Below are 69,840 nucleotides of genomic sequence, written 5' to 3'. Positions count from 1 at the left end.
GCTCCAATAAACTACTCAGGAAAAGCTAGAAGTGGCATTGTGGCTCAAGTGGTAGAGCACTAACCTTGAGAACAAGAGGGTCAGGGACAGAGCCCAAGCCCTGAGTTCAAGCCCCAGGACTGGAAAAGAAAGAAAGAAAGAAATACATTTCAATTTTATTTGGAAACTCTACAAGGAATATGAAAGTGAAAGAACAAATGTAAGTCAGATTCATATGGAAACAAAAAGAAGGAGCAATATACCTTACTCCTTCTCCCTCAGAAAGTTGATTGGTTCAAGGACACACAAAAACTCCCTACTCTTCTGGTCACCCTGATGAGTTCTGATCCATACATTTCTCAGTTTATAAGCAAGTATTCCCTTTAGAAGAAGTCTGAAGTGCCATGTGTAGGTGGCTCATGCCTGTAGTCCTATCTTCTCAGGAGGTTGAGATCTCAGGATCACAGTTCAAAGCTAGTCCAGGAAGGAAAGTCTGTGAGATTCTTATCTCCAATAAACTACTAAAAAAAAACCCTGAAAGTGGTACTGTGGCTCAAGTGGTAGAGTGCCAGCTTTGAGCATAAAGAGCCTCAGGGACAGTGGCCAGGCCCTGAGTTCAAGTCCCAAGACTGAAAAAACAACAACAAAAGTCTGAAGTAAGGCTCTCTCAGTCTTATGGTTGGTGGTACAGGTCCTTTTTAAAGACCCTTTTGCTCTTGAGAAAAATGGTCATTTTTTTTTCTCAGAACAAAGCTTAATCATGAATTTGGTGCATTCCAAATATTATCAACAACAAATATTGATCAAAGGCAGATACTATGTCTTTGTTTCTGTGGGTTCCCAGAGCCTCGCACAGTGCCCTGTCTGTCTAGTTGAGATAAGGAGTCTACTGTCAAGTAACTAATAACCCAGGGATCTCATTTAAAACATGGGTATATTGTTTATACAAGTGAAAGTCTTAACGTGTATAGCTCAATGAAGTCTGGCAACTGAAAACATTCAGGGAGCCACCAGTAGGTCACCATAGACTGTATTTCTAGCTCCCTAGAAAGTTCTTGTATTTTTCCTTTCAGCCACAAGCCTGGTTTGACCATTATATAAATAAAATCATACATTATGAGGGTTTTTTGTGGTGGGGGGGGCATGGAGAGGGCACATCTTACTGCTTTGCTTTGGTTAATTTTTTTTTTTTTTTTTTTTTTACCAGTCTTGGGGCTTGAACTCAGGGCCTGGTCACTGTCCTTGAGCTTCTTTTGCTCAAGGCTACCACTCTACCACTTGAGCCACAGCGCCACTTGCAGCTTTTTCTGTTTATGTGTTACTGAGGAATTCAACCAGGGCTTCATGGGTGCTAGGTGAGCACTCTACCACTAAGCCACATTGCCAGCCTAGTTAATTTTTTAAGCTTTTACAACAACTTTATTCTCAGAGCCAACATGCATGAGTTAACAAACCTTCATTATTGCCAAGTATTGTAGGAATCATATTACTTCCAATATGTACCAAAAACCTCATATTCAACAATGAGTTCAAAGCTGCAAAAGAAGATTTACTGTTTGCACCTGTCTGTAAGGCTTTGCTACAAATTAAACAAACACACAGACACAAGTGCTTCTTAGTCTATATTTTTGTCTATGATATTCACTTATGTTCTAGCATATACCAGTAATCTTGGCATGTTCTCAGTATTGCATGTTCTGTTTTCCTTAGCAACGGATCTTTGAAAGGTTCCCAGTTTAGGCTGGCATAAATTAATATGCTCTGACCATTTTTTTTTTTTTTTTGCTCTGACCATTTTTTTGTTGTTATTGTTGGTTATGAGGCTTGCACTTTGGCCCTGAGCACTGACCCCTGAGCTCTTCAACTCAAAGCCAGCAATTGCTCTACTATTTGAGTCACGGCACCACTTCCGGTTTTTTGGTGGTTAATTGGAGATAAGAGTCTCACAGACTTTCCTGCCAGGGCTGGCTTTGAACTGCAATCCTCAGATCTCAGCTTCCTGAGTAGCTAGGATTACAGTGGTAAGCCACTAGTGCCTGGCTCTGAACTCAGGGGTTTGAACTCAGGGCCTCACCCTTGCTAAGTAGTTGGTTTGCCACTCAAGTAATATACCCAGTCCTGTTATGAGCATACTTATTCATATCTTTTTTTTTTTTCAATAATTTTTTTGGGGGGGGGCCAGTCCTGGGGCTTGAACTAAGGGCCTGAGCCTCTTTGTGTTCAAGGCTAGTACTCTACCACTTGAACCACAGGCCACTTCTGGCTTTTTCTGTTTATGTGATATTGAAGAATTGAACCCAGGACTTCATGCATGCTAGGTTTTTATCTGGCACCAAAAAAAAAAAAAAAGCTTAGGTATAGAACCTAGGTCCTGAGTTCAAGCCCCAGGTCCAGCACTAAGAAAAAAATAAATAAAAAATACATTTTATTTTGTTGACTTTTCTGTTGTAATGTCTATAAATCTAACACCTGTGTAGAGTTATGTAATCTGTACTACCATCAGATAATTCCATTATCCTTAAATCCCCTTTGGACTCTCTACAGTCACACCCTCCTTCAACCTCAAACTTTTAACAACTTACCTGTTTTCTATTATACAGATTTGTCACCATTGGGTACTGGCTTCTTTGTATCAGATGATTCTTTGTTATTTGCTATTCAGTTTCAGCAGTTTTTTTTTTTCTCCTACTGACATTATGTATCTTTTTTTCTTTTTTGGCTAGTCCTGGGGCTCTAACTCGGCCCCGGCATTGTCCTTGAGTCTCCTTATGCTCAAGGCTAGTGCTCTACCACTCAAGCCACAGTGCCAATTTGTTTTTTGGGTGATTAATTGGAGACAAGAGTCTCATAGGGATTTTTCTGCCTGGGCTGGTTTTAAACCACTATCCTCAGATCTAAACCTCCTGAGTAGCTACGATGACAGGCACGAACCACCAATGCGCACGGTGTTTTTTGTTTGTTTGTTTGTTTGTTTTTAAACATAGTCACTTTCTATATAACACAGGTTGGCTTAGAGTGTGCGATCTTTTTGCTTCTGCCTTCTAAGTCCTAGAACTATAGACATGCATTACCATGCCCAGGAATGTCTTACATGTCTATTGATAGTTGTAAGTATTCATTTTTATTCATTTTTATCAGGTATATTTTCAGGAGTGGAATTGTTTTATCACAGGGTCTTCATATGTTTAATTTAGCTAGTCGTCACAGCCAAATAGCTTGTCCTTTGAGTCAGCAATGGAAGAGAGTTCTAATCGCTCTGTTTTCAGCCACATTCTGGTCCAGAGGTACGTAACAGTTCAGCCTACCTTCTCATCAGTGTGTTTGTAAATTAGACTTTAAGTGTTGTAAATCAAAGAAAGCACCAGTCATCTCCTGAAGCAGATCCTTCCGGATCTCTTTTAGTTTCCCCAGCCGCTGCAGCTGCTGTTGCCCAGGAGTCACACGTGCAACTTTATTCTGCATTTGCCCTTGGGCAATGGGAGCTGCCAAGATTTTTTACCTCCCCCCTTCCTGACAAACCTGCATATACATATACATCTAGGGAGTCAAAGCCAAAGCTCGTGGTTGGTTGCAGGGTCTGATAGCTCAGTTCCCTTGATCCAGGCACACAGATTGTGGCCTTTTTCTTTCTTTTTTTCTTTTTTGTCAGTTGTGGGGCTTGAATTCAGGACCTGGGCACTGTCCTTGAACTTTTTTTGTAGTGCTCTACCACTTTGAGCCACAGTGTCACTTTCAGTTGTCTAGTAGTTAATTGGAGATGAGTCTCACAAATGTTCTTGCCTGGGCTGGCTGTAAACCCTGATCCTAAGATCTCAGCCACCTGAGTAGCTAGGATTACAAGCATGAGCCACCGGTGCCCAGCTTGCAATGTGACCAGTTTTACTTCACCACTGGCCATGGGATCAGGATGTGACTTCACCCAAAGTCACATCCATGGGCTGGGAAGGTGGCTCAGTGGTAGAGTGCTTGCCTTGCATGCATGAGGCCCTGGGTTCGATTCCTCAGCACCACATAATCAGAAAAAAAAGCCGGAAGTGGCGCTGTGGCTCAAGTGGTTGGTAGAGTGCTAGCCTTGAGCTCAAGAGCTGAGGGACAGTGCCCAGGCCCAGATTCAGGCCCCATGACTGGACACAAAAAACAAAACAAAACAAAACAAAGTCACATCCGTGTTTAGATTTACCTCCTGGCCCATCCTTCCCCACCTTTCTCATAAGACTTCCTGTGAGCATTCCCTCAGTGTAGCATTTGCTCATGACCCTATTTTCTACTTGGCTTCTAGGGAATCTGACCCAAGATGTGTTTGCAGCATCTATTTCATCATCCTTCTTCCCTGAAGACCCTGCTTTCTGTCATGTTAGAAGAAGACTGTCTTGGAAGGAGGAGGAGGAGGAGGAGGAGGAGGAGGAGGAGGAGGAGGAGGAGGAGGAGGAGGAAGAGGAGGAGGAGGAGGAGGAGGAGGAGGGGGGGGGCTGGGAAGGTGGCTCAGTGGTAGAGCGCTTGCCTTGCATGCATGAGGCCCTGGGGGGGGGGGAGAGGAGGAGGAGGAGGAGGAGGAGGAGGAGGAGGAGGAGGAGGAGGAGGAGGAGGAGGAAGACTGCAAGGAATAGAAAACCTATCTTCTGTGAAACAGTAACTGAAACTAACCAGCATTATTTTTTCCTAAAGCAGTTTGGGTCTCAACAGGACAAAGTGCCAATTCATGTGCAGGTTTCCACTCAGAAGCATGAGTTAAATGAAATCCCCCTCCCTCCACTAAGGACTCTGCACACTGTGTTGCTCCCTCCTAGGTCCCCCTGCACACCGTGTGTGTGTGTGTGTGTGTACTGGATATATATACTTATGTGTGTGTAAGTGCTGGTACTGGAGCTTTAATTCAGGGTCTTGAGCCCTCTCTTGGCTGTTTCACTAATGATTGGCACTCTACAACTTAAGCCAGACTCAACTTCTACTACATTTTTGCTAGTTAATTGGAGGTAAGAGTATTTATTGCAGGGCTGGGAATGTGGATTAGTGGTAGAGTGCTTGCCTAACATGCATGAAGCCCTGGGTGCCATTCCTCAGCACCACATAAACAGAAAAGCCCAGAAATGGCACCATGACTCAAGTGGTAGAGTGCTAGCCTTGAGCAAAAAAAGCTCAGGGACAGTGCCCAGGCCCTGAGTTAAAGCCCCAATACTGGCCAAAAAAAAAAAAAAAAAAAGAGTATTGCAGATTTTTCTGCTTGGGCTGGCTTCAAACTGTGATCCTCAGATCTCAACCTCCTGAGTAGCTAGGATGATAGGTGTGAATGCCTGATCATATATATATGCCTGATCATATATATAAATATATGCATATAAATATACATATATATGTATATATATTTATTTTTATGGGTCCTAGGGCTTGAAATCTGGGCCTGAGCACTGTCTCTGAGCTCCTTTTGCTCAAGGGTAGTACTTGAACTACAGTGCCACTTCCAGCTTTTTCTGTGATTAATTGGAGATAAGAGTCTCATGGGACTTTCTGTCTGGGCTGGCTTTGAAACATAATCCTCAGATGTCAGCCTCCTGAGTAGGTAGAATTACAGGTGTGAGCCACCAGCATCCAGCATATGTTATGTATGTGCTACACACACACACACACACACACACACACACACTTTTTTTTTCCAGTTGTGGGGCTTGAACTCTGGGCCTGGGCTCTGTTCCTGAGCTCTTGAGCTCAAGACAAGCACTCTATCACTTGATCCACAGCGCCACTCCTGGTTTTCTATGGTAAACTGGAGCTAAGAGTCTCACAAACGTTCCTGGCTGGTCTGGCTTACTGTGATCTTTAGATCTCAGCCTCCAGAGTAAGTAGGATTATAGGCATGAGCCACTGGTACTTGAATTATATATTATATTTTAATGCAAATCTTTAAAAAGCTGAAGTTGGGGAACGTAGAACTGGCCCCTCCAAGCTGGGCCATAAAACAAGGACTAGGGACTGGGAAAGTGGCTCAGTGGTAGAGCGCTTGCCTTGCATGCCTGAGGCCCTGGGTTCGATTCCTCAGCACCATATAAGCAAAAAGAAAAAAGCCGGAAGTGGCGCTGTGGCTTAAGTGTTAGAGCGCTAGCCTTAAGCTGAAGAGCTGAGGGACAGTGCCCAGGCCCAGAGTTCAGGCCCCACGACCGGACCCAAAAAAATAATGAATAAATAAATAAATAAAACAAGGACTACTATACTAACTTGGAGCTAGTTTCTAATCTGTAGCTATAACATGGGAGAACCAAGTCTTTTGGCTATAGCATGGGAAAACCAAGTCTTTGCTTAAGTCCTAGAAAATAAGGCCATTCTTTGAGCCTACTCAATTTACCACTCTAGTTTTGTTTGCTCTCCTCTTCCTGGATACTTGGCTGCCTAACCAAAGGCTCCCATTCCCAGACTCTGATACTGAGCCTATTGAAAGTAGGCAGAAGCCAACTATCAAAGCAACTTTCTAGGTGTCTCTAACTTGCAATGAGCTCTTGCTGTAGACTTTTGCTCTTACCCTTTCTTTGGTGTCTGAATGCAGGGATGGAAATGACCCACCTTTATTAATGCAGAAAAGAATAATGTCTGCTGGATGCCAGTGGCTCTTCACTATAATCCTAGCTACTCAGGAGATTGAGATCTGAGGATTGTGGTCCAAAACCAGCCAGAGAAAGTTGGTGAGATTCTTATCTTTCATTAACCACCAAAAAAGAGGAAGGAGAGGGGGGAGGAGGAGAAGAAGGAGGAGGAGGGGGAGGAAGAGGAGGAGGAGGAGGAATGTTTTAGGAATCGTGGAAGTACACAATATTGGGGGGGGGGGGGGAACAGACCTTTGTATGACCAAGGGACTCAAAATGTGGAGCATTGGATCTTTCTTTCTTTCTTTCTTTCTTTTGGTCAGGGGCTTGAACTCTGGGGTGGGTGCTGTCTCTCAGCTCTTCAATTCAAGGCGAGCACTCTACCACTTGAGCCACAGCGCCACTTCCAGTTTTCTAGTGGTTTATTGCAGATAAGAGTCTCACAGACTTTCCTGCCTGGGCTAGCTTTGAACTGTGATCCTCAGTTCTCAGCCTCCTGAGTAGTTAGGATTACAGGTGTGAGCCACCAGTGCCCGGCTAGGATCTTTCTTATATAAGCCATCGTACTTGAGGCTTTCTATTGCAAAAGCTAACCCTTACTCTTTCCCAGACATATTGTAATTCAGCTTCCATCAGACAGACGTCCTCAACTCACATGGACATGAAGCTGGTATTTGCATCTTGGAATTGCCTAGTAGGCCAAAGGCAGGCAGAATTATCGCTTAGTGTATGGTCTTAGCAGCCAGGACTGAAAAATTAGAGCATGGAAAAAAAATGGTCTTACCTTAATATTGATATCTTTTTGTTTGTTTGTTTTTTGTTTTTTGGTCCAGTTGTGGGGCCTGAACTCTGGGCCTGGCCATTGTCCCTCAGCTCTTTAGCTCAAGGCTAGTGCTCTACCACTTGAGCCACAGCACCACTTCTGGCTTTTTTCTTTTTGCTTATGTGGTGCTGAGGAATCGAACCCAGGGCCTCATGCATGCAAGGCAAGCGCTCTACCACTGAGCCACCTTCCCAGCCCCTTAATATTGATATCTTATCAGGCATGGCGAATGCATGTTATCCTAGCACTTGGAGGTTGAGGCTGTTCTGGAAAGATCAGCCTGGGTTATATAACAAGACCCCATATAAAAAAGAAAGAAAAAGAAAGACAGAATTAAATTCTACTATCACAAGTTTGGCACAATGTTTCTCAAAGTGTCTAACTTGGAACACCAGCAGAATTAAAGTTTGAGAACCATTAGCTTAAAGGAGTCAGTAAATGTTTTCTGTAAAGCACCATATAGCCATATTTTAGACTTTGTAGCCCATGCAGTCTCCATGACTTTAAAATAGTAGCACAAAGTAGCCAGAAACAAATGAATGAATTGGATCACATTTGACCTAACATGGACCTCAGAGAATCAGGTTACTGCTTAGAATGTAAGGTAGATGCTAGACAAAATAAATTCCTTATTTTTGAGACAGAAAATGTTGCTTGTGTTTCTTTTCCTATCAGCCTTGTTAAATAAAAATTCCAGCCGGATGCTGGTGGCTAATGCCTGTTATCCTAGCTACTGGCTAATGCCTGTTATCCTAGCTACTCAGGAGGCTGAGATCTGAGGATCATGGTTCAAAGCTAGCCCTGGCAGGAAAGTCCATGAGACTCTTTTTTTTTTTTTGGGTCCGGTCGTGGGGCCTGAACTCTGGGCCTGGGCACTGTCCCTCAGCTCTTCAGCTCAAGGCTAGCACTCTACCACTTGAGCCACAGCGCCACTTCCGGCTTTTTTTTCTTTTTGCTTATGTGGTGCTGAGGAATCGAACCTAGGGCCTCAGGCATGCAAGGCAAGCGCTCTACCTCTGAGCCACCTTCCCAGCCCCCTCCATGAGACTCTTATCTCCAATAAACCACCAGAAAACTGGAAGTGGCGCTATGGCTCAAGTGGTAGCGCACTGCCTTGAGCTAAAGAGCTGAGGGACAGCACCCAAGCCCAGAATTCAAGCCCCATGACCAATAAAATAAAATAAAATAAAATAAGTAAGAAATAAAAATTCCAGAGGGACATTGTTTTAAACAAACCTTTTATACTATGACCAAACATACCAAGCTTAAAAAAAAATCAAAGTGTAATGAGTCACTCACACTAAAAGTCAGCTTTACTAGTCTGAACTCAAATGGCTAACTTTCCCAGAAATCAGGATTAGAGAGATAACAGACAAGTTTCCCCAAGGTGCCAGCTTCTATTGTTATAACAATGAAGTTCCCTTTTCCTTAATCCATACACAAAAAGATAAACCTGAAGTAGTTAAAAGTTAACTAGCCAGATGTTTTCCTACTCTGGTGTCCATACCACTGCCTTACAAGGAAGGGAACTTTGAATTGACCAATCAGCTTTTTTTGTTTCATTTCTGCTTTCTTCAGCACTTTTCTGTCTATAAACTAACTTCCTCTGCCCAGTCCACTGGGAAATACATTCTATTTTATGGAATAAAGTGTCAATCCATTCTTGAAAATAAACCCAGTTAAGATATTTAAACTGGGCTGGGAAGGTGGCTCAGTGGTAGAGCGCTTGCCTTGCATGCATGAGGCCCTGGGTTCAATTCCTCAGCACATCAGCAGAAAAAAAAGCCGGAAGTGGCACTATGGCTCAAGTGGTAGAGCACTAGCCTTGAGCTAAAGAGCTGAGGGACAACGCCCAGGCCCAGAGTTCAGGCCCATGACCCGATCCAAAAAAAAAAAAGATATTTAAACTGAGCTGGGCGCCGGTGGCTCACTCCTGTAAATCCTAGCTACTCAGGAGGCTGAGATTTGAGGATCGAGGTTCAAAGCCAGCCTGGGGAAGGAAAGTCTGTGAGATTCTTATCTCCAATAAAACACTCAGAAAAGTGGAAGTGGTGCTGTGGCTCAAGAGGTAGAATGATCCTCTTGAGCTGAAGACCTGAGGTACAGCACCCAGGCCCAGAGTTCAAGCCCCACGACCGACAAAAAAAAAAGATATTTAAACTGGGTCTGGAAATGTAGCTTAGGGGTAGAGTGCTTGCCTCGCATGCATGAAGCCCTAGGATTCCTCAGTACCACATAAACAAAAAAAGCCAGAGGTGGCACTGTGGCTCAAGTGGCAAAGCTCTAGTCTTTTTTTTTTTTGGGGGGGGGGTCCGGTCATGGGGCCTGAACTCTGGGCCTGGGCACTGTCCCTCAGCTCTTCAGCTCGAGGCTAGCGCTCTACCACTTGAGCCATAGCGCCACTTCCGGCTTTTTTCTTTCTGCTTATGTGGTGCTGAGAAATCGAACCCAGGGCCTCAGGCATGCAAGGCAAGCGCTCTACCACTGAGCCACCTTCCCAGCCCCTATAATAATGTTTTAAAATGATTTCCAGTTTAAAGATTTTTTTTTTTCTGGGGCTGGGAAGGTGGCTCAGTGGTAGAGCCCTTGCCTTGCATGCCTGAGGCCCTGGGTTCGATTCCTCAGCACCACAAGCGAAAAAAAGAAAAAAGAAAAAAGCCAGAAGTGGTGCTGTGGCTCAAGTGGTAGAGTGCTAGCCTCGAGCTGAAGAGCTGAGGGACAGCGCCCAGGCCCAGAGTTCAGGCCCCACGACCGGACCCCCCCCCCCCAAAAAAAAATATTATAAAGGTGGTATACAGAGGGGTTACAGTTTTGTAAGTCAGGTAAAGAATGTCTTTCTTTTTTCTTTTTCTTTTTTGTAGGTCAGGGGGCTTGAATTTAGGACCTGGGCACTGACCCTGAGCTTTCTTGCTCAAGGCTAGCACTGAACCACTTGAGCCATAGCTACACTTCCAGCATTTTTGGGTAGTTAATTGGAGATAAGAGGCTGGAGGGGGGCTGGAAAGGTGACCCAGTGGTAGAGTGCTTGCCTTGCATACATGAGGCCCCAGGTTCAATTCCTTGGCACCGCATAAACAGAAAAAGCCAGAAGTGGTAGAATGCTAGCCTTGAGCTAAAGAGCTGAGGGATAGAGCCCAGGCCACAGTGTTCAAGCCCCATGACAAACAAAGTAAATAATTAAATAAGTGAATAAATAAATAAAGAGTCTGGAGGGTTTTCCTGCCTCTGCTGGCTTTGAACCATGATCCTCAGATCTCAGCCTTCTTAGTAGCTAGGATTATAGGCATGAGCCACCAGCACCTGGCAGAAGTGTATTTCTCTCTCTCTTTTTTGTCAGTCGTGGGGCCTGAACTCTGGGTCTGGGTGCTGTCCCTCAGCTCTTCAGCTCACAGTGCCCCACTTCCAGCTTTTTCTGATTATGTGGTACTGAGGAGTTGAACCCAGGGCCTCAAGCATATGAGGCAGGTACTCTACCACTAAGCCACCTTCTCAGCCCAGGAGTGTATTTCATTTTGGACAATGTCACTCCTTCCCTCACTTTCTCCCAGATTTTCCCTCCCATTCCCAAAGAACATATTTCTTTCTGGAACATGTCATATGTCACCTTTTCCTAGTTCTCTTCCACCTTTGGTAATCTTAAAGACTAGTAGAGGTACAAGGGGTATTCCAGCTCTACATCTTTAAGCAATGTGGATGAGTCCCTCCCTCCAGTCCTACTTTTCTTGCATATGCTATAACAAACCTCACTGGTTCAGATGTAACCAATCTGATATTAGCTAACAGAGATAACTCTAGCACAAAGTTTTGCATTTTAACTTAAGTGGGAAGAGTATTATGGACCAGTTTTGCATGGCCATTGGTGGGTATGAGTTTGTAGAGTGGGGTATTTCAGTTTCCCTGAAGCTACCTTCTAGGAGGCAGAATCTGCTTCATATAAATCCCAATTCATCATTAGGGCTCAGAATTTCCCAGAACAGAGATCTGTTTGTTTGTTTGTTTGTTTTTGTCCATCATGGGGCTTGAATTCTGGGCCTGGGCACTGTCCCTCAGCTCTTTAGCTCAAGGCTAGCACTATACCACTTGAGCCACAGCTCCACTTCCAGTTTTCTGAGTGGTTTATTGGAGATAAAAGTCTCATGGAACTAAAGCTAGCTAACATATGAAACCAACCCAGATGTCCCTCAGTAAATGAATGGATCAAGAAAATGTGATATATACATATATATATGTATATGTATATATAAAAAATATATATATATATATATATATATATATATATATATATACACACAATGGATTCTATGCCTCCATCAGAAAGAATGACATCACCCCATTTGTTAGGAAATGGAACAACTTGGAAAAAGTTATATTAAGTGAAGTAAGGCAGGGCCAAAGGAACATAGGTCCCATGGTTTCCCTTATTTTCAATAACTAGTATATGTCTGGGACAAGCAGAAATGGTCAAAAGCTATGTACATATGACCAGATAAGATGATGTTAAGTGAAATGAACCCCAAGATAGGGACACAAGTGGTTTTTTCTTTCTTGCTATTGTTTCTAATGTACTTATAATATACGATGTGATTTTTTTGTTGCTTTGTATGTTCCTCCCCCACACAGTATAACCCGTTTTCACTGTATTTGATGTCTGTCTAATTTAGAGAAGAGAAGGGAAAAAACAAAATATTTAAATAGGGATACAGGTTGACCCATTGTAACAATGAGATGTATAAGAGACAATATTGAAAAATGAACTTTACAATTTAGGCAGTGGGGGAGTTGGTGGAGGGGATCTGGGGGGATGTAGTTGTGGAGGCGGGAGGGAAGGAATGGTAGGGGAGGGAAGGGATGGTAGGGGAGGGAAGGGATGGTAGGGGAAAAACAAAGGATGAGGCAACAATAAATAATGCTTGATCGGAAATGTACACATTACCTTGCTCATGTGACTGTAACCCCTCTGTAGAGTATTTTTACAATAAAAAACTTATTTTTTAATTAATAAGCTTTTTTAATTGTGAAAATACCGTACAGAGGGTTACAATTACATGAGCAAAGTAATGAGTACATTTCTTATCAAGCATTGTTGCCTCCTCCTTTGTTTCCCCTTACCATCCCTGCCCTCCCATCTCTCCCCTGCAAAAAAAAACTTATGTTAAAAAAAAAAAGAGTCTCATGGACTTCCCTGCCTGGGCTGGCTTTGAACCATGATCCTCAGCCTCCTGAGTAGCTAGGATTACAGGCCTGAGCCACTGGCGCCCCGCAGTTTTTTTGTTTTTGTTTTTGCTTTTATTCTACCTGTGTTTGTACTGAAAAGTTTATATCAGGGATCTTTGGGAGTTTATTCTGTTCCAACAGGGTGGCACTGCTGAACATAGTGGCTCTCCTTTCTTCCCCAAGACCTCATCCTCTGAGCTCCTAGATCCTAGCTCCTTGGGCACAAGAGCAGAGCAGGTGGGTTTTCTTCCTATGTAAGCAGAGATCAATTGTCACCATGTGTCTGCATGTACCTGCTTTGGCCCAGAACTAAAGCAAGCAAACTTTTTCTTTCCCTCTGGGAAAGGGAGTCCCAGGCCACAGAGTGACACTTTCAGAACTGTCTGCTAACTTACTTGGAAACAATTTTACTCAAACCATGTGGAACAGGATTGGAATAACCTAGAATCACAGCTGTTATGGAAGCACAGTAGATGGAAGCTGCCATGCTTTGAAACCTCCGCAGACACTGGCTGCAGTAGCAACTCTTAACTTGTTGACAACACAAATATACATTGTACCAGTTTTGAAACATGAATATAACAATTGGTTGTTTTTGCTGTCTCTTCTTCTCTCCATTCTTAACTTCTTCTGTTGCCTTTGTTACTTTATGTATTTATTTGCCAGTCCTGGGGCTTGACCTCAGGGCCTCGGCACTGTCCTCCAGGGGAGCCTTCTTTTGCTTAAGGCTAGCACTCTACCACTTGAGTCACAGCGCCACTTCTGACCTTTTCTGTGTATGTGGTGCTGAGGAATCAAACCCAGGGCTTCATGCATGCTAGGCAAGCACTCTACCACTATGCCACATTGCCAGGCCATGTCTATGCTATTTATTTATTGTCAGTCATGGGGCTTGAACTCTGGGCCTGGGCGCTATCCCTGAGTTCTTCAGTTCAAAGTGAGCGCTCTACCACTTGAGCCATAGTGACACTTCTGGTTTTCGGATGGTTTTATTGGAGATAAGAGTCTCACGGACTTTCCTTCCCAGACTGGCTTTGAACCCTGATCATCAGATCTCAGCCTCCTAAGTAGCTAGCATTACAGGTGTGAGCCACTGGTACCCAGCCCTTTGTTACTTTAAATGGAAGATTTAAGGGGGTTACTGGGGTTTGAACTAAAGGTCTTTTCCTTTGAACTACACCTCTAGCCTTTTTGCTTTTAGTTTTGTTTATTTGTTTGTTTGTTTGGTCAGTTGAGGGGCTTGAACTCTGGGCCTGGGCGCTGTCCCTCAGCTCTTCAGCTCAAGGCTAGTGCTCTACCACTTGAGCCACAGTACCTCTTCCGGGTTTTCTAGTTATGTGGTACTGAGGAATCGAACCCATGGCCTCATGCATGCAAGGCAAGCATTCTACCAGTGAGTCACCTTCCCAGCCCCTGCTTTTAGTTTTTTATTTTTGCCAGTCTTGGGGCTTGAACTCAGGACCTGGGCATTGTCCCTGAGCTTCTTTTGCTCAAGGCTAGCACTCTACCACTTGAGCCACAGCACCACTTCTGGCGGTTTTTTGTTAATGTGGTGCTGAGGAATGGAACCGAGGGCTTCATGCATGCTAGGCAAGCATTCTACCACTAAGCCACATTCCCAGATTCTCTAAGTAGGTTCTTTTCTTTTTTTTTTTTTTTTGTTGGTAGTAGGGCTTGAACTCTGGGCCTGGGCACTGTCCCTCAGCTCTTCAGCTCAAGGTTAGTGCTCTACCACTTGAACCACAGCACCACTTTCGGTTTCCTGGTGGTTTATTGGAGATAAGAGTCTCATGGACTTTCCTGCCCTGGCTGGCTTTGAACCACAATCCTCAGATCTTAGCCTCCTGAGTAGTTTACAGGCATGAGCCATTGACACTGGGGGACTCTAAGTAGGTTTGTATCTTTTACCTGGCTGGCCTCAGAATGTCATCCTCCTACCTGTGCCTCTCTCCTTAGCTGGATTGTAGATATATACCACTATAACCAGCTTGTACTTATTTTTATTTTTTTCTTTGAAGGAGTTGGTTTGTTTTGGCTTGGTATTTGTTGGTATACAAGTCACTGTAGTAGAAAATATACAGCAACTGACCCATAATGTTTTTGGGTTTCTTCTGCAAAAAAGAGTTGATTCTTCACACATTTTTTTTTTCTTCTGATATTTAGGAAATCTTACATCTGCATTCTGATGAATGCATGTCACTTTATACAACATACTTTGGCTCAATTCTCTGTTCCTTTAGACAATAGGTTATATGGTAGATTCTTAACTATAGGCTGTGATAAAATTAGTGTGTTTGTCTTTCTTCCTTTCCTTTACCACCTTATGCTAGTCAATAAAATTATCTTTCCTGGGCTGGGAAGGTGGCTCAGTGGTAGAGCGTTTGCCTTGAATGCATGAGGCCCTGGGTTCGATTCCTTAGCATCATATAAGCAAAAAGAAAAAAGGCCGGAAGTGGCACTGTGGCTCAAGTGGTAGAGCTCTAGCCTTGAGCTGAAGAGCTGAGGGACAGCGCCCAGGCCCAGAGTTCAGGCCCCATGACCGGACACCCCCCCCCCCAAAAAAAAATTATCTTTCCTGCCAGGTACCCGTGGCTCATGCCTGTAATCTTAGCTACTCAGGAGGCTGAGATCTAAGGGTCATGGTTCAGAGCCAGCCTGGGCAGGAAAGTCTGTGAGACTCTTATCTCCAGTTAACCACCAGAAAACCAGAAGTGGTGCTGTGGCTCAAGTGGTAGAGCACTAGCCTTGAGCAGAAGAGCTGAGGGACAGCACTCAGGCCCAGAGTTCAAGCCCTGAGACTGACAAAAATAAATAAATAAATAAATAAATAAAATAAAATTCCTGGGTTACATTGTAAACTGTAAAACATGCTACATGCTATACGAGATTCAACTTATGTGCCTTCATGGGGCTGGGAAGGTGGCTCAGTGGTAGAGCGCTTGCCTTGCATGCATGAGGTCCTGGGTTCGATTCCTCAGCACCAGATAAGAAAAAAGAAAAAGGCCGGGCACTGGTGGCTCACGCCTGTAATCCTAGCTACTCAGGAGGCTGAGATCTGAGGATCGCGGTTCAAAGCCAGCCCGGGCAGGAGAGACCGTGAGACTCCTATCTCCAATAAAACCATCAGAAAACCGGAAGTGGCACTGTAGCTCAAGTGGTAGAGCACTCGCCTTGAGCTGAAGAGCTGAGGGACAGTGCCCAGGCCCAGAGTTCAAGTCCCACGACCGACAAAAAAAAAAAAAAAAAGAAAGAAAAAGCCGGAAGTGGCGCTGTAGCTCAAGTGGTAGAGCGCTAGCCTTGGGCTGAAGAGCTGAGGGACAGCACCCAGGCCCAGAGTTCAGGCCCCATGACTGGACCAAAAGAAACACAAAAAAACAATCAACTTATGTGCCTTCCTAAACTGGGTCAGCCATGCATTCTAGGACCTTTCTTAAAAGTCACTGCCAGTAATTTCAGAAAATTCTGGCTTTACTTGGGCTTCCCCAGTGTAGTGATCTGCTGGATCGCCAGGTGCACCCCCCCCCAAAAAAAAAAAAAAACCACAAAAGCTAGGTCAAAAGTAGCCACAGATTTCATCATAAGCTTCACTTCAAAAAATTATATATATATACATATATGTATATATACATATATATACACATATATATATATATGTGCAGTCCTGGGGCTTGAACTCAAGGTATGGGCACTGTCCCTGAGCTTCTTTTGCTCAAGGCTAGTGCTCTACCACTTGAGCCACAGCACCACTATTGGCTTTCTCTGTTTATGTGGTACTGAGGAATTGAACCCAGGGCTTCATGAATGCTAGGCAACACTCTACCATTAAGCCACATTCTCTGACCCTACATTATAAAATTCTCTCTTAAGTAGTTGTTCAAAGGGATTTTGATCTAATATATCAATTTCCAAGTACCATGCATCTTGATCAATGTCACCCCTTTGATTGTTCTCCCCATCTCTCCCAACCTCAATCTTCTTCAGCCTCATCTTTTTTTTCTTAGAAATGTATCCACATGTAATTATTTTATAACAAGTGTAAGTTATTTCACAGATCCTTTAGCAAACAGTATTTCATCCTTGAGAAAACAGTTCTTCCCACTAGCAAACATATTGCATTTAAAATACTTTTAGGCACTGAAATAAATGCATGCATACCTTATTATCAATACACTGAAATATCATGGAATATATAAGATTTTAAACTTCAGCAATGCATAGTAATTTAATCAGTAAACCTGCGTTTGCCAAATTAGGACTATATTTCTATACATTCAACTTAGTTATTTTCAAGAAACTGATGACAGTTTTGAACCAACTGCTTAGGTAAAATCATAGCCATATCTAAGGTGTTTGCCTTTTTCAAGTTTTCACTCCCTTTCAGACTCATCTTTTTCTTTTTTTTTTTTGTAGGCTGTGGGGGCTGAACTCTGGGCCTGGGCATTATCCCTTAACTCTTCAGCTCAAGGCTAGCACCCTACCACTTGAGCCACAGTGCCACTTCTGGCTTTTTTCTGCTTATGTGGTGCTGAGGAATCAAACCAAGGACCTCATGCATGCCAGGCAAGCACTCTACCAATAAGCCAACCGCCCAGCCCTCAGCCTCATCTTTTATCAGAGCTAAATAAGGCCCCACTACCCTGGCTTTTTCCTAAGCTCTGGGCTCTGCTAAGTTCACTCTTGCAACCTCTTGTACAATTAATTAATACTAATAAAAATGTTTGTATGTCTGGGTGCTGGTGGCTCACACCTGTAATCTTAGCTACTCAGGGCTGAGATCTGAGGATTGCAGTTTGAAGCCAGCTCAGGCAGGAAAGTTCCTGAGACTCTAATCTCCAAGTAACCACCAGAAAACTGGAAATGGTACTGTGGCTCAAGTAGTAGAGCACTAGCCTTGAGCAAAAAAGTTCAAGGACAGTGCCCAGGCACCCAAGCCCTGAGTTCAAGCTCTATGACCAACAAAACAAACAAACAAACAAATTTCCCAGGCCAAGCACGGAAGGTTCACACCTGTAATCTTAGCTACTCAGTTAGGATCTGAGGATCACGGTTTGAAGCCAGTCTGCACAGAAAAGTCATGAGACTCTTTTAATTAATCACAAAAGGTCAGAAGTGGCGCTGTGGCTCAAATGATAGAGTGCTAGGCTTAAGCAAAAGAAGCTTAGGGCCAGCACCCAGACCCAAAGTTCAAGACCCAGGACTAGCAAAAAACAAACAAACAGAAAGCCAACCAACCAAACAAACAAAACTCTCCCCACCTACTTTAAACTAAAAACTAGAAGAATAAAGTACCAGTCTTGAGCAAAAAAAAAAGCTCAGGAACAATGTGCAGGCTCTGAATTCAAGCCTCAGGACTGACACAAAATACAAAAACAAAAACAAAAAAACAACACAAGTTACATGGGTAAAGGGACTAGGGATTAAATCTATGACTTTATGAATGCTAAGTATATTTCCTATAACTTGAGTAAAACAATTTAATATGTTCACTAACAAATAGGAAAATATGGAGAAAATAAATGGTAGAGAATTACAACAAAGAAAATCTAATGCCTGTAATAATACCTTACTTAGGAGGCTGAGATCTGAGATTCGTGGTTTGAAGCCAGCCCAGGCAGAAAAGTCCCCATAAAATTCATATCTCCAATTAACCACTCAAAAACCAGAAGTGGTGCTGTGGCTCAAAGTGGTAGAGTGCTAGCCTTGAGCAAAAAGCTCGGAGACAGCTCCCAAACCCCAAATTCAAGCCCCACCACTGACAAAAAAAATGGGGGGGCACTCAATGCCATTTGCCATGAACATAGGAAAAACTGAAAATATATGCAGATCAATAAAATGAGGTTATCAAATTTTAGCCAGAATCCATTGCTTGCCTGCCAAAAGAACCAAAGTTTGATTATAAACAGGAATTGAGCTGGTATTAGAAATGTGTTAAAGATCACTAAGGGAAGGTTTTCACCTGAATCTAATCAGAAAGATCAAAGGAGAATAACTTTCTCACTTCATGCTTCTGTGTTAATATTTACTACAGTCCAGTAAAATATTCCTCAAACAGGCACAGATGACAAGCAATGATCATGAGTTACTTGGAGAAAATCTTAACAGTAAGAAAATTGAGACAGTAATTTGTGTGTTTTTTCTTTTAGGTTGTTCTTTTTCTTTTTTTGTCAGTTATGGGACTTGAACTCCTGGCCTGGGTGCTGTCCCTGAGCACTTCAGTTCAAGGCAAACGCTCTACCACTAGAGCCACACCTTTGGCAGTCCTCAGATCTCAGCCTACAGAGTAGCCAGGATTTCAGGTATGAGCCACTGGTGCCCAGTTTAATGTGTTTTCTTTTAGTAATAATTCTTTCGCTTTATGATAATTGGGTACCCCTTCTTGGTTTCTTGTCTTTTAAGAGGGCTTGATTGAGAGAGTAGACTCTTTGGAATATACCTCTGTTGCAGTCTTTAAAGAAAGCTAAAGCTGGGCACCAGTGGCTCATGCCTGTAATCCTAGCTACTCAGGAGGCTGAGATCTGGGGATCACGGTTCAAAGCCAGCCTGGGCAAGAAAGTCCATGAAACTATTATCTCCAGTTAACCACCAGAAAACTGGACATGGCGCTTTGGCTAAGTGGTAGAGCGCTAGCCTTGAGCTGAAGAGCTGAGGGAGAGTGCCCAAGCCCAGAGTTCAAGCCCCCACAACCAGAAAAAAAAAAATCAAAAGAGTAAACTAAAGACATTAGGCCTCAGCAGTCTTTGGAGAATTACCCTGTATTTTACAATCCTTTTCAAGTGTTACTGGAAGAACAGACAAGAGAGAAAGTGTGGATCATGAGTTCTTGTCCAACCTGGGCTATACAGTAGGATCTTGAGATTTTTTTTTTTTTTTTTGCTGGTCATGGGGCTTGAACTCAGGGCCTGGGTGCTGTCCCTTAGCTCTTCAGCTCAAGGCTAGCACTCTATCACTGAGCTACCTTCCCAACCCCTCTTGAGATCTTTTCTTACAGAAAGAAAGGATGGAGGGAGAGAATTTGTCTTATTACTTCCAAGGTAAAGGGGGAGATATTGCTTCATGCAGAGCTGGACCCAGTGCTATGTGGAGTATTCGGTCTTTCTGTATCTCTTGGTTTTGCTTTCCTTTGTTGGTATCTTTCTCAGGTGGCAGAGGTGACTGCCCATTCCCAGCCTTGATAACATTCTCTCCCTCCTCTCAGGAGAATGAGTTTCAATCCTTGCTAATCCACAGTGCTGGTTCTGTTTGAGTCTCAAGTCTACCCTGGAAGCAATCACTGTGGCCAGTTGACAGAGAAAGCTCTAATTAGAACCCCAGGAAGGGTGGAGTCAGCCTGTCTAGATCTGCACAGGCTGAAAGTGGGGGGGGGGGGCGGGCAGAAATTTCCTATGGAAATGAGACTGCAATTACTGGACCATGATGGAAGGGATCTAGAGAGCAGGTGAAAATACTAGATATCTTCCTCATGTAGACTCTAAGCAGGTACTCTTCCTTTCTTGTACTGCTCTAGAGGCAAATATGCCTGGATAGTGGGAAGGAAACAGGAGACCTTCTTTTCTAAGTTCTTTTTTTTGGGGGGGGGGGTCCAGTTGTGGGGCTTGAACTCTGGGCCTGGGTGCTGTCCCTCAGCTCTTCAGCTCAAGGATAGCTCTCTACCACTTGAGCCACAGCACCACTTCCGGCTTTTTGCTTATGTGGTGCAGAGGAATCGAACCCAGGGCCTCTGGCATGCAAGGCATGTGCTGTACCACTGAGCCACCTTCCCAGCCCTCTAAGTTCTTTTTATTCAATTCTTACAGACTGAGTAAATCTCAGGAGATGGTGTCCTCAACACAGGACATCCCACTAGTGGGACAAGGAGTTGCTGGCTCCTGCAGAACACAGAATGCATGTTCTTTGCATCCTAGAGTACACTTCACAAAGGGCTAAAGAACAATGATGCCACACTGTTTAATTTCCTTTGGTATCTGATCCACTGAGTCCACATGCTTTATCCTTATGGATTTTTTTTTTTTAAAAACTCTTATTTTTAGAACAAGTTTGTTACATCCCACAAAATCTGCAGATGAGGGCTGAGGTATAGGTCAGTGGTAGTAGTAGTGCATTTCCCTAGAATGCATGAAGCCTTGAGTTTGATCCTTAACATTGCTAAATGAATGAATGAGTGAGTGAATGAATGAATGAATAAATGAAATCTATAAGTAAAGTTGGGAATTTAAAATTTGTGATTCTGAATCCTCTAAGTCTGTCAATATGGTAAATCTTTCCATTGACTAGGATCTTCTTTAATGGTTTCCAATAAAAGTTGTCTGAGTTTATGTACTATAAGCTTGTGTGATATCTTAAAAAATTCATTTTATGCTTTTTTTTTTTTGCTATTGCTAGTCATTTTTCCTTTACAGTTGCTGACATTTAGAAATGCAATTGCATGGGATGCAATTAATTCTAGCACTCAGGAGGCTGAGATCTGAGGATCACATTTCTAAGCCAGCCCAAGCAGGACTGTAGGGAAGTGGTGCTGTGGCTTAAGTGGTAGAGCACTAGCCTTGAGCTGAAAAGCTGAGGGACAGCGCCCAGGCACAGAGTTCTAGCCCAGGACTGAAAAACAACAACAACAAAGATTTTATAAAGAAGCTTTATACTATTGTTTCTTCCTTTTTTCTCTTGATACTTGTAAGAAAGTTGATCTAATGTTTAGTGGAGTGGTTGGCTTGTTTTGTTCTTGGGTCTGCTTCCATAAATGGATCAACTTGTAAAAATATATATCAAGCTAGGTATGGTGGGCTAGATTATAATACAGCATTTGGGAGGCTGAAAAAGAAGGATCTCATGTTTTAGGTCAGTCTGGGCTGTACAAGGAGACCCCATTTCAACAAACAAACAAGTCAAGAACAAAAGAGCAAATTTTTTTTTTGGTAGTGGGGCCTGAACTCTGGGCCTGGGTGCTGTCCCTCAGCTCTTCAGCTCAAGGCTAGAGCTCTAACACTTGAGCCACAGCACCCCTTCCAGCTTTTTCTGTTTATGTGATGCTGAGGAATTGAACCCAGGGCTTCAGGCATGCAAGGCAAGCACTCTACCACTGAGCCACCTTCCCAGCCCCAAAAGAACAATTTTTTAAAAACTTACATGAATCATGCCACAGTACAGGTTTATACATGCCTTTTTTTTTTCTTATATTACAGGAGGAAATAAGTCAGTTTTGAAGCTGAGGCAGGACAGAATTTGGGATCAGCCTGGAAACCAAGGCCAAATGCTTAACAAACAGAATAAACAAAACTCCCACAGATGACTACTCCTGCTACAAACTTGAAAAACTCTCAGGGCAGACTTGAGGGTAGAGGGGCATGTCAGAGTCTTTGCTGCTCCTATGATAGAAGGAGAGACAATATGAAAGGACAAGGAAGAAGAGTTTGATAACGCAGAAAGAACATTATAGCATCAGTGTTCTCTGATGATAGCAAGATCACATGGGCAGCTCAATTGATTGCTATTTGAGATAATGAGCTTCCCAGCAATGGAAGTATTCAAACGATGTGTGGACACATTCTAAGGATGCCAAACTAGACCCTCATCCCCAATGTTAGCTCCTGTCTATTCCAACTTTAAGCAGAGGTTTTCCAAAGGATTGGCCTAATTTTATATCCTACTTTTGACATTATAACAAAGGCAAAAGCTGGCCTTTTGCATATGCTAACAATATTCATAAGCACTTATCAGGTCTGATTGAAAAAGAGAATGAAAAAGCATATTAGATGGGAAGGAAAAACTGGGAGTGAGGGAAGGGGTGACACTGACCCAAAAGAAATGTATTCATTACCTGACTTATGTAACTATAACCCCTCTGTACTTCATCTTTAGAATAACAATTTAAAAAGAAAATATAAAATGAAAAAAAACACATTACAATTCATTTCTTCCGAATAAACACCTAGCAAGTATAGATATGCATCTCACAACTATAAAATAAAATGTAATTCTCCATTCCCAGACCCCTAAAGTTTGCATTGATTTTTGAGATCTCTATGCATACATTCTACACTTTTCTAATATTTGCAAATATTTTTAAAAATAGACCAAGTGGTCCAGGCACTCATCGATTTGAAATCCAGTGTTTTAATTTTTTTTTTTAAAAACACTCTTTTAAAAATAGAATTAACTGCTTCTTGGATAAAGTAAGGAATTTTGAATGAAGTTTTGAAGACTCAAAGATGGGGGATAATTCTGTGATTTCATAATTTCACTTGTTTTATTTTTTTTACTCTTTCATTCAACCAAGCTCTTTCTGTCTTGCAAACCTCGTTTGTTGGCAGATAAAAATACATCTACAGAGTCTCCCTGAAGCTGCGCCACCAGCCTCGTGGCCAAGAGCTGCGCCTGGTTTCCTTGTGCCAGCAAGTCTTCCTCCACCAGTTAATCGGGATCAAAGTCTTTTTTCGTTCTTAGATGGTTTTTCCCTCCGAGAAAAGGGTGGAATTCAGAGCTGAATACAGACAGGGTGAATCCTTGAGGGCAAATCTGGAGCTACGATGAGTCGTGTCTATTTCACAGCCCCAACAGAGCTGTCTGCCCTCCTCCGTGCGCCTTGAGAATACTCTAGCCCAGCCAAGAAATCCGTTACCAGGCTGCGGAGTCCCCAAGGCGGAAGAAGACTGGGGTGGGGGGGAAAAAACCCGCTGTGTGGATTCCAGGGCCTCGTAGGCTAGGTGCGCCACCCCAGGTTACAGGCAAGCGAGGCAGCCGGTTTTGTGAGCGGCCGACTCTGGGACACCCCTGGCCAGGCGCGCCCCGGAGCGCCCCGCAGCTGGCACACTTCTGACCACCCCCTGGAGGGTCGCACGCTCTGGGCGGTGGGGCTGTGCGGATTGCTGGGGGCGCCCTGCAGCGGGGCAATGAGAGGGGCTGCGAGGCCCCCAACCCGAGTACAGGCCCCCTTGGAAATTTAGCTTTCTTTCTTTCTCTTTCTTTCTTTCCCTTTCTTCCTTCTTTTCTTCGTTTCTCTTTCCTTCTCTCTCTTTCTCTCTTTCCTTCCTTCTTTTTTTCGTTTTTTTTTTTTAAACCAACTTTCTCCCTCTTGGTCTCCCTCCTCCTTCCAGAATAAAGATAGAGGGAAAACAAACAAACAACAACAACAAAAAAATAAATAAAGGTTTCCATTCATCTCCCCGGTTGAGCTGATGAGAGCGCGTACCCACCTTCAATTATTGGCTTCCTGGAAAGAAAGGTATTTCCCAGCCCCCAAATTTGAGGCTGGGGTGAATAGAGACGGCGATAACGGGAAAGGGCGAGAAGCTGGGGGCTTGCTTTGAAGCTACGTTTGCATAACCTACACCTGGCTTTTGTTTCCATTGTGTGTTTATGGGGGGGGTGAAGGGGCTCTTGGAGTGTAAGGTCTTGGAGTGGAAGCTGCTTGGGAAGAGCAAACCTGTGTGGCACAAATCGGTGGCAAGGTGTTACGGAGACGCTGACTTCTAAAATGTATCAGTGTATTTATGCAGGGCTTTGTTGTAGACGGTGGTCAATTTAAAAACCGCATTTCCCCTTAACGGGTAAGCGTCTCCCTCCGCCTCCCACTTCCGACCACCGAGATTGCACGAAGCCCTGGAGACGATCCACAAAGTCCAGAAAGCGAGCCCCCCTTTTTTTGGGGTTTGCCTTATCAGAGACAAATCCACTGGTGTGCATTGGGTGGGCGGGGGGGGGGGTAGAGAGACACCTCGTGGGAGGCCCCAATTCATGGGAGGGGTCCTGGGAAAGCGGATCTGGATTTTTTTTTTTTTGAACTTTCAAAGAGTTCGTTTTGAGGTGCAGGTTTTGGGGAACGGAGGAGGCAGGGGTTTTGATTTTTTTTTTTTTTAAGTTCTCCCCCCCACTTTTTTTTTTTTTTTTTTTAAGAAGAGGAGTGGGGACGAATCAGACGTTAAATTCTTTTGCAAACATTCATGCCTAAGGAAGGGCTGGAACAAGCAGCCCCGGCCGCCGGAACCGGTCCGACAGGTAGCGAGCTTGTTGACACCGTTATGTTGCAGGGCGCATGCTCGCTCCCAAGTTTCCTGGTGCCTTTTCTATTTCACCTTATGAAACTTTTTCCCCGGCGTGGTATCACCCGCGACTTAAGGCATAGGTGTCGCCGAGCCTGGAGGCTGGGAGTCGCCGAGAGTGCGGGGGAGAGGCCCGGGCCACACACCGCGGCCAGCGCGGGGCGGGAGGGGGTGGTAGTGGTGGTGGAGGAAAAGGGCAAGGCGAGGCGGGAAGGTGGGCTCCGGACGCCGGGAGCCCGGGGACCCAGCCGCCACCGCCGCCCCTAGCGGAGAAGCAGCCTGAGCCGCGGGAGAGGGGAGGGCGGAGGGGACCCACCGTCCAGAGAGGGGGATCCTCATCATGCCCAAAGTCTTCTTGGTGAAGAGGAGGAGCCCCGGAGTCTCGGTCCGCAGTTGGGATGAGCTCCCGGATGAGGAAAGGGCAGACACCTACATCCCAGGTGAGAGCCGCGCGGGGGCCGGGCCTGGAAGCGGGGTGCTCTGGGTGGGGGAAGGGGTGGCCGGGTTCGCTCTGCCTTTGGGCCAGAGTTGGGCTCCTCTCCTTCTTTCTGTTGCGGACCTTGGGTGGAGGGGGGTGGTGGTGGTGGTGGGGAGGGGGGGGGTCTTCCTGACGGAGGAAAGATGATGCAAATGAGCCTGAGAAACCTGGGCAACGCCGAGATCCCTTTCCCCCTAGTAAGAGCCTCTAATTGCCCGGCGGCGGGACCGTTGGCTGCTGCGCGGGCCGGGGTGTCCCCAGGAAGGGGGTTGAAGGCCAGAAAGGGTTCACCCCAATCCCCCGTCTTCCAGGGAGTGCAGAACGGCTCCGCCATGCACCCACCCCCACTACCCCTCGCCCTGCGGGCTGTGGGGGTGGGCAGGTCAGATCCGCCACCTCTGCTCCAGGGGCGCAGAAGGAAACTTGGCACTCGGGGGAGCCTCCACCGCGCGTGGCCCTCGGGCTCGTGGGCACCGGTGTTGGGGAAGTAGGGGGGTGGTGACGATCGGCTCCCTAGCCCCCCAGCTAGTTCTCGGGACCGATCTGGAGATTGACTCGCCTGCTCCCCTTCTCCACCGCTCCCCCCTCCCGCGGCCCAAAGACGTTGCCCACTTGGCGAGGTGCCCAGGTCCGGGGCGGGGCGGCGGTGGCACCGCCCGCAGGTCAACGCTGCCTCGGGCTCCCGGACCTGACACCGCTGGTGTGGGTGTCAGGGGTGCGACCTCTTCCCTTCTCCCTCCCCCTCTCCCCACAGTGGGCTTGGGCTGCCTGCTCCAGGACCCCCCCGAGGACTGCCGCAGCGACGGCGGCAGCAGCAGCGGCGGCGGCAGCAGCAGCGGCAGCTCGGGGGAGCCGGGGAGCGCCGAGAGCAGCTCGTCGCCGCGCGCCCCGGAGTGTGAAACCCCCGAACCCCACCACGCCGAGAGCCCAGATGGACCTCTGGCGGCGAAGCAGCGCCCGGTGGCCAGGTCAAAAATCAAGGTAGGGTGTCGACTCTGCCCTCGCCGCCGCCGTCACCTGCGCCACGCCCTGGCGTCGGGCTCCCCGGGGCTGGCGCCCCTCCCTGCCGCGCCCGCCCGCCCGCCCGCCCGCCCGCGCACCCGGCCACCCGCGCCCCGAGCCGGCGGGTCGTGGCGCTCCGGCTCCTGCTCGTGTCCTTGCCCCTAGACCGCAGCCAGGGTTCTTGGGCGCGTCCTATCAACGGTGCCGCTGCTCCCCAAGGCGGACGCCTAGGTGTCCCCCGCTTGGCGCTGGGAACTGCCGAGGATCTAGCACAGTTACTTCCCTTGTGCGTAAAATCGGATTCGTGGCCAAAGCAGTCCAGGTCTAGGGAGAGAAAGGACACCCTCCGGAATGCAGCCCTCTAGCGCCATGGGGGTCTGCCAGTAGGCATCTTGGCACACAGTGGGCCTCATGCGACTGCAGCTATTTCCAGTGCCAACACGGAGCGCCCGTTAGACGCGAGGCGTGTGTGTGGGGGGGCACTGACAATTCTTTAGTGAATGAAATTGATGGGTTACAATGGTTGGTTCACCTGCACATTTAGCACTCCTGACCCTGCTAGTGTCCAGGGTCGCGCCTCAGCTCTCCATCAAGAGTACTAGAATTGTAGGTAACGCCTTATCTGGATGCCCATCTGTGCTTTCTTAGGTAGAACTTCCTGGATCACCTGCCCGGATTATCTGCTAACTCCCCCCCCCCATTAAGAAATCTCGTTCGGTTGACTCCGCCAGTTAGAAGTAGCGCTGGCGTTTTATTAGGCACATAATCTCGGTTCCTAGCCTCTTGACTGAGTTAGAGAGCCACCTCTTATCAAGTGCTCCAGGCTACTAGGGAGCTTCGGAACATCCTATCACCTCGGCTGAGAAGGTGCTAGGGTAGGAGAATGTAGGCCTTGGCTTAAAGTGGCGAAAGTCCCCGCCGTTACTTTCCGGAAGGGAGGCTATTCCTCCCTAAAGCACTTGGCTAGCAGGGGGGGAGAGGAAGACAGTGGGGTGGGAGGGAGGGAAGGGCTTGGCTCCTGGGGCGGGCTGGGTTGTATTTGGTTATGAATTGAGATTTAAGACTGGAGCTGGATTCCGCCGGGGAGACTTCTTTAAAGGCTTTGCTAAATAGTGCTAAATTCAAAGCCAGGTGGCGCCAGGCAATTCTGGGCTAGGTGGAGTTAAGTGGGAGGGTACAGTTTGCCCCAGGCTGGTAGATGGCCCTTGGGAAAATTCTGGGGTAGTGTCCCACTTGCATATTTATCACCAGATTAGAAAGACAATTGTGATGTTGTTTGGGGAGCTGCAGAAGCCCGTTACTCCGTCTGGCTCCTCTTCCTCCCCCCAACCTCTCCCCTAGTCCACAACCCTCCCCCCATCCCTCTAGAGAGAGATTGGAACAATCCCTTCACCAACATTTTGGGAGATCTCTTTCCTGTCCCAGGAAACAGCGAGCACCATTGGAACCTTGGATTAAAGGGAATAAATAAACCTGTGTGCTGGGGTGGGGGTGGGGAGGGGAGGGGATTTGGTACTGCTTGCTTTTGGACCGTTAGCAAGCAGCCTTCATTCCCTTCTTTCCCAGGAAGCTTTTATTTACTGACCCCATTCAGATTCCCATGTCCCCCAAATGGAGACATCTTAGTACCAATATACTCCAAACCTTAGCTGTGGTGTTGGCGGGTTTTCAAACGGCTATTTTCAAATAATTAATCTTAGCACATGACTTAACCCTGAACTTCTTTACAAGGTGTGTTGAACTCACAGAATTTCTCCAAGAAAAGTTAGTTGTTTTTGTTGGTTGGTTGGTTGGTTTTGATGCTAGTTCTTTTTTGGTAGTTAATTGAAGATAAGCATTTTCCTGATTTGTGTGTTCTAGATGGCTTTAAACCACTATCCTTGGATCTCAGACTCCTGAGTAGGCATGAGACATTGGTGCCCAGCAAGAATTAGTTTCTTAACATTATATTAGAAAAACCACCAACTCCGAGTTGTGAGCCTTCTAACTATCCTTCTAGCCTTATTCTTTGTTTTAATAACTCAAAGACTGGGCAGTGGGCTCTTAGGACCAGAGAGGAAAGACAGATTTGAGACGTGTGTGTCCTGCAGAGAGAGAAACCATCTATGTACGGGGTGCCTACGGTGTGCAAGGCAGCAGCGTGATTAAAAAAAAAAAGAGCCTCCTATTCTGGTGTTTCTTCCAGAGTCCTCTAACCAGTAGTAGTTAAGCATCTAAATCTGGGTTTCTCAGTTTGAGCTGTGACCTTGAGCAAATCATTCACCCTCTGGGCCTCTTATCTGTAAAATGGAGATAATAATGGTTTTACTCTGTAGATAAGTAGAGGATAAGTGAGTTGGGGGAAATTTTTTTTTTTTGGGTCCAGTTGTGGGGCCTGAACTCTGGGCCTGGGCGCTGTCCCTCAGCTTTTCAGCTCAACGCTAGTGCTCTACCACTTGAGCCACAGCGCCACTTCCGGCTTTTTTCTTATGTGGTGCTGAGGAATCAAACCCAGGGCCTCAGGCATGCAAGGTAAGCACTTTACCACTGAGTCACCTGCCCAGCCCTGGAAATTTTTAATTGAAAAAATGAGTTAATGGGGGGCTGGGAAGGTGGCTTAGTGGTAGAGCGCTTGCCTTGCATGCCTGAGGCCCTGGGTTTGATTCCTCAGCACCACATAAGAAAAAAGCCGGAAGTGGCGCTGTGGCTCAAGTGGTAGAGCGCTAGCCTTGAGCTGAAGAGCTGAGGGACAGCGCCCAGGCCCAGAGTTCAGGCCCCACAACCGGACCCCCCAAAAAAAAAAAAAGCACTCAAAGAAAAAATGAGTTAATGGTAGGACATGGTATGTGCCCCTTAACTAGATATTATTTATGTTAATGGGGAGATGCAAATAATGCTAATACTATTATAAGAGACAGAGTACCAAACCAGAAGATTTTTTTTTTTTTTGCCAGACCTGGGGCTTGAACTCAGGGTCTGGGCACTGTCCCTGAGCTTCTTTTGCTCAAGGCTAGCACTCTACAACTTAAGCCACAGCGTCACTTCTGGCTTTTTCTGTTTATGTGGTACTAGGAATCAAACTCAGGGCTTCATGCATGGTAGACAAGCACTTTACTTCTGAACCATACTCCCAGCATGCAGAAAATTTCTTGATATGAATTTGCAAGCTGTGGAAGTGGGGTGAGTATGCGCAAGCTTTCGAGTGGTATGAGCTGAGTCCTACAGTTAGAGGAAGGATTGGAGCCAGAGGCTTTTTAAAAAATTTTTGGTCAGTCATGGGGCTTGAACTCTGGGCCTGGGCACTGTCTCTCAGCTCTTCAGCTCAAAGCTAGCACTCTACCACTTGAGCCACAGCACCACTTCCAGTTTTCTGGAGGTTTCTTGGAGATAAGAGTTTCATGGCTAAGCCGGGCGCTGGTGGCTCATGCCTGTAATCCTAGCTACTCAGGCGGCTGAGATCTGAGGATCGCGGTTCAAAGCCAGCCCCGGCAGGAGAGATCGTGAGACTCCTATCTCCAATAAACCACCAGAAAACTGGAAGTGGCGCTGTAGCTCAAGTGGTAGAGCGCTCGCCTTGAGCTGAAGAGCTGAGGGACAGCGCCCAGGCCCAGAGTTCAAGCCCCACCACCGACAAAAAAAAAAAGAGTTTCATGGCTTTTCTTGTCTGGGCTGGCTTTGAACCTGGATCCTCAGATCTCAGCCTCCTGAGTAGTTAGGATTACAGGCGTGAGCCACTGGTGCTCGGCAGGGCCAGAGTTGGAGGACAAGGTGACGTGGTCAAGGGGCCAAGCCGAGAAATGCAAGTGCTCTTACATAGGCAGAAGAACAGCTCTGGAAGGTTTTTGAGATGAGGACCATCTTACCGGTTATGATCATAGATAAGTTATCTCCTCAAAGCCTCAGTTCACTGACTTATAAAATGGGGCCATAATAGAATCAGTCTCAGGGGAGTAGTGTAGCTTAAGCAAGATAATGGATGCAAAATGTGCCTTCAGAAGTTGTCAGGCAGGAAGTCAGCTGACAGTTAGCGTTTTTGTAATGTCCAACATTGTGCTGCCTACAGTAGGGACCTGGGATTGGCCCAGCTGATTGTGTTGATGTGGGGACTGGATCTGGAAAGAATCCCAGCCTAGCTGCCTTTTGATTGTGGGCCTGGGGGCAGGTTGTGAAATTCTCTTTACCTCATAGTTACCTATGAGATACCTACAAGGGTTCTATAATTTTCAAAACAGGTAGTGGTAGGGTGACAACCCCACACATACATCTCAGATACAGGTGGGTCCTGGAATATACCCATCACCTTTATCCTTCAAAGTCTTATCAAAACAAAGTTTGGCGTTAACCTGACTGATACCATTCATTCCTGAGTCAGTGTGGCTGGTAGGACCCTGGTACTAGTAGGGACTGCAAGTGAATATATCCTCTTTCCTCATCCTGTTCTGCCTTTCTTTGCTTCTCCCATGGTTTGTTCTCAGTGAAGACAGATGTGTGAACTTTTCTCACCCAACAGCCCCCTCCTTTTTTCTTTTTCCTGGTACTGGGGCTTAAATTCAGGGCTTTATGCTATTGCTTAGATTTTTTTTTTTTTTTTTGTCAGTCATGGGGCTTGGGTGCTATCCCTCAGCTCTTCAGCTCAAGGCTAGCACTCTACTACCTGAGCCACAGCACCACTTCTGGTTTTCTAGTGGTTTATTGGAGTTAAGAGTCTCACGGACTTTCCTGCCAGCGCTGGCTTTGAACCATGATCCTCAGATCTCAGCCTCCTGAGTAACTAGAATTACAAGTGTAAGTCTTTGGCACCCCTGGCTTCCCTATCACTTTTTTTTTTTTTTTTTGGGTCCGGTCGCGAGGCCTGAACTCTGGGCCTGGGCGCTGTCCCTCAGCTCTTCGGCTCAAGGCTAGCTCTCTACCACTTGAGCCACAGCGCCACTTCTGGCTTTTTTCTTTTTGCTTATGTGGTGCTGAGGAATCGAACCCAGGGCCTCAGGCATGCAAGGCAAGCGCTTTACCACTGAGCCAACTTCCCAGCCCTTCCCTATCACTTTAACTATGGAGAATTTCAAAGGCAAGAGTAATATGCTATATGTCTGTCACCCATAGCTAGGCCTGCCCACACCTTTTTCACCCTCTCCCCCATGTGACTTTGAGGCCCATCTTAGATAGACCTCATACTGCAGTTATGTATCTCATAACCACAGACCACTATACATCTGTGGTCCCAGAAGATTACAGTGCTTGTTGACTTCTTAAATCTATGATGTTTGCACAACTGCCTAATGGGGCATTTCTCAGAATGCTTTTGTCATTAGGCAATGGCTAACTGTATGTCAATTACAAGTAGATCAGAATGTGCCTCTGAAGACTGTAAGATCCAGTCACACCTGTACAAACTATTGCTATTACGTTCTCCTTGTTAAATGTTTTGTGAATTCCTACTCCTTCCTCCTCTCCAGTTTGCTTAATTAAGTTTGCACATCAGTCTCTCTCTCTTTCTCTTTTTTTTGTTTTTTGGTGGAACTGAGGATCAGACTTTGGGTCTCCTTGCTACCCAAGCACTTTAGCACTTGAGCCATCCCTCTCCCCATCCAAATAAAGTATCTGCCCTAAGTCTGAAAGAAACATTTATTATTTTTGCCAGTCTTGGGCCTTGAACTTAGGGCCTGGGCATTGCCTCTGCTTAAGGCTAGCACTCTAACTCTTGAGCCACAGCACCACTTCCAGCCTTTCCTGTTTATGTGGTACTGAGGACTCGAACTTAGGGCTTCATGCATGCTAGGCAAGCACTCTACCACTAAGCCACATTCCCAGCCTGCCACTTGGTGTTTTTACTCTACCACTTGAGCCACACCTTCACTTCTGGCTCTTTGCTGGTTAACTGGAACTAGCGACTTACAGACTCTTCTGCCCAAGCTAGCTTCAAACTTCATTCCTCAGATCTAAGCTTTCTGAGTAGTTAGTGAAAGGATCAATGAAAGGATCTGTCACATCCATGCCAGGGGACCAAGCAGAGGCAAGCAGGCACAGGAGAAAGATTATTACAAGGTTTGTTAGAGGAGCCATATTTGCCCTGAGAGAGTGAGTGGCGGCCTCCACTATCTAGGTAGCAGCAGGGACTGGGGTATAGGAAGTGAGGTGGATGGGAGTTCAGGTGGGTTTGGCTGGAGAGAGGGAGGGGCCAGCAGGTCTGGCTGGAGCTGAGGACATAATGCTTAACAGTTAAGATTGTAGGAGGGAGCCACCAGCCTCTAGGCCTTCCTCCTCCTCCTCCTCCCCCTCCTCCTCCTCCTCCTCCTCTTCCTCCTCTTCCTTCTTCTTCTCCTCCTTCTTCTCCTTCTTCTCCTTCTGCTCCTCCTCTTCCTCCTTTTTTTTTTTTTTGCCAGTCCTGGGGCTTGAATTCAGGGCCTGGGAATTGTCCCTGGGCTTCTTTTGCTCAAAACTAGCAATCTACCACTTGAGCCACAGAGCCACTTCAGGCTCTTTCTGTTTATGTGGTGCTAAGGAATTGAACCCAGGGCTTCATGTAAGCAAGGCAAGCACTCTACCACTAAGCCACATTCCCAGCCTCTGCCTTTGTTTTAGAAGTTTGACAGGTGATGGGGCTGGGAAGGTGGCTCAGTGGTAGAGCGTTTGCCTTGCATGTATGAGGCCCTGGGTTTGATTCCTCAGCACCACATAAGCAAAAAGAAAAAAGCCGGAAGTGGTGCTGTGGTTCAAGTGGTAGAGTGCTAGCCTTGAGCTGAAGAGCTGAGGGACAGTGCCCAGGCCCAGAGTTCAGGCCCTACGACCGGACCCCCCCCCAAAAAAAAAAAAAAAAAAGAAGTTTGACAGGTGAACTTGGAAATTGGTCACAGAACAGCTGAGATCCTTGCTGGTCTAGATGCTCCTGACATTTTCAGCTGCCTAGATACCATGATTCTTTTATTTTGTTTTGTCTTTGTGTTTGCTGCAGAAGCCTGTGTTTCAGAGAACTTTGGGGGGAACTTTGCTTGTTTTTAAAAATGAAAGCTGAGATTCTACAGAGAACAAGACAGCAGAAAAATGCCAAGCCTAGGCCTTGAGGAGTTACACATCACTCTTCATCTTTCCTGCCCTGAACTAATTTCCCAACAGATGTCCTCTACCACCCTTGTGGTGGTTACACCATTTCATTAATAAGGCTTTAGCAAAGTGTTAATTTTGAACTAAAGGTGAGCCTATTAAACTTTTTCAGAAGGTACTATGGTATAAATACTGCCTCTGGCATGTCTGGAGCAGTACCTATAATTAAATACATTAATAATTCCTGCATCAAAACACATGAACATTGGCACCACATGGAATAAAGCCTGCGTGTTGTTACATCAGTGTGGATCAGATTTCACTGTTCAGGGAAATGGGCAGATGCTTGTTGCCAGAAGTTATGAATTTTCAGAGTTACAGGTGAAGAACAGGACCTAGTGGCTCACATAAAAAGTTCATTCTCTTTTACTTCCATCAGAGAGAGAAAGGTCCAAAAAGCAAATCGAGAAACAATGAGGTCTTTGCTAATTACCTTGAATTTAGGATCACAGAATTTTGGAGCCGACTTGACTGTAATAGTATTTCTTGAGTGCCAGGTTTTCTTCTTTAACTCTTTAATTTATATCCAAGAAGCAAATATCATTATCTATATTTTGGAGGTGATGAAATTCAGGCTTAAAGATGGCAAATAACTTGTTGACAGCCTCAGATCCTAAGTGGTAGAGCAGGATGTACTGAATTGAAGAAGATGGAAAATAGGTTTTGCTCCTATTTCCTTATACTGCAGGAGAGATCATATAGCACTATTAAATATTTTTATATGAAGGAAAATTGTCACATGGGATATATGTTAAATACAATTTCATATCACACAAATCACCAGGATTACGTTATTATTCAGTCTTCCCACAATCTCTGTGTGTGTGTGTGTGTGTGTGTGTGTGTGTGTGTGTGTGTGTGTGTGTGTGTGTGTGTGTGTGTGTGTGTGTGTGTGTGTGTGTGTGTGTAGTACTGGGTTTAAACTCAAGTCTTGTACTTGCTAGGCTGATACTCTATTACTTAAACCACAACTCTAGCCCTTTTTGCTCTGGTTATTATTATTATTATTTTGTCCGTTGTGGGTCTTGAACTCTGGACCTGGGCACTATCCTTCAGCTCTTCAGCTCAAGGCAAGCACTCTACCCTTGAACCGCAGCACCAATTCCAGTTTTCTGGTGGTTAATTGGAGATAAGAGTCTCATGAACTTTCCTGCCTGGACCTTGAACTGTGATACTCAGATCTCAGCCTCCTGAGTAGCTAGAATTACAGGAATGAGCCACTGGTGCCCGGCTTCTGTTTTTTTTTTTTTGGTCCGATCATGGGCCTGAACTCTGGGTGTGGGCGCTGTCCCTCAGCTCTTCAACTCAAGGCTAGCGCTCTACCACTTGAGCCACAGCGCCACTTCTGGCTTTTTTCTTTTTGCTTATGTGGTGCTGAGGAATTGAACCCAGGGCCTCAGGCATGCAAGGCAAGTGCTCTACCACTGAGCCACCTTCCCAGCCCCACCCTGGTTATTTTTTATCTTACTTTTTGCCTAGGCTTACCTAGACCATGATTCTCCTATTTATATTTTCTACAGTAAATGTAAATTTACTGACATGGACATACCAACATGCCAAGCTAGCTTGTCCTCCCTCCCTCCTTTCCTCCTTTCCTCCTTTCCTCCCTTCCTCTCTGCCTGCCTGCCTTCCTTCCTTCCTTCCTTCCTTCCTTCCTTCCTTCCTTCCTTCCTTCCTTCCTTCCTTCCTTCTTCCTGTCGTAGGACTTGAACTCAGGGCCTAGGTGCTATCCCTGAGCTTTTTTTTTTTTTTGCTCAAGGCTAACACTCTACCACTTTGAGCCACAGTGCCACTTCTGGTTTTCTGGTGGTTAACTAGAGACCTGAGTCTCACAATCTTTTCTTGCCTGGGCTGGCTTTGAACTGCAACCCTTAGATCTTAGTCTCCTGAGTAGCTGGATTACAGGTGTGAGCTGCTAGCACCCATCTCAAAGCTAGCCTTTTCTGTTGAGATGGACTTGCCTCCTGCTTATATGGGATGACAGGCGTGTGCTACTTTGCTCAGCTATTGGTTGAGATGGTCTGGTGAACTTTTTGTCCATGCCAGCCTCAAACTTGCAACCTTCCCTCTCTCCTCAGACCAAGTAGCTAGGATTATAGGTTTGAACTACCAGCACCTGGCTCCATGTTCATTTTATAACGAACATGACTAAGATACAACTTTGATCTGAGTTTTGGTCTATTATTAAGACCAAAAGATGTGGTTTTGGCCTATTATTGTTGAGCTGAGTAAAAAAAAAAAAGTTATTGGTTAACTGGCTTGTAGAAGTTAAACATCATAAACCTAATAAAGATGTGTTATATGTGACCTGGAAAGGAAGAATGGGTCCTCTGGTTCGTGAGCCATCCTTATAGGAATCAGATGTGGATTTCCTGTGTCATGCAGGCTATACTGGGAAAGAAAGCCTAGAAATATTGCAGAATTGGCTTCTCTTCTTCCTTCCCCGTTTCTTCTGTCTCCTGGGAGTCAACTCTGTTACTCTCACTGAGCCCACCCCAGGCCTACCTTCACTTCTCAAGTACAAGAGAGCATAGATCTGCTTAAAAGTCTGTACTGAGACCTTCTGATCAGGGCTAGCATCCTAACAACCCCTGGGGGGGGTGGGGCATGGGGACACTATAGTCTGATGGAAGAGGTGTGGTTTGTGTGTGAACAGTTACAGGTGGCTTTTGTGTTTGTGTGTGTGTGTGTGTGTGTGTTGGTTGTAGGGTCTGAACTCTGGGCCTGGGCAGGAACGTCTGAGAAAGAAAGAAACAAAGACAGACAGAAAGAAAGAAAGGAAGGAAGGAAGGAAGAGAGGAAGAATCATATGGCTCTGTCTTCTTACACCTTGTGTGAGTAGCTAGAAATCAGAGCAGGCCATAAATAGCAGAAACACCTGCCCTGGTGTTTCCTAACCTTTTCCCAATGCCAATAGGGAGGGCCCAGAAGTCATAACCAGGGGGCTGGGAAGGTGGCTCAGTGGTAGAGCGCTTGCCTTGCATGCCTGAGGCCCTGGGGTCGATTCCCCAGCACCACATAAGCAAAAAGAAAAAAGCCGGAAGTAGTGCTGTGGCTCAAGTGGTAGAGCGCTAGCCTTGAGCTGAAGAGCTGAGGGACAGCGCCCAGGCCCAGAGTTCAGGCCCCACAACCAGACCCCCCCCCCCAAAAAAAAAAAAAACAAAACAAAAAACAGAAGTCATAACCAGGCCAAACCTAGAGACATAGGAAAGCGGGTCTCCAAGTCAGTCTCCTGGAACCTCACTGTTCTTTTCTGCTCCCAGTTCACTACAGGCACTTGTGGGGACTCGGTGATTCACAGCTGTGAGCTGTGTGGCAAGAACTTCCGCTTACAGCGCATGCTCAACCGGCACCTCAAATGCCACAACCAGGTGAAGAGGCACTTGTGCACCTTCTGCGGCAAGGGCTTCAACGACACCTTTGACCTGAAGAGGCATGTCCGCACCCACACAGGTGAGCCCGAGTTGTGTGCTTTGCTCTTGGATTGTGTTTCCTGGTCAAGAGCTCCTTGCTTCCTTTCCTCCTTGGTGGGGTTTCTTTCCTTGCTTGGAGCAAGATCACATTTCTGGAAGGGTAAAAAATAAAAAATAAATCACGGAACTGGGCACCTGGGGCCAGCTCATCTGCATCGATGTTCTTCTGGGCCAGCAAGCCACCTGTCATAGTCTGTGTTAGACTCTTGAAAATAAGGATAAAGAGAAGAAGCTCCTCTTTCTTCTCCTTCTCCCCCTCCACTTTCTCTTTCTCTTTCTCTTCCTCCTCCTCTTTCTCCTCCTGTTCCTCCTGCTCCTGCTCCTCCTCCTCTTCCTTTGCCTTCTTCTTTCTTCTGCCATCCCTTACTACTTGAGCCACAGATCCACTTACATCTTTTTGCTGGTTAATTGGAGTTAAGAGTCTCATGACTTTCCTGCCCGAGATCCTCAGATCTCAATCTCCATAGTAGCTAAGATTATAGACATGAGCCATTAGCTCCTAGCAATGAGAGGTTTCAAAGCTCAACTCAAATCACAAGCAAGCTGGCAACATTGGGAGAATTCTACCATAAAGCAGTACCCTAGGCCCAGCTGTCCAATGTGCTCTACGGTACATTTTATGCTTCTTATGAAGTCAGCTTATTTCAGTACAAATAGGCTCGGAATATTCCTCACCTGACCCTCCTGATGGAACATGTTTCATCCTTTGTGCCTTACTCAGTTTCCCAACTTTGTCCCCTGTCCCGTTCCTCCCCACCCCGTGTCCCCCTCCCTCTCACATCCTGAGATACAACCCAGGGCCTCAAGTAAGAGGCACCCTTAGCCCGCCCCTTCCTTCCTTCCTTCCTTCCTTCCTTCCTTCCTTCCTTCCTTCCTTCCTTCCTTCCTTCCTTCCTTCCTTCCTTCCTTCCTTCCTTCCTTCCTTCCTTCCCTCTTTTCCTTCCTTCCTTGCTTTCTTTCTTTCCTTCTTTCTTTCTTTCTTTCTTTCTTTCTTTCTTTCTTTCTTTCTTTCTTTCTTTCTTTCTTTCTTTCTTTCTTTCTTTTCTTTCTTTCTTTTTTTGTTGTTGTTGGTTGTGGGGCTTGAACTCTGGGCTTAGGCACTGTTCCTCAGCTCTTCAGCTCAAGGCTAGTGTTCTACCACTTGAACCACAGCACCACTTCCAATTTTCTAGTGGTTAATTGGAGATAAGAGTCTCATGGACTTTCCTGCCAGGGCTGGCTTTGAATTATGATCCTCAGATCTCAGCCTCCTGAGTAGCTAGGATTACAGGTGTGAGCCATCGTCACCCAGCTCTTTCTTTTTCCTTTCTTCCCTCCTGCCTCCCTCCCTCCCTCCCTCCCTCCTTCCCTCCCTTCCTGCCTGTCTGCCTGCCTGCCTGCCTTCCTTCCTTCCTTCCTTCCTTCCTTCCTTCCTTCCTTCCTTCCTTCCTTCCTTCCTTCCCTCTCTCCTTCCCTCCCTCCCTCCCTCCCTCCCCCCTTCCTTCCTTCCTTCCTTGGGGCTTGAACTCAGGGCCTGGGTACTGTTCCTAGCTGCTTTTGCTCAAGACTAGCACTCTACCACTTGAGCCACAGCACCACTTCCAGCTTTTTCTATTTATGTTGTACTGAGGAATCGAATCCAGGGCTTCATGCATGCTAGGCAAGCACTGTGCCATTAAGCCACATTCCCAGCCTCAGCCTGTTTCTTTTCTTTTCTTTCTTTTTTTTAATTGTGAAAATACTGTATAGAGGGGTTACAATTACATGGGCAAGATAATGAGTACATTTCTTATCAAGCATTTTATTTATTTATTGATTTTTTTTTTTAATTGTAAAGCTACTATACAGAGGGTTACAGTTACATGAGTGAGGTTATGAGTACACTTCCTCTTGAACATTGTTACCCCCCTCCATTGTTTTCCCCCTACCATCCCCTCCCTCCCTCCCTTCCCCGAGGTGCTTTTTTTTTTTTTTTGATTGTGATTAAATGATTACATAATTTCAAAGTCACAAGTTCATTCTAACTTCCCTGGAGCAAATTGTCTACCACAGTCTGTAATATATAACAGTGTTCACATGTTATATACCATATTTGTGATCAGCAGCATGAGGATATTTAGTAGTGGTTCAACCAGATGAGCGGGAGTTCTTTGTTTCTTAAGTCCTGTTAGTTTTGTCGTATCACCTAACCTTTTGGATTTAGCATCCACTTATGAGGGAGACCATGTACCGTTTGTCTCTTCGTTCTTGGCTTACCTCGCTCAACATGATTCCTTCTAGCTCCATCCATTTCCCTGCAAATGCCATTATTTTGTCATTTCTAATGGCTGCATAATATTCCATTGTGTATAGATACCACAATTTTTGGATCCATTCATCTGTGGTGGGGCACCTAGGTTGTTTCCATATCCTAGCTATTGCGAACAGTTATCAAGCATTTTAGCCTCCTCCTTTGTTTCCCCTTCCCATCCCTTCCCATCCTCCCCCTGTCCCCCCACCCAATCCTCCCTGCTCCCCCTCCCCCCTCCCCCCCACCTCCCACCCCTGCACCAAAGTTGGAAAGTTCGTTTTTGACGTAACGACTTGTACATCTCATTGTTGCAATGGGTCCACCTGTATCCCTATTTAATGATTTGTTTTTCCCCTTCCCCTCCACAAATTATACCAACTCAGCCTGTTTCTTAACTTGCATGCAGTGTGGATTTCAACTCTCCCCCCATAGTCTAGGGGATGTCCTTTGGCCTCACTCCCAGCCCTGCTGATGGGTCACAAGCCTCATTAGTCTTTTCTTGGGAACTTCTGGCCTCCAGGCATCCTTGAATGAGGCCCTATGGCCCCATACCTGGGCCCCTGGGAGCCCTGGAGAATTCTAAGGATGCTACTTCTCTATTAAAAACAAAAATCTCTCACTTTTGGGCAGAATGAAACCCACACTTCCCTATGTGAGGATTGTAGCTCAGTCCCCCATTCTATTCCCACCCGCTGAGCCTCATTTGAGCTCCCCTTGAGCTCCCTCTGTTTCATGTCATTTATTTTTAATTTTTAATTTTTTTTTTGTTTTTGTTTTTGGTAAGGTTGTGGGGCCTGAACTCTGGGCCTGGCCGCTGTCCCTCAGCTCTTCAGCTCAAGGCTAGCACTCTACCACTTGAGCCACAGCGCCACTTCTGGCTTTTTTCTTTTTGCTTATGTGGTGCTGAGGAATCGAACCCAGGGCCTCATGCATGCAAGGCAAGCGCTCTACCACTGAGCCACCTTCCCAGCCCTAATTTTTAATTTTTTAATTTTTTTTTGTTTGTTTTTTTGGGTCCGGTCATGGGGCCTTAACTCTGGGCCTGGTCACTGTCCCTTGGCTTCAGCTCAAGGCTAGCACTCTACCACTTGAGCCACAGTGCCACTTCCGGCATTTTTACTTTTTCCTTTTTATTTATTTATTTTTGTTGGTTGTAGGGCTTGAACTCTGGGCCTGGGCACTGTCCCTCAGCTCTTCAGCTCAAGGTGAGTGCTCTACCACTTGAGCCACAGTACCACTTCTGGTTTTCTAGTGGTTTATTGGAGAGTCTCATGGACTTTCCTGCCTGGGCTGGCTTTGAACTACGATCCTCAGATCTCAGCCTCCTGAGTAGCTATTCTATTTTTATTTTTATTTTATTTTATTTGCCAGTACTGGGGCTTGAACTCTGGGCCTGGGCACTGTCCCTGAACTTCTTTTGTTCAAGGCTAGCACTTCACTCTTTGAGCCACAGGGCCACTTCCGGCTTTTCTGTGTATGTGGTACTGAGGAATGGATCCCAGGGCTTCATGCATGGAATGCAAGCACTCTGCCACTAAGCAATATTCCCAGCCCTTCCATGTCATTTAAATATAACTCCAGACCTACTCAGTCCCAATTAGGACTAGGCTGCCATTCACCTTCCTGCCAGCCTCAGAAGATTTACTGTGTGTAAGAGACCCTGATCCCTCATGACCTTTCAGAGTTTAGTTCCCCTCACATTTTGGTGGGATTGGGAAAATGCTTATTCCTCTTTCAAGGTGGGGTTCCCAACTCCTCACCTCCACACATTGACATTTTTAGGTCCTCTGTACTCTATTTATTTATTTGGCAATCCTGGGGCTTGAACTCAGGGCTTGGCCACTGTCAGGGCTTCATGCGTGCTAGGCAAGCACTCTAACATGAAACCACATTCTTAGCCCATTTTCTTTTCCCAGTTCTTATCATGCTTGGTTGTTCTTAGGGTACTGGGCGTGACTTGACTCCTGGGCTTGGGAAAAGTGTTCCTATTTTGGAAAGTGGGATAGGATGTTGAAGTTCTCTCCCTATTCCTCTCTTACTCCCTCTCTCTTTCTCTTTATCTCTTCCTCTTCCTCTTTCCCTATCTGTCTCCTCTCCTTCTCTTGCTGGTACTGGGGCTTCTTGGGCTTGCCCAGCTTGCTTCCTTGGTTGGTGTTTTATCACTTGAGCCATACTTCCAGTGGAGATGGAGTCTCAAGGATTTTGCTGGTTGATGCTGGCTTTAAACTTTGATCCTCCATATTTCAACCTCCCTGAGTAGCTAGGATGCCAGGCATCAGCCACCAGTGAGTGCCTCGCTTCTTTTTTAAGTATTTTTCAAAAATGAACTTTTAGCTAGGTGCCAGTGGCTCACGCCTATAATCCTAGCTACTCAGGAAGCTGAGATTTGAGGCTCATAGTTCAAAGCCAGCCCGTGCACGAATGTTCGTGAGACTTATCTCCAGAAAACCAGAAGTGGCGCTATGGCTCAGAGACAGAGCCCAGGTCCGTAGTTCAAGACCCATGCCTGAAAAAAAAAAAAAAGAAGAGTGAATTTTTAATTGAAAGGTAACTTAGATCCAGACAGGGGCACAAAGTCACAAGAGTCTAGATATGAATTTAGTGATTTTATTTTATTTTATTTTGCCAGTTGTGGGGCTTGAACTCTGGGCCTGGGCGCTGTCCCTCAGCTCTTCAGCTCACGGCTAGTGCTCTACCACTTGAGCCACAGCACCACTTCTGGCTTTTTCTGCTTATGTGTTGCTGAGGAATCGAACATAGGGCCTCGTGCATGCAAGGCAAGCACTCTACCACTGAGCCACCTTCCCAGTCTCCCCCGCCCCCCACCCCCGCTTTTTTTTTTTTTTTAACAAAGTGGACACATCCACATAACCAGCATTCAGGACAAGAATTGGGATGGTAGCAGCTCAGAAGTCACTACCCCTTTCGCTCTAAAAAAAGCCACCATCATGACTTCTAACAGCATAAGTTATTGTCTGTTATTTTTTTTTTTTAATCAAGCCTGAAATAAATGGAATATAAATAGTATGTACCCCTTGGGGCTTGGTTATAAGCTTCTTTTTTGTTTAAATCACTTGGAAAAAAAATTCAGTCAATCAGTAGAAGTTTGACCTCTGCAAAGCCAATCTGGCCATTGTGGTGGAGAGAATGTTAAGGTGCTGATTAGGGTCTTGTAGGGGCAGTGGAGTGTGTTCTGTAAAGTGTGTTCTGTAGAGGGTTACAGAACGGTTGCAAGCTGAGCTTGTAGGCCACTGGCCCCAGGGACAGGAGGACAGCAGGGACCACTCAGTGAGTTGTTTGTCAGTAGCTGCCTGGAGAGTTCTCAGATCTTTACTTCTGTCTGAAAATACCCCTGGGGCCATGATCTGGGCCTTTAGAGCCTTGTTCATTAGATTGTGCGGTCAGCAAACCTTGGCCTCTAGGACAAAGTGTATTCTGGGCTCTTGATACCTTTAGCTGGAGTGAGTGCTGAGTTGATAGAGTTGCCATCAAGAACCCACATCTCCCCACTCTGTATATCACCTTTATAACAATAAAATAAAAAAATATATAAGTAACAGAAAAAAAATCCAAAACAAAAAACCCTCGTAGTTAGCCAGACACTGGTGCCTGTGATACTAGCTACTCAGAAGCCATCAGCTTCTTATTTGCAATTAACCAGCAAAAATGCCAGAGGTATAGCTCAAGTGGTAGAGAAGCCAGCCTTGAGCATAAAAGCTAAGGAACTGCACCCAAGCCCTGAGTTCAAGCCTTAGTACTAGCACAAAACAACAACAACAAGAACTCACATCTAGACCAGGAATGATGTCTTGTGACTGCAATGTTAACTATGCAGGTCTTCTGTGAGCACATTACCTCCGGGCTCAGGGAGGTCTCAGCTGACACAGGGAATGTGACTCAGACATCTGCCTGTCACCAAGGGAAACAGTAGAAGTGCCAGACTAGAAAAAAATGTGGCAGACACCAGTGGGTGTCCTGGAGATGGCCTTGCAGCTGGGCCTTGACAGATGAACACTATTTGCAGGCGGATAGAAGGGGGACTGCACTGCAGACCAGGTCTGAGGCAGGCCCAGCACACAGCTGGCCAGTTGATGGGGGAGGTGATCCCAGGAAGCAGGAATGGAATGAATTGGGTGGGGACAAGAGGTGGGAAAGAAGGCTAGGAGGAGCACGGTGACATGGAACAGGTCATCACTGTGGGTTATCAGCTTGCTCCTGCTGGGGACCCTTTGGGGTAGTATGTAGAATATGCCCCAGGTTGCTTCAGGAGCAAACAAGTTGGGCTACTGACTCACAAACTTATATCTCCCTTTGTTTGGAGGTTCATCCTGGGACCTTGAACTCCTAGACAATCCTGCCCCTCCCCCTTTATAGGTCTATTTTGTTTCCCAGGGAGCACCATCAGAGGGTGCTAGAACTTTCTGTGATGCCCAGTGGTAGGTGGAGGGGAGATGGCACAGTGTTAGCAGGGTTTGGCCGGGGAAGGGAGGGGGGGGGGTGCAGGGGGGGAGGGGATTTAACCAGTGAGGACAGTGGCTTATCACAGACTCTGAGACCTCTCAGAGGGTGTCATAGCACCTGCAGATGGCAGCAGCCATCTGCCATCAAGGTCCTGCACACCAGGCCCTCAGCATTGATCCTGTCATCACAAACAACTCCCAGGATGCATGGCTATTATTCCTCCCATTTGACAGATGAGGAACACAGCTGAGGCAGGTTAGTCCTGAAGTTCAAGGTCTCTTATGTTCTACAGGGTTCCATTCTCTGCCTTCTTTACCATCTTGAGCCTCTGGCTCTCTCTAAAGCAGAGGCCTCATCAGCTAGCCCCATGAGAAGTTTGTAGACTCCTGCTTGCTTCTGGAGGAAGATAAATAAGCAGGAAATTCAGGTCTAGCCCAAACCACACACACCAGTATGGGTTTTTAACAAATTACAGAAGAGCCTGTGAATGGTGCCAGGATGTTTTCTGCTCATGGAATTAGCAAGCCCCCAGACCCTGGTGTTGAGATGCTCAGGTCTTCCCTATCTCTTATTCCTCAAAGGTGACTTTTTGTGTGTGTGTTTGCTAGTATGTTCCTGAGCTTTTTTTTGCTCAAGGCTGGTACTCTGCCACTTGAACTATACTTGCACTTACGGGTTTTTGTTTTTGTATTTTTTGTTTTTGTTTTGGTACTGGTCCTGGAGTTTAAACTCAGTGCCTGGGCACTGTCCCTGAGATTCTTTTCCTCAAAGCTAGTGCTCTACCACTTGTGTCACACCTCCCTCCACTTCTGGCTTTTTGTGATTTATTAGCGATAAGAGTCTCCGGGGCTTTTCCTGCCGAGGCTGGTTTTGAACCTCAATCCCTAGCTTTCAGCCTCCTGATTACAGGATTACAGGTGTGAACCACTAGCCCCTGACTCCATATAGTTTTTTTCTGGTTAATGGGAGATAGAATCCCAAGGAATTTCTTGCACTGGCTGGCTTTGAACTGCAATACTCATATATTAGTGACTTTCTTGCGCTGGCTGGCTTTGAACTGCAATACTCATATATTAGTTCAAGGAAGATTAGAGTAATAAACCACTGGCACCTGACTAAACGTAACACTTGTAAGGAGTCTCTGGGGGTGGTACTGGTTTAAGCTGGTGAATAAAAATGCAGCCTGGATGTTGCTTCCCCTACTGGCCTCAAACTTAGTGCCTGGTGCTTGCTAGGTAGGCACAGTATAACTGAGCTATGTCTCCAGCCCTGTTTTTCATGGGTTACTTTTAGGATTGGGTCTCACCTTCCCAGCTGGGCACAGGCTTGACTCTCCATTCCCCTACTTGTTGGCTTCCCATTGCTCCTTGGATGACATGCATGTACCATCATGTCCAGCCTCCCTCTGTGGAGATGGAGTCTTATGGACTTTTCTGCCCAGGCTGTACTATAGTTTAGGATGACAAGCATGAACTACTGCACCCTGCTATGGGTTGAGAGGGGGTCTTGAGAACTTTTTGCCCAGGCTAGCCTGGAACTGTGGTCCTCCTGTTCTCATCCAGCTTTATACTTATGTGAAGGGTCTCCTGTAGCTTATTGCACTGGGGGAGAAGCAACATGGAGGCTTCTAAAAGTGGAAAACCCAGAGTTACACCAGTCAGGACAGCAGTTATTGGCTATGTGTAGCTACCGAGCACCAGAAATGGGGCTGGCTAGGATTGAGGCACAGCTTAAGATAGTAGTGTTTAAAGACTTAATGACAAAAAGGGGAAAAAGCTGTGTGTGTAATCCTTATTTTTAATGTAGACATCACATGGAAAATGGAATGTGTTAGATATATTAAGTTAAAAGATATCATTAGGGGCTGGGAATGTGGCTTAGTAGTAGAGTGCTTACCTAGCATGCATCAGGTCCTGGGTTTGATGGCTCAAGTGGTAGAGTGCTAGCTTTGAGCAAAAGAAGCTCAGGGACAGTGCCCAGGCTCAGAGTTCAAGCCCCAGGACTGACAAAAAAAAAAAAGTGTGTGTGTGTGTGTGTATATATATATTTTTTTTGGGGGGGGGGGTCCGGTTGTGGGGCCTGAACTCTGGGCCTGGGTGCTGTCCCTTAGCTCTTCAGCTCAAGGCTAGCACTCTACCACTTGAGCCACAGCGCCACTTCTGGCTTTTTTTCTTTTTGCTTATGTGGTGCTGAGGAATCAAACCCAGGGCCTCAGGCATGCAAGGCAAGCGCTCTACCACTGAGCCACCTCCCCAGCCCATATATATAAAATTAGTTTTACCTATATCTTTCTATGGAATTTAGTGAGACTACTAGAAAAGTTTTTGCTTTTTTTTTTTTTTTTTTTTTGGGTCCAGTCGTGGGGCCTGAACTCTGGGCCTGGACGCTGTCCCTCAGCTCTTCAGCTCAAGGCTAGCGCTCTACCATTAGAGCCACAGCACCACTTCCGGCTTTTTTCTTTTTGCTTATGTGGTGCTGAGGAATCAAACCCAGGGCCTCATGCATGCAAGGCAAGCGCTCTACCACTGAGCCACCCCGCTTCTTTTTTTTTTTTTAAAGACTGTGTAGGCCAGGCTGGCTTTGAACTATTCATTGTCTTGTCCTTTTTTGCCAGTCCTGGGGCTTGAACTCTGGGCCTGGGTACTGTCCCTCAGCTTTTCTTTTTATTGGGGGGGGGGGCCAGTCATGGGGCCTGAACTCTGGGCCTGGGCGCTGTCCCTCAGCTCTTCAGCTCAAGGCTAGCGCTCTACTACTTGAACCACAGTGCCACTTCCGGCTTTTTTTCTCTTTGCTTATGTGGTGCTGAGGAATGGAACCCAGGGCCTCAGGCATGCAAGGCAAGCGCTCTACCACTGAGCCACCTTCCCAGCCCCTGTCCCTCAGATTTTCAGCTCAAGGCAAGCACTCTCTACTTGCGCCACAGCGCCACTTCTGGCTTTCTGGTGGTTTATTGGAGATAAGAGACTCACAGACTTTCCTGCCTGGGGTGGCTTTGAACCGTGATCCTCAGATCTCAGCCTCCTTAGTAGCTAAAATTACAAGTATGAACTACTGCTGCCTGCCTGGTGATTGCCTTGTCTTACCCTCCCATGTACTGGGATTAGAGTGGTGTACCACTGCACTGGCTGGTACTAGGAAATTTTTTAAAAATTAAATTGTATGTCACCAGGCGCCAGTGGCTCACACCTGTAATCCTAGCTACTCAGGAGGCTGAGATCTGAGAATCCCAGTTCAAAGCCAGCCCAGGCAGGAAACTCCGTGAGACTCTTATCTCCAATAAACCACCAGAAAACTGGAAGTGGTGCTGTAGCTCAAGTGGTAGAATGCTAGCCTTGAGCTGAAGACTGAGGAATAGGGCTCAGGCCCAGAGTTCAAGCCCCACAACCAGCCAAAAAAAAAAAAAAATTTATCATAACTTTTTTTCTTTTTGCCAGTGCTAGGGCTTGAACTCTGGGCCTGGGCCCTGTCCCTGAGCTTCTTTAGCTCAAGGCTAGCACTCTACCCCTGGAGCCACAGTGCCACATCTGACTTCTGTTTATGTGTTCTGAGGAATCAAACCCAGGGCTTCATGCATGCTAGGCAAGCACTCTACCACTAAGCCATATTCCCAGCCCTATCATAGCTTTTGGTGTGATTAGCAAGTTACATCATGGAAATCACTTGGGCTTATTTTCCTTGCTTTAATTGACTTTCTGGTGGAGACATAGTTGCAATAATGCTGGTGTTTCCATACAGGTTGGCAGGTAGCAACCAGGAAGAGTCTGGTTCTGAGCATGCCATGCTAAGAGGCGGGAGGAAGAGGTCATCCCCAAAGCTCAGGACAGAGAGCAAACATTTGAGGTTCAGCCTCACTGATTCTAAAAGACCTCACCAAATTAAATGGGAATTCACTCTGGCCTTTGAGGAGAATGTTACAGTTTTCCTATTGGCGATCCTTAGTGTTGTATTTAGGCCAGAAACAAAGATAGAGATGCTTAACACAAATGCAGCAGACAGGCAGCATGTGTTTGCTTGCAGCCCAAGTAAATCAGGCTACAACAGGTCTCTCCATTGGAGAATGGTGGCAACAGTGTTGATGAGGTAGGCAAAGATGGGGTTGAAGAATCAGAGTTAACCCATCTCCCCCCACCCCTTCCCTATCCCCCACCTATATATTCTTCCTATGCGCTGGAATCCCCAGGGAACAGGGCATCTAAGGAAATACTTCAAATACAAAGAAAAACTGCTTGAAAAAAAAGCCAAGGAAACCAGAGCCTGAAAATGTCTTACATCAATATCCAAACAGATGAAAGAGGTTAGGATTCCTTTTGGGGATATGACTTTACCAGGAGAAGAGTAAACCAGAGGGGTGTGTGGGGGAGAGGTATGAATCTAATGATCTGATTGAAGAGATTGGAAGAGAAAATCTAACTAGTGCAGAAAAAGCTCTGTAACATTTTTGTGACAATATTTGAGAAGCCTGGCATGCTTCTCAACAGGTGTAGTTCTTTAATCCTAGCAGGAGGATCGTGAGCTGTGAGTGCCAGGCCAGCCTGGCATACATACATAATGAAACAACAGGTCTCCTGTTGTTTTTCCCAGGCTGGGCATTGGTGGCTCAGGCCTGTAAACCAAGCTACTCAGGAAGCTGAGGTCTGAGTATCACGGTTCAAGGGCAGTCCTGGCAGGAATCTCTGTAACAGACTCCAATTACTAGCAAAAAACTGAAAGTAGAGTTGTGGTTCAAGTGATAGAGTACCAGCCTTGAACAAAAAACCTAAGGGAATACAGAAGGTTCAGCACCAATAGCATATGTGTATGCACATGCGCACGCACACGCATCCACACATGCACATTAACACATTCATTTAAATGGCTGTTTTCAATCCAGATCATCCTAAATCCAGTTCCCTGGAAGCAGTTTCTTATCCAAGGGTTTGTGGAGGGAGACTCTTCAGAGGAGTCTAGAAAGAAGTGAGAAAAATGAGTTGGTGTAGAGAAGGGGCTGGGCAGGAGTGTGGTCTCAGCTGCATTTCTGGGGGACTCTTGTGAGTGACATTTGGAGAGCAGAGAGAGTTGGCCTGACTATAGGCCAGTGGGAGAACTTTCTAGGTTCATTTCAGTTAGGAATGACTGAGGATTGCATGTTCCCTGGGTATCTGGGTGGTCAGCTGCCATTTAAGGATGTCTAGTCCAGGAACAGTGTCTCAACATCCAGTACACACATTGCAGATGGAATTGCTCTGGTCCAATGGAGTGGAAGAGATCGTGGAGACCAGAAGTTATGCCTATTGACCCACCTCAGAAACAAGAAGGGATATGAGCTTTAAAAAAAGTGTGTATACAACTCGAGCCTGTGAAAAGCATCAGAGGCCTGTTGGTTTGTTTTATATGGAATATTCTTTTGAATTTATTTAATTATTGGGGGTTGAACTAGCTTGGATTCTTCTCAAGAATTACTGTCCTGGGGCTGGGAAGGTGGCTCAAAAGTAGAGTGCTTGCCTCTCACCACATAAACAGATAAGGCCGTAAGTGGTGCTGTGGCTCAAGTGGCAGAGTGCTAGTCTTGAGCTGAAGAGCTCAAGGACAGTGCCCAGGCCTAGAGTTCAAGCTCCACGACTGATAAAAAAGAATTACTGTCCTATGGTGGTAGTGCATATCTGTAATGCCAGCACTTGGGGAACTGAGGAAGGAGGAAGATGAGTTGAAGCCTGCTGGGCTACATAGTGAGACCATGTCAAGAAAGAAAGGAAGAAAGAGAGCAAGAAGAAAGAAAGGGAGGGAAGGGGTGAGGGAAGGAGGCAGGCTATTGATATAAGTGATTTTCTTTTGGTAGATGGGAGATTTGCATTTCAGATCTTTGTGGCAAATGTACACAGCAATCTTGGGCCACTGGAAGTGTAGATCATTAAGAGTGCCCTGGGTGTCAGCTAAATTGAAATGTCCTTTTTCTCATTTGTAAAATGCGATAAAGGCCTTCAAATGGTAGAACAAGCTATGGAGAAAGTATAATCCACAATCAGGGTTGGAAAGGCCATACAGGTTGGTGGGGAGTGGGGATCCAGGCTCAGTCTTGGGGGAGAGGAGAGGCTCAGGGAGATAATAGACTCACAACTAGAAGAAAGGAGTCCATGGAAGGCACCTGCCATTCCTGTGTAAGCCACTGAATTCCATGGAGCAGCTGAGGAGTTCAGATTGGAGGTCAGAGGTGAAGAGAAGAGGGGGCACTGGGCAAAACTGTAGTGTGGGCCCCGGCCACAGGACAGGACCCTTCTTGCCTTATCTGCCATCAGGGGCTACACTGAGAGGGATCAGAAGGCTAACAAATCCCATCTTGATTAAAGTAGAGGAAGAAGACAATGGGGTCTTTGTTTGAGGCCTAAAGAGAAGGTTTGACTGGATTGGGAAAAATGCAGATCTGGAGGCTTAGAAGCAGGGCCAGGGCCCATGCAGGAAAAAGGATCAAGCCCTCCCTGCCCCCAGCACTATCTCCTGGAGTTGCTTTGTCCAGTGATGATGCTATCCTAGCTGGTTAACTTTTTCTTTTTCTTTTAACTTGCTTTTTTTTTTTTTTTTTTTTTTTGTTAGTCAGGGGGCTTGAACTCTGGGCCTGGGCACTGTCCCTCAGCTCTTCAGCTCAAGGTGAGCGCTCTACCACTTGAGCCACAGAAACACTTCCAGTTTTCTGGTGATTTATTGGAGATAAGAATTTCATGGGCCAGGTGCCAGTGGCTCACATCTGTAATCCTAGCTACTCAGGAGGCTGAGATCTGAGGATCCAGGTTCAAAGCCAGCCCGGGCAGAAAAGCCCATGAGACTTATCTCCAATAAACCACTCCAAAACCAGAAGTGGCATTGTGGCTCAAGTGGAAGAGCGCTCGCCTTAAGCTGAAGAATGCAGGGACAGCACCCAAGCCCAGAGTTCAAGCCCCACAACGGACCAAAAAACAAAAACAAAAACAATTTTTCGGACTTTCCTGACCCAGCTGGCTTTGAACCGTGATCCTCAGATCTCAGCTCCTGAGTAGCTAGGATGACAGGCGCCCGGCTTTTTTTGTATTGTTTCGTTTTTGCTTTTCTAAAAGTAATATATTTATATGGAGAGCAGTGAAAAAGAAAAAATCCTTCAAAACCAATCTCCATCCACTCTGCTGAGCCCCCATTCCTTTTCAGAAAGGACACTTCCATTTCTGTTTTCTCAGCTCTTAATGGTTTCTTCTTGTAATGCATATTTTATCATGGTCCTTGTTTTATGTCTGCATGGGAGACACACCTAATTCTTGGAGAATTGTTACAGCAGAAGTTTTTTTTTTGTTTGTTTTTTCCTTTTGTACCAGTATCGGGTTGAACTCAGGGCCTTTGACTCTTGGTTAACTTTTTCACTCACCACTTGAGCCATACTTACACTTCGAGCCTTTTGCTGGTTAATTGGAGATGAGAGTCTTCTTCACCTGACTGGCAACCTAGATCCTTTGATCTCAGTTATCTGAGTGGCTAGGATTACAGATGTGAGCCACTGGCACTTGGCTAATAGCAGTTCTTAATACCAATTCTTGTCAACATTTCCAATATGACAAAGTGCAACATGGAGGGAGATCTTTTTCCAGTTCCCCAATGAATGATAATTTTATTTTCCTTTCTGTTGTCATTTTTTAAAATTTCAGGTGAGGGTTTGGAATGTGGCTTAGTGGTAGCATGCCTGAAGCCCTGGGTTCGATTCCTCAGTACCACATACACTGAAAAGGCCAGAAGTAACACTGTGACTCAAGTGGTAGAGTGCTAGCCTTGAGCAAAAAAAAATCTCAGAGACAGTGGCCAGGTCCTGAGTTCAAGCCCCAGGACTGGCAAAAAGAAGAAAAAAAATTCAGGTGATGTTACTATGAATTTTCCTTTTTCTTTTGGTGATTACCTGGTTTGAACTCAGGGTTCCACATGCTCACTCACAGTTGTTGCTCTACTCCTTAAACTATGCCTCCAATCTGTCATTTTACTGTTAATTGGAGGTGGAGGGTCTGCCTAAATTGACTTCAAACCAGAATTCTTCAGGTCTTAGTGTCCTGAATAGGTAGGATTGTAGGTGTGACCCACATGTGCCCAGCTGAATTTTCTTCTTCTTTTTAGTTGTTGTTGGTTGTAAGTACTGAACTCTGGGCCTAGGCCCTGTCCCTCAGCTCTTCAGCGCCACTTCCGGCTATTTCTGCTTATGTGGTGCTGAGGAATCAGACCCAGGGCCTCATGCATGCAAGGCAAGCACTCTACCATTGAGCCATCTTCCCAGCCCCAAATACTAAATTCTTATGGGTTCACTGGCCAGTTTATCAGTGGGCATGTTTCTGTTATGTTGAACTGCATTGTAAGTTAGGTCCCAATGAATATTTAGTATTTGTTGTGTTCTGTGCATTTGATATTTCAGTTAATTCTCAGAGCAGCCAAGTTGCAAACAAGGAAGCTGAGCTGGGGAGGGCTTCACTGGGCTGTCTGTGGGCTCAGTTAATGAGTGGCAGATATGTGACGCCTGGCTTTTCAATGGCCTTGGACTTTGGTCCTGACATAGGTGTGTGAGGTTAATGATGTCTGGCTTGCAGATGGTGCGTTTCAGTTTCCAAACCCTGACTTTGATGAGGATAAGAAGGGTCTTTGCTCAAGATCCCTAGAATAGGTGAGGGCTCTGTCCTTGAGGTCCTTGGCATCATTTCTTCTTTCCCCAAAGTTTGTCTGTCTGTCCACCTGCATCTCCCTGAGTGCCTGGAGGATGGCAGTACTCCAGGAGGGAGGGGTGTGTTCCTAGGTCCAGACAGGGACACCCTGAAGCTTTGGTGTGGCAGTATTGGCCTGCACTAATGAGTTTACAGAGGCAAGGCGGGGGAGGGGAGCACTGGGGCAGGGAGCAAGTATGAAAGGCAGAAATGCTAGAGCTTTCAAGATATGTTTCTTTCCTTTGCTGTGTCTACGTCACCTGGCCTCCAAAACAGATTGAACTCTCTTCCTCCCTAGAAAAGTCCACATAGCAGTCATCCCTACTCCCAGTCATCAAGGCTCCTGAACCTCCCAGCCTTTACTGTCCTTGCCTCACATGCTCTGCCTGAGGATAAAGAAAATCCTCAGAGCATGTGTTGAATAAAGAGGGGGAGGAGACCCAGCCCTGTGTACTCTCAGCCTAGTGTGGTGCACTAGCCTTTCCCTTGAAATAGAACCCTGCATGACTAGACCTCCAGGACCCAGTTCTTTTTAGCGTTAGTTGCTTTTCAGATAGCATCTTGTGTTGTTGCCTCTTGCTAACCTCAGACTATTATCTTCCTATTTATGATCTCCTAGATAGTGGGTCTTGCTAATTTTTACCCCCAGTCCGGCCTAGTACCATGATCCTCCTGATCTCTTACTCCCCCAGTAGCTGGGATTGTAGGTATGAGACACTATGTCTTGCTAATAAACTGTTCTTGCTGGGCACTGTGGCACACAGGTTGGGACAGGAGAATCACAAGTTCAAGACCAGCACGAGCTACACAGTATTTGAAGCTGACCTGTACTACATGGAAAGACCTTATCTTACCAAAATAAATATCAACTACATCAAAAAACAAAAAACCCAACCTAAACTGGGCGCTGGTGGCTCGTGTCTGTAATCCTAGCTACTCAGGAGGCTGAGATCTGAGGATCTCGGTTCAAAGCCAGCCTGGGCAGGAGAGACTGTGAGACTCCTATCTCCAATAAACCATCAGAAAACCGGAAGTGGCGCTGTAGCTCAAGTGGTAGAGCGCTTGCCTTGAGCTGAAGAGCTGAGGGACAGCGCCCAGGCCCAGAGTTCAAGCCCCACAACCGACTAAAAAAAAAAAAAAAAAAAAACCCAACCTACTCTCAAGACAACAAATTCACTACTGGAAAGTTGTATCAATCCTTTCCAGGGGATGGAGCCCATAACATGACTACCCTCCACCAAGCCGAACCTCTAGAGTTTTCTACCACCTCAATATTGCCATCATGGGACCAGCTTCTAGCACAGGCACCACCATAGGCCCTGGGTTTTGCATCCTACATGCTCCCGGGTGGTATGGCCGTTAGCTCGTGAGTCACACAAAACACCAGGTGTAAGCAGTTTAGTGTGAGATGAGCTTGTGGACTGGAGTAGTGGTTGCTCTGAAGAAGGGATTTGGGTATAACCAACCACATCAGAAAATGCCATGGCACTGAAGCTACATGTAAGCACGCAGGTGGGGAAATCTCTAGGAATATTGTTAAGGGATGAAAGCCAGGATACTAAAATCATGATAAATCCTGTTGCATGTTGCAAGTAAGTAAAATAGAAAAAAATCTATGAATATGTAAAAAGGTGAGGCTAATATTCCTACTTGTGTGTGTGTGTGTGTGTATGTGTGTCTGTGTGGTTTTGGGGGATGGAACCCAGGGCCTCACTAATGCTATATAAGTGCTATACCACTGAGCTATACCCCAACTTATAATATGCCCATTTTAACATACTTAAGAATGCAGGCTTTTTATGTAACTATGGCCTAGCATATAGTATCTTGCTATATGCATACCATCATAGGCTTTTGGGGGAGTGTTAATTTCAATATTTACAACATTCCATATCTCAATTTTTGTTGTGCCCTGAGTATCTCACTCATTTCAGCCTGACCCCAACCCTAGGAGGGTCTGAAGAGAAAGGATAGGTTTGTAATCCCACTTTCCAAAGAGCTGTACTTCCCATAGAAAACAGATCATACTGGAAGGGGCTTGCGATGGCAAATAATACAGATGGCTGCAATGGCAGCATAGCCTCCCACATACTCCAGACCTCCTTCAAAACCTTGTGTTTCGGCTGGGAAGGTGGCTCAGTGGTAGAGCGCTTGCCTTGCATGCATGAGGCCCTGGGTTTGATTCCCCAGCACCAGATAAGCAAAAAGAAAAAAGCCAAAAGTGGCACTGTGGCTCAAGTGGTAGAGCGCTAGCCTTGAGTTGAAGAGCTGAGGGACAGCACTCAGGCCCAGAGTTCAGGCCCCACGACCGGACCCAAAAAATAAAACAAACAAACAAAAATAACCCTTGTGTTTAGCTTCAGAAAATATGCATATATGGATGCCATCATACACATACACCTGCGTTTTCATGTGTGGCTACAGAGGAGTTGTCTCCTAGGGAAGCTTTTTAAAATTCTGCTCAGGCCATGTCCGGAGCAGTTAATTATATCTTTATCTTAATATATGTATATGCACATGTAAATATGCAATTTGTAGAAAATATGAAAAATCACAAGGAAACATAACAGGTCTAGGGGAAGAGTGATGTATGGAGTAAAAGAAGGATCTTTTCGGGGCTGGGAAGGTGGCTCAGTGGTAGAGTGCTTGCCTTGCATGCCTGAGGCCCTGGGTTCGATTCCTTAGCACCACAGAAGCAGAAAAAGCCAGAACTGGTGCTGTGGCTCAAGTGGTAGAGCGCTAGCCTTGAGCTAAAGAGCTGAGGGACAGCGCCCCGGCCCAGAATTCAGGCCCACGACTGGACCCCCCCAAAAAATAAAATAAAATAAAATGCAGCTTCGTGGCTCAATCTTTTGTCCCTAGGATCTGGTGCAAGCCCAGAAATCTGCTCAGAGAATTTGAGGAATCCATTTTCTCTCATCTCCTTGGCTCTGGGATAGTTGTTTTTTTTGGGGGGAGGGTGCTTCTTGATCAATGAACCCCCTAGTAGCATAGTTACCTCTTCAGGCTGCCATGCTTTATGACATGTCCCTCCTTTGCAGCCTAAATCAGACTTGACTGGTTTTGTTGTTGGCAGTGCTGGGATGGATCCCAGGCCTTCTATATGCCAGGCAAGCTCTCTACTACTGAGCCACCCCACCTCCCCCACTCCAGTTGTTATTATTATTGTTGTTGTCATTATTACTATTATTATTATCACTACTATTATTATTGCTGGACTTGAACTCTGGGTCTAGGCACTGTCCCTGCACCTTTGTGCTGAGAGCTAGCACTCTACCATTTGAGCTACAGCTCTACTTTTGGCATTTTGTGGTTCATTTGAAGATAATGACTTAGACTTTTCCTGCCTGGGCTGACTTTGAACTGTGATCCTCAGATCTCAGCCTCCTGAGTAATTAGGATTACAGATATAAGCCACAGGTGCTTGGTCTTTTTTTTTTTTTGAGGGTGGGCACTTTTGCTCTTTGTGTGGCAACGTGTAGTAAGCTTGCTGTGTGAATATTGAGTCTCTGTGGTCAGTCTCCTGCCCTGCTTTGATTACTTCCCTCAGGTTGTTACATATCTTGGTGGTGGCAATCTTTAGTGGTTTTCTAGGTGGGAGTCTGTGGCTTGGCCAGAACCAACTGGTGATGTTTCTTGCAGGCATTCGCCCCTACAAATGTGATGTCTGCAACAAGGCCTTCACTCAGCGCTGCTCGCTGGAGTCCCACCTGAAGAAGATCCATGGGGTGCAGCAGCAGTATGCCTACAAGCAGCGCCGAGACAAGCTCTATGTCTGTGAGGATTGTGGCTACACAGGCCCCACCCAGGAAGACCTGTACCTGCATGTGAACAGTGCCCATCCGGGCAGCACGTTTCTCAAAAAGACATCCAAAAAACTGGCGGCCCTGTTGCAGAGCAAGCTGACGTCCACACACCAGGAGAGAATCACGCTGAGTGAGGAGGAGGAAAGGAAGTGAGGACGTGTAGGGGAGGAGAGATACCAGCCTCGCCACTTTTACCTGGATTTTGGTTGTGAGGGTGTTCCTCCCACCCAACCTTTATCCCACTGGCTGTTTTTTAATGACAAGTGTTCAGTTCCCCTGTGTCCTTTCTGGATGGAGCAGTAGGATCTCTTCGCAGGTCTTTAGTTACCCTGCCACATCTGGCCCTGTACTGCGTGTCATGTTGAACTTGGTTGCGTCAACCAAGGTCTGTTTTCTACACTCCATGTTTTGTGGTTGTTGTTGTTAAATAGAATTTTCATACACGGACAGAGGGGTACTCTTGAAGAGACTATCATTTTATGGTGCCTTGAAATGCTACTCAAGCCAGGAAAATGAATAAGTTGACAGAGTTTACAGAATTATTTTAATAAATGAAACATTCAAGTGAGTGAAACTTGCCTTTACAAACCCTGTTTAGGGTTTTTTGTGTGATTTTTGGACTCCAAGTAACTTGGGGGAAGTTTGAGTTGTATTGGTGAGGAAGCAAATCAATCTTTCTTCCTCCTTCCCTCCCTCCTTCCCTGCCTCCCTCCCTTCTCTCCCTCCCTCCCTTCCTTTTTCTTTTTTGCCAGTCCTGGGGCTTGAACTCAGCCAGGGCACTGTCCCTGAGCTTCTTTTGCTCAAGGCTAGCATTCTACCAATTGAGCCACAGCGCCACTTCTGGCTTTTTCTGTTTATGTGGTACTGAGGAATTGAACCCAGAGCTTCATGCATGCTAGGCAAGCATTCTACCACTGAGCCACATTCCCAGCCCAAGGAAATAATTGATTGTTGGGTAGAACAAATGGTTGGTGGAAAAACCCAGCACTGGGCAGCTACCTTTGGTGACTTCCCTCTGGCTCCCTACTTTAGAGTCCCATCCCCATAGGCAGAGGAGGTTAGCAATCAAGGCCACCTTGAGACGGGGTTGGAAAATGGAAAAAGCCTGCCCAGGGGATGATAAGGCATTTCCATGGTACTTCCATGTTGGGAAGGGCAGAACATGGGTCCAGACCCTCCTTCAGGAAGCCCCTTGGTCAGGAAAGCCTCAGACTCATAAGCTGCTGTGTGAGTTGAACAGGACAGGCTGGTCAGCCATGGCACTTTTTTTTTTTTTTTGTCAGTTGTAGGGCTTGAACTCGGCCTGAGTGCTCTGCCTCAGCTCTTCTTCAGCTCAAGGCTAGCACTTTACCACTTGAGCTACAGCGCCACTTCTGGTTTTCTGGTGGTTTATCAGAGATAAGAGTTTCACGGAGTTTCCTGCCCAGGCTGGCTTTGAACCTCGATTCTCAGATCTCAGCCTCCTGAGTAGCTAGGATTACAGGCATGAGCCACTTGTGCCTGGCCGATGGCACATTCTTAACTCTCTGTACCCCTCTCTCGGGCACTGCTTGGGTCACTCCTGGGTCTAAGAAAACCTTGGGATGATATAGTCATTTTCTTTTTTTCCTCCTCTCCACTCCAATTTCCATTCTCCCCATTTCCTACCCTCTTCCTTTACTTTCTCTTCCCTCCCCAACTTCCACCTTCTTTCTTGCATCCTGAGCCAGGCATTATATATCAAAATCTGGAAAATTTGAATGTATGTTATAAATTCTCTTCCAAATCATTGCTATTTATCATCATCATCATCATCATCATCATCATTTTGGTGCTAGTGTTGGGGCTTGAACTCAGGACCTGGGTGCTGTCCCTGAGCTTTTCTGCACAAAGTTAGTTTTCTAACACTTGAGCCATGGCTCTACTTTTTTTTTTTTGGTAGTTGATTGATTGGAGATGATAATAAGAATCTCATGCTAGGGTCCTGGTGGCTCATGCCTGTAATCCTGTTTACTTAGGAGGCTGAGATCTAAAGATTATGTGGTTCCAGGCCAGCCTGGGCAGAAGAAAAGTCTATGAACTCTTTTCCCCACCCCCCCCCACCCCCCGGTTGTAGGGCCTGAACTCTGGGCCTGGGTGCTATCCCTCAGCTCTTCAGCTCAAGGCTAGCGCTCTACCACTTGAGCCATAGCACCATAGCTTTTTCTGCTTATGTAGTGCTGAGGACCCAAACCCAGGGCCTCATGCATGCAAGGCAAGCACTCTACCATTTAGCCACCTTCCCAGCCCTGTGAGACTTCTTTTTTGTTGGTCATGGGGCTTGAACTCTGGCTTGGGTGTTGTCCCTGCACTCTTCAGCCAGCTCAAGGCGAGTGCTCTACTGCTTAAGCCACAGCATCACTTCCGGTTTTCTAGTGGTTTGTTGGATAAAAGAGTCTCACGGGGCCAGGCCCTGGTGGCTCACGCCTCTAATCCTAGCTACTCAGGAGGCTGAGATCTGAGGATCGCGGTTCAAAGCCAGCCCGGGCAGGAAAGACCGTGAGACTCCTATCTCCAAAAAACCACCAGAAAACCGGAAGTGGCGCTGTAGCTCAAGTGGTAGAGTGCTCGCCTTGAGCTGAAGAGCTGAGGGACAACGCCCAGGCCCAGAGTTCAAGCCCCACGACTGACAAAAAAAAAGAGTCTCACGGACTTTCCTGCCTGGGCTGGCTTTGAACTGCGACCCTCAGATCTCGGTCTCCTGAATAGCTAGGATTACAGGCCTGAGCCACTGGCGCCTGGCTCCTGTGAGACTCTTATCTTCAATTAACCACCAGAAAACCTATAGCTCAAAGTGGTAGAGTGCTAGCCTTGAGCACAACAAGGCTCAGGGACAGCACCCAGGACCTACAAGCCCCACAACCACCACCACCAACAACAAAAAACTATATAGCCCAGACAGGTGTGGAACTCATGATCATCCTCCTCCAGCCTCTCAAGTGTTAAGGATTGCAGGTATGTGTCACCACACCTAGCACTGCTTTTCTTTTAGAAGGAAGGAAGCAAGCAAGCAAATGCTTTTGTGGCGCCTCCTGTGAGATACCACACTGAAAACCTGGCACCTTTCACTGGCATAGGGGTCAGCAGCCCTAGCCCCATGAAAAAACAAGGTTACTGCAGAGATTTTCATGTCCAGTCTACACCCTGTATTGTCCTCTCTCCTTACCCTCCCTCCAAGAAGGAAAAGAAATTCATGTTTAACCGGGGCCACGTAGAAGTAGGTAAGAGAGTAGGTGTGGCTTTAGGAATCCTTATCTGTCCAGTTCCCCTGACTGGCAGACCATCAACAGCCTGCTGGACAGACATGAGTCTGCTCTGCCTCACCTGTGGCTCCAGGTGTGTGGGCTAAGGCTGAACTACCACGTAGATATCAGTAGTCATAGGGGTTGATTTAGGACCCAAGTGACTCAGAGTGCAGACTCCTAGACAGCTAGCACTGAGTTCTAAGTCTGACTTCAGAGGACAAATTACCTACAGTGATTCTCCTAGCTCTTGCCGAAGAGTGAGTAGAAGGTTCCCACTTGTGTTCTCCTTTGTTATCAAGGTAATGCAGACATCAGACAACCTACCTGACAAGAAGACTGGCTGGAACTTGTTTCATGAAGGGAGTATGAACCAGCTAATGTTCCATTAGGGACAGACTTTTTTTTGGCCAGTCATGGGGCCTGAACTCTGGGCCTGGGCACTGTCCCTCAGCTCTTCAGCTCAAGGCCAGCACTCTACCATTTGAGCCACAGTGCCACTTCTGGCTTTTTCTGCTTACGTGGTGCTGAAGAATCAAACCCAGGGCCTCATGCATGCAAGGCAAGCGCTCTACCACTAAACCACCTTCCCAGTCCCCCAATTTTTTTTTTTTTGCCGGTCCTGGGGCTTGAACTAATGGCCTGGGCACTGTCCCTGAGCCCTTCAGCTCAAAGCCAGCACTCTACCACTTGAGCCACAGTACCACTTCCAGCTTTTTCTGTTTATGTAGTACTGAGGAATCAAACCCAGGGCTTCATGCATGCTAAGCAAGCACTCTACCACTAAGTCATATACCAAGACTGTGTGTGTGTGTGTGTGTGTGTGTGTGTGTGTGTGTGTGCTGGCCCTGGGGCTTATACTCAAGGCTTGGGCACTGTTCCTGAGCTTTTGTACTCAAGGTTAGAGTGCTACCAATTGAGCCACAGATCCATTTCCAGCTTTTTAGTGGTTAATTGGAGATGAGTATCTCATGGACTTTCCTGCCTAGGCTGGCTTTCAACCACACAATTCTCAGATCTCAGCCTCCTGAATAGCGAGGATTGCAGACATGAGCTACCAGTGCCTAGCTGGCCACATTTTTATTAAGTAGAACTCTTGAAACCCACGTTGAAAGGGGTTAGCAAAGAAAGTAATACATTCCCTAAAGACTAAGGCTTCAGTTTCAGGTGTGGCCAGTGCTTAAGCAATGTCCTCCTCTCTCATCTTCAACTCTATGTCTTACCTCCATTTTCCCCATGGTAGTTTTTTCTCAGCCAGGCTCTTGTGGAGACTCATCCACTGTCAGGGCTTCTATCCCAATGTATGGTAGCCCAGGAAATGATTTCCTTTTCAGACTGAGACCTTGGGTTTGGCTTTGGGACTCACTTGAACCATCACTATGTCCTGGGGATGCAAGGTGCCCTTTTGGCCCAGGCATGAGCCACATGCTTTGGCTTCCATCCAATCAGGTACAGCAAGCAGGTCAGTCATGCCCCAGGGAAGGTGATGCCCCAGAAGGAAGTCAGGATGCCAAGATCTGAAGGGGAAATGGATGTTAGGCTGGTATGGTGGTTAAGAGAAAACACAGCTGCTATGCAAAGGTGCCTGGCAAAAATTCTGTGGTATAAAGGAGAGAAGGCTGTTTCTCATGTGGCAGTTTCTAGGTTTTGTGGTTCTCCTGCTAGTCCATCACTCAGGGACCTAGGTTTCATGTTGTGCTGCCATGTGACACGTGATATTATCCCAGGATCTTGTCAGCCTATGGATGGTTGAAGCTGGGAGTCCATGGGCCTCAGTGGGGTCCTAGTGGTTTTGCTTCCTTGACAAGTAGATTCTGAGGCAAAGGTTCAAATTCTAGTATCCTGCTTAGGAGCTGATCCCGTGAAGCATCTGTAGAAGTATGGACCTCTAGGGTTACAAGAAGGAAAAGTCAGTAAAAGGAATAGAACCAAGAGTCACTGCTGCATACAACTGAGTTTAATCCCCCCTGGGGGCCTCTGAGAGGTAGGAAAGGAGGGACAAGAAACTGTCTATTAATTTCTTGTCCATTTTTGCTTGAATGTCATCTAAGTGTTCATTTCTGGGCCCTTCTAGCCTGCACATGCTGGCATTGGCCAAGCATGTGTCCTGAGCCTGGAAAAAATCCCTGGACAGAGTTTCAGAGTGAGTTAGGATCACCTTCACATAGTCCTGAAAGCTAACAAAATGTGGGCTGGGTGACAGCCATGTTTGTGACAGGTACAGAAGGATTGTAGCTTACCACCCGAAGGTGCCAGCCTACAGAAGGCAGTAACTGGAGGCATGGGGAGGATTTAGCTACACCTTGATGGCAGTTACTATAGGGAAGATACACTCTTCTCAGCCACATATTGACACCAATGGATTATGGTGGCTGACTCATGTTCTCTGCCATAGCAGGCAAAATCAACTGATATCCATTTCAGCTTTCTAATCCCCTCCCCATCCCAACCTTGCTGTCTTGTCCTGTCCTGACCAGTTACTTGCCAGGATATCTGGCTAATTTAGGACACTGGTTATCAGGGTAGTAGTCTTGGAACCTGGGGTCTCTTAGTGACTGAAATCAGAACTATGAGCTATTGAGCCCAGCCACAATATCTGCTTTGGGTTGGCATTAGGTCATTACAGTGCAGAATTGCCAATGCTGAGCTGGGCAGCTCACATTTAAAATCCCAGCTACTTAGAAGGCTGAGATCTTAGGCTTGAAGTTCAAAGTCAGCCCAGATAGAAAAGTCCATAAGACTCTTACCTCCAATTAACCAGTAAAAAAGGTAGGAGTAGGACTGGGAAGGTGGCTCAGTGATAGAGTGCTTGCCTTGCATGCATGAGGCCCTGGGTTCAATTCCTCAGCACCACATAAACAGAAGAGGCCAGAAGTGGTGCTGTGGCTCAAGTGGTGTGGTAGTGCTAGCCTTGAGCTGAAGAGCTGAGGGACAGCGCACAGGCCCAGAGTTCAAGTCCCATGATCAACAAAAAAAGCTAGAAGTTGGGGCTGGGAAGGTGGCTCAGTGATAGAGTGCTTGCCTTGCATGCCTGAGGCCCTGGGTTCAATTCCTCAGCACCACATAAGCAAAAAGAAAAAAAGCCGGAAGTGGTGCTGTGGCTCAAGTGCTAGAGCACTAGCCTTGAGCTGAAGAGCCTAGGGATAGTGCCCAGGCCCAGAGTTCAAGCCCCACGACCGGACCCCCACACCCCACCCCCCCAAAAAAAAGCTAGATGTGCCGGGCGCCGGTGGCTCACGCCTGTAATCCTAGCTACTCAGGAGGCTGAGATCTGAGGATCACGGTTCAAAGCCAGCCTGGGCAGGAAAGTCTGTGCGACTCTTATCTCCAATAAACCACTCTAAAACCAGAAGTGGCACTGTGGCTCAAGTGATAGAGTGCTCACCTTGAACTGAAGAGCTCAGGGACAGTGCCCAAGCCCAGAGTTCAAGCCCCATGACCAACGAAAAATAGCTAGAAGTATGACTTAAGTGGTAGAGCACCAAGCTTGAGTGAAAAAGCCAAGTGAGAATGTGAGGCCCTGAGTGCGGTCAAGCCTCAGTACCAGCACCCACAGACACACAGACACACAGACACACAGACACACACACACACAGACACACACACACACACACACACACAGATGTTCATGTTAGTGCTTGAAAGAAGGCTCTATTGGGTGTTTATTTTTAGAAAAGGATTTATTTTGTGACTGTCTTAGCTTGTGTACAAGAAGTAAAGGAGAGGCTGGGAAGGTGGCTCAGTGGTAGAGTGCTTGCCTTGTATGCATGAGGCCCTGGGTTCGATTCCTCAGCACTACATAAGCAGAAAAAGCTGGAAGTGGTGCTGTGGCTCAAGTGGTAGAGCACTAGCCTTGAGCTGAAGAGGTGAGAGATAGTGCCCAGGCCCAGAGTTCAGGCACCATGACTGGCAAAAAAAAAAAAAAGAAAGAAAGAAAAAAAAAGAAGTAAAGGATGAGAGGGATTCTGGGAAAAGTTTTATTGAGGGAGAGTCTCAGGAAAAAAAAAAAAAAGGGAGCTTAAGAAAGCAAAGCCTGCTAAAATCTAGGCATAGCAAGGTCCTGGGGTTACTGAGGAATATAAAGGTTACCACAGAAACCTGATCATGAGAAAGGGGCCAATTATCACACATGACTGACACCTTAGTGTGTGTGTGTTGTGTGTGTGTGTGTGTGAGAGAGAGAGAGAGACAGAGACAGAGAGAGACAGAGAGACAGAGACAGAGAGAAAGAGAGAGGAAGAGGAAGAGAGAATGACCAGTAGGAATTTTCAGTTATGCCTATGAGCCCTTTAGTAAGTACCCAATATGCAAATAGCTGGTTCACTTGGAGGTCTCTGGGGCGAGGAAAGAAAAATTACAGGAGCAGGAAGTGGCGCTGTAGCTCAAGTGGTAGAGCGCTCGCCTTGAGCTGAAGAGCTGAGGGACAGCGCCCAGGCCCAGAGTTCAAGCCCCATGACCGACAAAAAAAAAAAAAAAGGATCACACCCAAGAATTTATGCCGGGCGCTGGTGGCTCACGCCTGTAATCCTAGCTACTCAGGAGGCTGAGATCTGAGGATCGCGGTTCAAAGCCAGCCAGGGCAGGAAAGACCGTGAGACTCCTATCTCCAATAAACCACCAGAAAACCGGAAGTGGCGCTGTAGCTCAAATGGTAGAGCGCTGGCCTTGAGCTGAAGAGCTGAGGGACAGCGCCCAGGCCCGGAGTTCAAGCCCCATGACCAACAAAAAAAAAAAGAAAAGAAAAATCACAGGAGTGGACTTTTTGCCCCAATCCTGGGGCTTGAACTCAGGGCCTGGGTACTGTCCCTGAGCTTATTTTGCTCAAGGCTAGCACTCTATCAGCTTTTTCTGTTTATGTGGTACTGAAGAATCAAACCCAGGGCTTTATGCATGCTAAGCAAGCACTCTACCACTGAGCCACATTCCCAACCCAGGAATGGATTCTTAGAGGCAAATAAAAATAGAGGTCCACAGGCCCCACACAGGATCTGTCTCCTCCTTGGAATATTGGTATATTGATAAAGGACCTGCTTTTGGAACTAAAGGAGTAAACTGGTTATTGCGAATTATGGGGTATCTTTAGAAGAAGTTTTTCAAATGTTTATATAATAATGTATGCAGAGAAATGTCATCTCTCCACATTGGTCCATTATCTGCCAAGTTTCTCTTCTGCCAACACAATTAGCCACTGTTATTAGCTTCTTGTGTAACTTTCCTGAGCTTCTTTGCCCATATATAAGCAAATATGAATAGGCGTATTCTTGCTTTCCACTGTCTTTCCTTTGATGTTTTAATTAGCAGACAGTATACTATGCACACTATTTGGTAACAGGAATTTTTCTTTTAATAATACACCCAGGACTGAGGTTATAGCTCAAATGATAAAGCACTTGCCTAACACACAAAAGGCCCAATGTAGTCCTTTCCAGAATAGTGTTCTTCTTGACATCTGTCTAGTGTTGTGTCATATGGATATACCATAATTTAGCTCACCAGTCTTCTATTGATAGACATTTATGTGGTTTCTAATGTCATGTTGCTATAGCTAACTACTACAATGAGTAACTATGTCATTTCACATACATACAATCATATCTGTGGGATAAAGTCCCAGAAATGCAATTGTCAGTACTTAGAATGTCATATGATTATGGGTCACTTGTAATTTTCAGTTCCTTTTCTTGTGAACTGCATGAATGACTATATTTCTACTGAATTGTTAGTCTGTTTTATTCCTACACATTTTTTTTTTAAATTTTCAGTGCTGGGGTTGGAACTCAAGGCCTTATACATTCTATGCAAGTGCTGTACTACTTCCCATTCCCTCTGTCTAACTTGGAGTTGTGAATTAAAAAACAACAACAACAGGAAATATAGCATATATATATTTCTGGTACTGGGGCTCGAACTCAGGGCCTGGGCACTGGGCCTGAGCTTCTTTAGCTCAAGGCTAACACTCTTCCACTTGAGCCATAGTGCCACTTCCAGCTTTTTCTGTTTATGTGGTACTGAGGAATCAAACCCAGGGCTTTGTGCATGCTAGACAACACTCTACAAGTAAGCTACATTCCCAGCCCTGTGATATATATGGTTTTTTCTTTTCTTTTCCTTTTTTTTTTCTCTTCAGAGCTAAAGACCAAACACTGAATTCAAAGCCTTGTACTTGAGAGGCAAGTGCTCTTCCACCGAGCTAAATCCCTAACTCCCCCTTTCTTTCTTTCTTTCTTTCTTTCTTTCTTTCTTTCTTTCTTTCTTTCTTTCTTTCTTTCTTTCTTCCTTTCCTTCTTTCTTTCCTTCCTTCCTTCCTTCCTTTCCTCCCTCTCTGCCTGCCTTCCTTCCTTCCTTCCCTCCTTCCCTTCCTTCCTTCCTTCCTTCCTTCCTTCCTTCCTTCCTTCCCTTCCTTCCTTCCTTCCTTCCTTCCTTCCTTCCTTCCTTCCTTCCTTCCTTCCTTCCATTATTTCTTTCTTTCTTTCATCGTGGGGCCTGAACTCTGGGCCTGGGCACTGTCCCTCAGCTCTTCAGCTCAAGGCCGGCACTCTACCACTTGAGCTACAGCACCATTTCCGGCTTTTTCTGCTTATGTGGTGCTGAGGAATCAAACCCAGGGCCTCATGCATGCAAGGCAAACACTCTACCACTGAGCCAGCCCCTTCCTTCCTTCCTTCCTTCCTTCCTTCCTTTCTTTCTTTCTTTCTTTCTTTCTTTCTTTCTTTCTTTCTTTCTTTCTTTCTTTCTTTCTTTCTTCTTTCTTTCCTTCTTCCTTCCTTCCTTCTTTCCTCTTTCTCTCTTTCTCCCTTTCTCTTTCTCTCTCTCTTTCTCTTTTTTTCTCTCTCTCTCTCCCTCCCTCCCTCCCTCCCTCCCTCCCTCCCTCCCTTCCTTCCTTCCTTCCTTGTTGATTATGGGGCTTGAACTCAAGGCTAGCGCTCTACCACTTAAGCCGCTGTGCCACTTCTGGTTTGCTGGTGACTAATTGGAGATAAGAGTCTCACTGACTTTCCTGCATGGGCTGGCTTTGAAACGAGATCCTCAGATCTCAGCCTCCTAAGTAGCTAGGATTACAGGCCTGAGCCACAGGTGCTTGGCTCTTTCTTTTCTTCTTCTTTTTTTTTTGTGATACAGTGGCTTGAATTCAGGGCCTCTCACTCTTGCTTAGCTTTTTCCAGTCAAGGCTGGTGCTTTACCACATGTCACACATCCGTTTCCAGCTTTTTACTAATTAATGGGCCATAAAAATCTCAGATTGATAAGATTTTTCTTGCCTGAGCTGGCTTTAATAGACTAAGATCCTCAGATCTCAGTCTCCTGAGTAGCTAGAATCACAGCCATGAGCTATTGGCACCTAGCATTGCTGGTTTTCTTAACATTGGTAAATAGAGCTCAATTACCCTTAATTTGCAGCCTGTCTTGTGCCAACATTGTATCACTATGCTTTTGGAGTTTTGCCCATCTGATAAGGGAGAAATAGTTTTTCATTGTTATTTTGTTTCACATTTGTGCTACTACAAGTGATAGAAAGAGATTCAATGTTTTCTTTTCTTTTTTCTTTTTTTAAATCAGTGGTGGGGCTTGAACTCTGGGCCAGGGCACTGTCCCTGAGCTCTTCAGCTCAAGGCTAGCACTCTACCACTTGAGCCACAGCACCACTTCTGGTTTTCTGGTGGTGAATTGTATATTAACCAACAGGAACTGACTTTGGAGCTGACTTTGAACTTCGATCCTCAGATTTCAGCCTCCTGATTAGCTAGGATTACAGGCATGAGGCACCCGTGCCCAGCTTCAATGTTTTCTCTTATGACTATGGGCTGTTTGTTTCTGTGAACTGCCTAAATATCTGCTTTCCCATTGAGTTTTTGCCACTCTTCCCCATCATTTTTTTCTTTGTTATCTTGAAGTTTTTGTTTGATTGATTGCTTGAGTATAATAGAAATTTTAGCCTTTTGTGATTTAAGTAATTCGTTTTATTCCTAAACTGTAATTTGGCTTTTGATATTGCTCCTTTTTTATTCTTTTTTTTTTTTTGCTGGTCGTGGACCTGAACTCTGGGCCTGGGCACTGTCTCTCAGCTCTTCAGCTCAAGGCGAGCGCTCTACTGCTTGAGCCATAGCGCCACTTCCGGCTTTTTCTGTTTATGTGGTGCTGAGGAATCAAACCCAGGACCTCATGCATGCACTCTACCACTAAGCCACATTCCCAGCCCAAGGTCTTCCACTCTCACAAAGCTTTTTTGCTCATGGCAGACACTCTAGCACTTTGAGCCACATCTCCACTTCCAGCTTTTTGCTTGTTATTTGAAGATAAGAGTTTCTCATATTTGTCCTTTCTGGTTAGCTCCCAACTATAATTCTCAGATCTCAGCCTCTTGAATAGCTAGGATTATAGGCACGAGCCAGTAACACCCTAGCTGCTGGTTATTTTGATACAGGAATTTTGGAACTGTTCTGCCTGGGCTGGCCTCAAACTTTGATTCTACTGTTCTTGGCCAGGGTTACAGGTATGAGACACTGATGCCCAGGTAGATTTTGGGGTGGTTTGAATTAGTCCATCTTTTTCTTTTAGGAGTGCTAGAGATAGACTCATAGTTAGAAAGACCTTTTTCCCACTCCAAGGTTATATCCGAGTTCTGCCATGCTTTTTTTTTTTTTTCTAGGACTTTAATGGCTTCATTTTTATCATGTATAAATCTTTGATCTGTTTGGACTATTTCCTGGTATATGGTGGGAGGTATGGCTCCAACTTTATCATTTTCCAGATGGCTGACAAGAGATATTTTTTAACAGGGAGCTGGTCCAAAACGCACCAGAGAACACTTTCTTCAGGAAAAGGTCACCCGCCTCAGCAGAAGGTGTGCGAATTATAGTAAGGAGCAGTTTTCTTTAATTAGCAAAGATTCATTTGTTCAACAAATATTTCTCCAGTGCCCACAGTATGCTGGGTACTTTTCTAGATACGGAAGCCAGAAAGGGGTGGGGGGGTGGGAGGATGATAGTCTCTGAATTTAAGGAGGGCACATTGTCTTGGGGGAAGACAGACAATAAATAAACAAGAAAATAAATATATACCACAGTAGATACTGCAGAGAAAAAATACGGTGTTCCAGTTACTATGGCTGTGTATCTCACTAGGCCAAAACTACTGATTCTGTCCGTCAGTGGTTTGAACAGAGCCCAGCCCAGCATAGGGCTCCCAACTGAAGACTTGAAGGTTAGTACCCCAGTCATCTGAAGGCTGGTCACTTGTGTATTGGATGGTCAAAGCTGCCTGTTAGTAGGAGGCTTTCATTCTATTCCTCATGGACGTCCCTTGTGGTCTCTCCTTAGGAGCTAGCTTGGGCTTTAATGACATGGTAAATTCTGAGTAGGAACCTAAGACTTAGCTAGGAGGCTTCACACTTGCTAAGTAGCTGCTCTATCACGTGAGCCACACTACAGCCCTTCCCATTCTTCCTGCTTGGTGATGGAAGCTCTTGCAAACTGCTTCCTACCCTGATGTGACACAGTTTGGAGGAGAGGACCTTCATGAGATCTGAGCAGATGCCAGCACCATGTCCCTAAATAAACCTCTTCTTCATTAGCAACCTATGTCAGATATATTTTTTACTGTGATAAAAACTGATGAATACACTTTGCTTTATTGATTCTCCCTTAACTCTGTAGCTTCTATACTGCCATGCCTGGGGACTCTTCCCCTCACTGGAATATGAGGGCATCATGGCTTCATGCTCCTGGTATCTTAGCAACACTTGACTCTCCCCTGCGCCCCACACCTCCTCCATAACTCCACACACCTACTCCATATGACCTTGTGCTGAAGAGTCACTTGAGTGTCTTATTAGTAACTTCCTAAGATTCAAACCTGAACTGATTCCCACCCTTTGCTAACAAAGCTCACTCATAGTCACTCATCAGAAAACATTGCCTTGGTGCTTCTAGTTGCTCAAAGCAAAACCTTTGGAGTCCTTCTGGATCACAGTGACTATATAATTCATTACACAAGGGCTGGGAATGTGGCTTAGTAGTAGAGTGTTTGCCTTGCATGCATGAAGTCCTGGGTTCCATTCCTCAGTACCATTTACACTGAAAAAGCTGGAAGTGGTGCTGGGCTCAAGTGGTAGAGTGCTAGCCTTGAGCAAAAGAAGCTCAGAGACATGCCCAGGCCCTGAGTTCAAGCCCCAGGACTGGAAAACAAAACATACACACACACACCACACACACACTTCATTACACAAACCAGAAATGCCCCAGACAAATAAGGATATATGGTCTATTCATTAACTCACATCCAAACCATCAACAAACTTGGCTAGTTCTATATTTTTTTAAAAAACATACCCAGGGCTAGGAAGGTAGCTCAGAGGTAGAGTGCTTGCCTTGAGCTGAGATAAGAGTCTCACGGACTTTCCTGACCAGGCTGGCTTTGAAGCGTGATCCTCAGACCTCAGCCTCCTGAGTAGCTAGAATTACAAGTATGAGCCACCAGTGATGGGCTATGAGACTTATCTCCAATAAACCCTTCAGAAAAACCAAAGTGGCACTGTGGCTCAAATGGTAGAGTGCTAGTCTTGAAGATTTGAGGGACAGTGCCCAGGCCCAGAGTTCAAGCCTCATAACTGACAAAAAAAAAAAAAAAAAAAAAAAGAGCATGCTATTCCTCTGCTCAAATCCTTTATAATTCCTGCTCTACTTTGGGTGAGCATCTCCCAAAGGCCTACATGTTAATTCT

The 69,840-nt window shown here is 46.0% G+C and overlaps 1 protein-coding gene and 1 non-coding gene across 2 annotated transcripts; one reads left to right on the top strand and one right to left on the bottom strand.

Annotated features, from left to right (window-relative positions):
• Positions 1-1,461: 1,461 nt before the first annotated feature.
• On the bottom strand, positions 1,462-1,592 carry LOC122096165. Its single transcript, XR_006145260.1, has one exon. It is a non-coding gene; the product is annotated as a small nucleolar RNA SNORA40 (small nucleolar RNA).
• Positions 1,593-24,835: 23,243 nt separating this feature from the next.
• Ovol2 (ovo like zinc finger 2) lies at positions 24,836-56,435 on the top strand. The gene is made up of 4 exons (XM_042666523.1): positions 24,836-25,060; positions 25,853-26,079; positions 36,441-36,630; positions 55,698-56,435. Exons 1-4 carry the CDS (start codon positions 24,961-24,963, stop codon positions 56,012-56,014), a joined length of 834 nt encoding a protein of 277 aa, XP_042522457.1. The 5' UTR covers positions 24,836-24,960; the 3' UTR covers positions 56,015-56,435.
• Positions 56,436-69,840: the final 13,405 nt, after the last annotated feature.

The sequence above is a fragment of the Dipodomys spectabilis genome, unplaced genomic scaffold (assembly GCF_019054845.1).
Source record: "Dipodomys spectabilis isolate Male_0828 unplaced genomic scaffold, ASM1905484v1 ptg000365l, whole genome shotgun sequence".
NCBI classification, from domain to species: domain Eukaryota; kingdom Metazoa; phylum Chordata; class Mammalia; order Rodentia; family Heteromyidae; genus Dipodomys; species Dipodomys spectabilis.
Note: the sequence above shows the minus strand (reverse complement) of the source record. Positions and strands in the feature narration are given on the sequence as shown.

Bases quoted from the DNA above. Each gene is read 5' to 3' on its own strand.
- Ovol2 (XM_042666523.1), top strand. From the start codon at position 24,961: ATGCCCAAAGTCTTCTTGGTGAAGAGGAGGAGCCCCGGAGTCTCGGTC. The intron at 25,061-25,852 runs GTGAGAGCCGCG...CTCTCCCCACAG, and splicing joins GGCAGACACCTACATCCCAG to TGGGCTTGGGCTGCCTGCTC. The intron at 36,631-55,697 runs GTGAGCCCGAGT...TGTTTCTTGCAG, and splicing joins GCATGTCCGCACCCACACAG to GCATTCGCCCCTACAAATGT.